Raw genomic sequence first — 72,089 nt, forward strand, 5'->3', positions numbered from 1 at the left:
CAGTCATCTCTAATAAATAACGTGTGAATATCAATAGGACAGTTCCAGAAACATGCCCTGCGTCCCATAGCATAAGCCCAAAGCTCTGCTATGTGGATATCACTTAAGTTTTTGAAAAAATATCTAGTTTTACCCCAGACACGAGTTTTTAGTTTCCTGAAGAACGAACCTTATTAATGTAAAGCATGTGCTAAGTAAACTGTAAAAGTCATGTAAGAAACTATAGTTCTAGAGCTGTTTCTGTTTGTTTTGGGCTGAAAAATGATATTGCTGTATGTGTATTTCCTTTAAGTTAAAAAAGGGGGAAATCCAACACTCAAAACCTCAAAGTTAACTATAGCTGTAGGGTCAATCAAATCATAGTAGAGTCATGTTCCTTTACCTCCCAGTGTCATACAGGATCAATGCCAAATGGAATAGGCAAGAAATGGGCAAAATGTTTCTTAAATCATTTTAGTTAACAGATTTAAATAAGATTTAGCTGTAGAGCAATGGGCAATTTTACTCAAACTGTTTAGTAAAAAAGATTAGCAACTAGGGTTTAAATGTTGAATAAAATTGTTTTATTATGAATTAAATTAATTTGAATTAATAAAAAACAAATAAGATAATAGGGGTTTAATTTTTAAATATACAGCTTTCGTGACAAAGTATTTGTTTAATATGAGTTTATTAAGTCCAGTGCCTTCCTTACCTCCTAAATATTATTTTACAACTCTGGTAATTCCTGAAAGATATACATGAAGTAAATATTTACATCCAAAAAAGTCATCCATATTTTGAACTAGCATCAAAAAGAAAATATCTGGTATAGTTTGATTTAGTGGTTTTATTGATAAATAAAATAAATATCAACAGCAGTCATAGTAATAATGGAAACTGCATACCCACCTTAGAGTTTTTCAAATGAGATGATAGTTTTCCTTCTATACAAATAGTTGAAAATGTACAGTGAATATGAACTTAATTGCTTTTTTGCTTTTTATATATTTCAATTAGTTAGCAAAGTGTCACAAAACTGCAGACACTGAATATGTTATTTCTTTCTAAAGTGGAGTTTTGAAAGAAATATTATTTGAGTTTGTGAAGCAGCCCTTCTTTTTTAGTGCTACCTTCTTTCCTTTGTATATTCTGAAATAGAAATTCATTTTAAAAATTCAGCAGAAGGAAGTGAAGAGGATAAAATCATGACATAATGCCTGTTAGAAATTAGTAATGTTCCTTATTAATAACAATATGATGACCTGCCATTCCATGAGCTCTTGAACCTATCATTGCTTGTTACACAGCTACATGGAAAGAGTGTATTTGGTCTTTGTCCTATGTCTATCTCAAAATAATGCCTATGGTTTTGCCAGAAAACCAGAAGAGAAACCTTCAGAATTTTTCCTGATTGTCAGTAAGCAGTTTCCATGCAAACTCCTCAGGGAAGAATTCAAACTGTAACAAACAAAGTCATGTCTTTGATTCATCATTCTAAAGTTGTTAACTATGTGAACTTCTTATAAACATTGGGCAAAGCCAGTGACAGGAATGTGTCAAAGTCTGAATGTGTGGCCAATCTAGCGGATGGTATGCATTTAGTAATCCAGCTCAAATATCTGTCATTTCCTTTGGTGGAGCCTTAAACAGGTCTTCTAAGTGGCTAATGCCCAACCCTAACCCTTCCAGAAGTGAGAAGAAAAATATTTTTTAATTGATGGTTATATTACTGTATTTAAATATCAAAGTTTTTAAAATTGAAAAATGAAATACCGATTTTATATTTCCCTTATTTTCTCATTTAATGGCCATCCCTGTTGTGAAAAGTGTTTAACAGACTAGATTTCTTTTGTTACTCTAATGTCCATTCTGTAAGACTTTGTGAAACAACGCGATGGTAGTATGTCTTTAAAATCTGATTTTAGAGGTGGATGTTACCTTCTCTGTACTTTTGCATATTATTTTATATACTGTGGAATGATAACTGACTTTACGATAAAACTTTTCAAGCTATCATTGTATTCCATCAGGTATTTCTTTTGGTGCATCAAAATGAAAATGCAGAAAAGCACTAAAATAAAGGGAAAGAGCACAATTAAGTGTAATTCATTTAAACATCAGCTTGCAAAGCACAAGGAACACCTTTGCAAGTTAAAATAGCTTTTCTCACAAATGTGACATTGTTTAAAACTGTTAAATTTTACACTCTTATGAACATGAATGAATATAGAATTTTCTGAGCTGAGTAAGAATGGTGTTTCTGGGGCAAGACTGCAGATTAACAAAATGAGGTGGGGAAAGATTGAGCTAAATTAGGATTAATTTAAACTATCCTAGAAGACAAAAATACAGAAGTCCTGAATTTACGATTAACCACTGCTGCTTTCCTTTTCTCTGCTAAACGTGGGATGTCAGATCTCTCTTTCTGCATTTGTCCTCACCCACTCTTAGACTCAACCAGTCGATGGCCCTGTCCTGTTTTCTATGGCAGTGATTTCACAATGAATTTAGTCCACCCTCCTAATACTTCAAAATCTTTTCAATGTTCTCTTTTAATTTCTCTCTGCCTTCAGTATCTTCCATTTCTAATCTGCTGTGCACACAGTTTATTTATCCTTCTTAAATAGTAAAGTAAATACTATTTACATACACCACTCTGTTGTCTACAGAATAAAACACAACCCTTTTAAACTTTGCCTCAACTAACTTGGAAAACTTATTTCCTATATTTGTTGTCTCATAGATGCTGGAATGTACTTATTTCTACTTACTTATTTTCCCCACACCAATTAGCCCACTTGCAATACTCTCCCAGTCTATTTAAGGTCAATTGACTACCATAATCTCTATTCTCAAGACCTTCTAAGCCTTTTAATATCTGGTAATCAATTCCCTGTTTGATATACCAATTATGGTTTTAGCTTTCCTAACTGCATCCTGATTGAGATGGTCATACAAAGGGATTAGAAATGGAGAACAAAAGCTGGAAAACTACAATGATTAATTCTCACAAACGCAAAAGTGATAGATAGGTGGTTTCATTGTCCCTGGGAGTACCTTCAAAGAGAGTGATGAGCATTTCTTTCAATTATATACACTTTTAAATAATTATTTTGAGATTTCATTGTCCAGCACCAAGTCGGATCTAGGTACTGCCTAGGTGATGCAGAAGAAGGGGTAAAAAAGCATGGGTTACAAGACCTTCTCCTCAAGGCTGGTATTGTTTATTTCTGAATGTTCTTACAGAGGACTCAGTTTTATTTTCATGGTGAGTTTTATATTACATGTCCAGGACAGAATGCAGCGACTAGGGAAGATCTGAGGTTTCTGGCAAGTCTGTTGAATAAATAATACTATTTTTTCAACTTCTGTACTTCTTTGATCTTGGGATCTACAGTACTCTGAAATACAAGTCAAACTTCAGAACACCTCCATACTATGCTTATGGGTGTTCTTTTTCTGAGATATACTAAGGGGCAAATTGATGGATCATAGGCTCCCTAGCAAGTTACCTGGAAAATGAAGATCAGACTAAGGGGCAGGCTTTTTGCCATATCATGTAGTCATGTTACAGCTTTAGGATTGCAGATTGGAATACGTGAAAGTGTGCTATCATGAGGGGAGCTTCAGAGTGTCACATAGCATTTGAAAAATGAGAGCTTATCCTTAGAAAAAAGAAAAAAGTTGAAGACTGGTAGAGAAAACAGATAGGACTGGATACTTGGAGGAGAAGGCTGATATTTTTTTGAATGCTGGGCAGTGTTCTTGTTTTTGTTTTTGTTTTTTAATTTCTGTGATCTGTTATTGCCAATTAGCCTCTATATAATCTTCTTAGTAATACACCCGTATGGGAATGACCATCTCTGTGTCATTAGTTTGACAGAAAGAATAAGAAATCCATCTAAGTTGAGTTGCAGAAAATATAGCAGGATGAAAAGAACTGAATAGCACTGAGATATGGGTCCTATATTGTTCTGGAATTATATATTCAAAATAGAAGCTGGGGAGACGTTTAGAGAAAACACTTTTGCATACACTTATCTCCAGTCCTTCTGCCAGGAAAGACCTATAGTCCATGAATAAAAACAATGTTTGGGGACAACCAATAATTCCTTGAAATTGGTCCCTGGGTTCCCGGAGGACCTCCCGAGTCTGGTTTCCTTGTGTTGACCACTGCTTTGTGACTCCATGTGTACCCAGCCTTGTCACCTTGGCATCCAGATGGATTCACTTTGCAGCTCCGAATTTAGCTCCATTTCCTTGCTTCTAGCAAATTTACTCTTTGGTATATTGCCATTTATATTCTACATGGCTCCTTACACATTAATTCATTTCTTCATAAAACCTAAATTCAGTGAGTGCCAAACATATGCCAAAAACTGTGCTGGGTGCTGGAAATCAGTGATCAGCCTCCAACACAGTCCTTGGCATATGGTTGGCACTCGCTGAATTTAGGTTTTATGAAGAAATGAATTAATGTGTAAGGAGAAACATACTGATTTCTGAAGTTTGTGTGTTAAAGGGAGAGAGACTAAAATAATAAAAATTAGTTAAGCAAAACTTAGTATAAATTCTATGTAGGAATAATAGGGTGTGTGATGGCAAAAGCAAAGTTCATCGTCTAGGCTTTTAGGAATACTATCCCAGAGGAAGTGACTTCTAGGCTATGAAGGGACATGGGGTGAGGTAGAGTAGAGAGGACTCCTGGATTGGCAAATTGTGTGAAATTCTGAGTAAGAAAGCAACTCTTCTCTCTGATGAACGAGTGCAGGCTGTCACTACAGCAGCTTAATCACAAGGCAGGAGGGTTTTGGTCTGTATTCCAAGAAGACAAAGGCTGGATGGCAAAAGAAAACATGAAGAAAAGTGGATGGATTCAACTGCTGTTCAGGACTTGGTTGACAACTAGGGCGTGGGAGTGAGGTATGTAGTGTGACTCCATGTTTCTAAAAAGGACCTTTCAGGCACCATCTCCCTGATGTGGTCCAAACCTGTGATATACAGCAAACAGTGCCCAGTGTTGTTGGCCAAGAGTAATAAAGATGTAGCAACAGAGTTTCCCTAGTCTGTGAAAGTGTGTGTGTGTGTAGTGTGTGTGTGAGTGTGTGTGTGTGCGCTCACGCATGTGTGTGAGGTATGGAAATCAAGGAAAGGTGACTGTGTTTGGGTAGTCGGAGTAAAGAGAGGAAAGAGGTCTCAGAAATGAAATGTGAATGAGATTCATAGTTTCAATGAACAACAACAACAAAAAAAATGGAGTGAGATGTGGCCATGAATTAGATCCTTGAGGTAGAGATGTTCCGGGAAAAGAACACAGGATAGGCAGCTTAGCTGAGCTCTTGGTTACACACAAAAGTGAAACCCTTGTATATATACAAACATATTAATATAAGAGGTCTTTACTGTAATTAAAGTCGGAATACTAATCTTACTAAGCATTATATGTGGAACCATTATCTGATATATATTTTGTATATTCAAATTATAGAGGTATTATTATTATGGGTGAAGTTTTACAAAAATAAAGATATTTTTGCATGGGTATACTGTCTGGAAAGAAAAATCAAATATGCTATAAATGTACAACTTAACAAATGGTTTTCTTTACAGTATAAGCAGTTATTGATTTGTAATTATTAATCTTTTCATTTGTTTTCCAATCTTATAAACTCTTCAAGTAATGTTTATTAAAAATATTTTAATTGATTCAAAATTAATTTTATAACTATAGTGCATTTTGGATAATGTTTATGTAATTATTTTTATAAGAAGTTATTTTTTAATTCTAATCCATAAGGTTAAACTGTTTTTGCAGACCACAAACTTATTCAAGCATATTGCTGCTTTGTCAAAAAATAGATTTTTCCCTTAATGTCAAATAAAACATTATAAAGCTAAATATTGATTTTGCATGAAAACAGAATCAAAAGTCAAAATCAGGAATTGTGAGCCAAGAAAGAATCAAAAACCTTAAGGAATATGATAATCAGAGGCAATTTTAGAGTTAACTACACAATCTTTTTCTTAAAGTTATACATAGCCATGAAACATTGAAACATTATCTTGCTGAATGTGATATTCCAAGGAAATAGTGAAAAGGTCTGGCTTCTGAATAGCTTAAAGTTATACTGGAAATGCAGATTGTTGGTATTTTCTCTGCCTTCCAAAATTTTGATACTTTACTCTTTTGGTCTTTCCATTTTTGTAACACATAATTATCACAAAACAGGAACAAGAAAATATGTTTTCATTGCCTTAGTATGATGTATTTCAACTCAAAGTGCTCATAATTTTCATAATATGAGAATTTCTACAATGACAACAGCCAATACAGAGAGAGAAATTTTGAAATTTTCCCATAGTGAAATGTTTTATTAGCAAAAATTCATTTAAAATTTTCTGAGTATTTCTTTTTTTTATTGGTTATGAATATTCATGAGATACAAAATTGATTGTCACCCCTCGTGCCCATGATGCTGGGGCCAGATTCATACTGGCTGTATATCCCTTCCCACAAATTGCATTTGTACCCTGTGTCCCCCACCCAATTACCCCCAACCTCCCTCCATCTCCCCCCTTCCCCCTGACTCCACTTTGTAGCCCAAGGTATGTTCGCTCCTCTGCAAGTCCAATGCACCGCTGTTGTCTTTCCTTCCTTCTTTTTCTCTTAGTTCCCACTTATGAGTGAGCACATGTGGTACTTATCCCTCCATGCGTTGCTTATTTCACTCAATATAAGTTTCTCCAGGCTCATAGTTTGAAAATCCACATACAATCACACATATGAGGGTACTTCAAAAAATTCATGGAAAAATAGAATTGAGAGATTCGATCTTTCAATAAACTTTTTGAAATATCCTTGTATGTACATTTGAACAAATGCCTAAAAAAAATGAGACCAGAATTTAAAGGAAACACATTTTTAAATTTTAAAGTAAAGATCATTTTTAGCTTTAACCAAATGTCAAATACTTCTTAAGTATTAGTAGGATTCATAGGTAAAACGGAAATTATTCCTGATTGATTTTATTTCTTGATCCTTTTTGCTCATCTGAAATTCCCAAAAGAATACATTCAACAGGTTAACAAAACTTTTAGTGTACTTATAAATTAGTCTACTTTTAGATAAAGTTTCCGAATAATTAGTCATTGTTGGGCGATATCCTAATCCCCACACAAATCATGGTACAGAATGATTAGAGTTAAATATGTATTCTTTTTCACATGTAATCAAGTGTCAAATGTGCCCCCAAACATAGTAAATACCTGTTAACCTCACCCACGTGGCTGAATGAAGGAGTTTTAGAGCATCTACCCCAAGAAATCAATTTCAGCCATGCCCTCTAATCTCCCCTAGGCTTCTTGCAGCTGCCTAGTAGACAAAAGAATGTTCTTTACTATGAGCTGTCCTCTCTTAATTATAAGGAAATTCTCAATTTCACAACCTTCATAACCTATAAAAAGAAAAGGGGGAAAGCTCTCATTCTTTTATTCTTTGTTGTGCCAGCTTTACTGTTTGGTTTTGCTTTTTCTGTCTCTCTAACTCTGTTTTTCTGTGTCTGTTTCTTGTCTCTTCTTTCTGATTTTCAGTGATCAGGTAAATGTTCCTGGTCCCAGCTGTGGCCTCTTTTCCACAGTTTTATTTTCCAAGAGCTTTCTGCATTATCAGCCCTCCAGCTCATCTTCTCCTCTATATTACATCTATTCCCTCTTTTTTAATAGCTTCATTTGAAAATATTAACTGTGGCATTTTTATGAACACATTATATTTCTCTACACACGCACACACACACACACACACACACACACACACACACACACACACACACACACACACATGCACACATGCATTTGCATGTCTGTTTAAGATCCTGAATTCCAGAAAGCTCTGAATAAGTAGATCAGAAGTACACTTCTTTTCCACAAGTCTAAGACAAAATTTGGACCAAAAAATATATCTTTATTACTTTTATTAACCCTCATCTATTGAAAATTAAGCATAGTTCCTCCACTGATGTTGAAATGCCTGCAGTACTGGGAGGCACTTTTTTTTTTTTTTCCTATGAAAGAACTAAATAGAACACAATGCTGAAAAGTGACAAATAAGATCCCTTCCTGAAGCAAAGAGGAGGGGAATACAAGCTCCTCTGCCAAATATGTGTGATTAACCATTGAATTACACTGCTCTCCTTGTAAAACCCTGCAGTATGGTAGCATATATGGTATTGGAAATTTAAGGAATATATGTAATTCTTCTATATACAAGGGTACTTCAAAAAGTTCATGAAAAGATAAGTATTATCTTTCAATTCTGTTTTTTCACGAACTTGGAAGTACCCTCATGCTCAGAGATTTTAGTTCAAACACCAAATCATAAATTATAAATGCTGAGCACTAATATCTACTCTTCAAATTGCATTAAAAGTGCTCTGCAGCATAGGAAATAGAAATTTTAATTCACTCGTCTACTTGCAACATCAAGTTAATCTTATAAAATCATCTTTCTTACAAATTATATTTACACATCAACTTACTAAACTTGAACTAGAACATCTATGAGAATTGATATATGTACAAAGTATTGATTGTGTATAATATAGCATTTTTATTATTCGAATCATTTTTTAATTAGAAAAAAATTATGGTTTATTATACTATGAAAAGCAAAGAAATCATGTACAAATTGCCTGATTTTAACCTTAACTATTAACTGATGTCCTGTTTTCATTTTATTTCTTCCAGTTTATTAACTTAATAATCTTGAATTCATCAAAAATTTACATAAAGTTGCTATCATCAATTTCAATACATAATAAAAGTCATTGACAATTCATATGAAGCATTGGAGGATGTATCTTGAACACAACACTACGAAAAAATCCACTGTTAATACATTGAAAATTTAAAAAATCTCATCCTTGTTATCCTAAAATAATAAAATATGCTATTTGTAATTTCCTAGAAGTACATAAAGTAATAAAAGGTTTTTCTAGTAAGTCATGTAATTTATTTTTTCAATATTAAGCAATTCTAACATACAGCAAACAGAAGCACATAATAATCTTTTCATTCATGTTCTAGTGATACCTTCTCCTTTTCAGTAGAGTAATACTTGAAATTTTATATGATTGGGCATTTGCATTTTACAGCAATAAACTAATCAGTTGGTGCTAATGCTTCACTTATGTGCTAATGCTTCACTTATACTGTGCTTAGGAGAAAAATTATTGGAGACATGTCAACTTATAAGTGAAATACGTTGAGTCAGTATACAAAAAATCACAGGTACGAGAGAGACATTTGATATGTGCTTCCTTATCAAGCTTTACCATGTTACTATACAGTTTATTTACCTCCAATTTGAACTTCAGGGACATAAACTGAGCCATATTTCTCCATGCTTTAGAAAGCATCCTTTTAGAGCAGAGGTATTTAATTGAGATATTCCGGATTAAAATACATTAAATTTGTGTCTTATGGACACCCCTCCAACATTTCATATTTATTTATGAACTCAAAATCTATCCCATTTATTCGGAGAAGGCAGAAATAATGGCTGAGAACTATTCCATCTCAGTTGACTTGATTTTCTGGTCATAGATACATTATTGCTTAAGATCATAGAGAAAGTACTAGGCCAAAAGTCAGGAGATCTGAATTCTAATCCTCAGATTGATATTTACAGGGTATATAATTAGCTTCTATTTTCCAATCTATAAATATCTCTCCTTTATTAAAGTGTTGCTACAAGGATTTTATTTTTATTTAATTTCAACAGAATTATATAGTTTTCATCTCCCATTCCTCCCTCCACACTTATATAAATACGAAACTCTTTTTCTGTATTATCCTGTTAACAATCTTTTCTTTTCATCAATTTTATGCTCAAATTACTGTTCCCCCTGATCCAAAGCCTAGAATCTTCTGTCTCTATCCCCAGACCTAATCAATTACCAATCACTGCCAGTTCTTCTCATATCTCTCACTGTCTCCCTTCTCGGTCTTTTCAACCTGCCATGATATTCAATTTCTGATGATTCTTTTTCTGAATTAGCCCTACACGCAACTTTCAAATCTTGCCTTTTGTATTCCTCCATAATGCTTCCAGAGCAAAAGTCACAACTCTACTGATGGCATCACTCTCCTGGGTCCTTCATCTTGCCTGTCATCTTTGACAGATGGCATAGATGGGCCCCTTTTATGACATTCAATGAATGTTTTGAATTCAGATTTCTGCCATCTTATTCAGCTTCCAGAACCAATTCCCTGCCTCTTCCCTGTATCAAATGTTGTCTTTGATAATAATTACTTGTTATTTGTAGTTCCTAAAAAATTTCATGTCCCCATACCATTGCATTTTTGCTCATAATGTTCCCTATGAGTAATTTTTCTTTGATTTTTGCCTGAAAAAATTTTTACTTCTTTGAATTTCAGATTCAGACATTATCTTCAGGATGAAGACATCCTAGTCTGAGTATTCTCACCTGTGGTAGGTATTGTCTCTCTTCCCATCTCACCACTATTATGGCAGATACCACATCAAAAGTGAAATTGCTGCCTTGCATGCCTATTTTTCTACATGGTATGAATTTATTTGCAGTAGTGATCATGTCTTTGGTTATTAATGAAAGTGTCTTCCTTTGGATCTTTCAGAAGCAGAATCTAAGAGGAAAATTCATGTGCAAGTAATTTCTTAAGGAAAAGCTCCCAGGGTTGATGGATAAGACAATGGATGAAGGACAAGGAAGGAGAGGAAGCCAGGCAAGGGTGTAATCTCAGTATAAAAGCCCACAGAGAGTAGGCTTCAGCCTGATAGCACAGAAAAACCTTTGAAGGGTAAAGCCTCAGAGCAGTTATAATCCAGGCAATGAATCTGAAGCTTTCTTATGTATGTGTCAGTCACTGGCTTGTAGAAGCCTCAAGTGGATGTAAACTCAGGCACTTCCAGCCCTCTTCAAGCAAGGACCAAGTAACTCCAGCAGCTGAATGGCAGTGTTCCAAAGAAAAACCTTATTTAGGCACTCAATAAATTTTGAATGGCTGTCTGGCTGGATAGATAAATGACAAATTACAGAACTCAGGGTTGCTAAAAGACAACAGGGAGACATTGAAGACTTTTGATGAAGAGAGTGAACCCCTGAAAGTGATAAATTAAGTAGGTTCATTTAGAATCATTTTGCAGAATAGATTAATGAAAGTCTAAAAGCGGTAGCATAATAGGAGAAAATTGCCATGATGATAAAGGCCTGTTCTAGCATGGAGGCAGCAGTAATGGAAGGTAAGACCTGCCTTGGATTCATGTTGCAAAAGAAGATTCGATCATTCTTGATGACTGGCTGCACATGTGAGACACAGGAAAATAGACAAAGAGTGAAGTTTTTAAGCTCAAGTGACAATGGGATTATTTAGAGAAAGGGAAGATCAGAACACATTGGGAGTCGAGTTAGGTGGACTGGGGTCAGGGATAGTGTTAAAAATTCAGCTCTAGGCATAAGGGGGATCAGCAGGGACAAGCAGACAACAATTCAGCAGGCATTTTAAAAAACTGGGATTTGATCTTGAAAGACATGACAAGTTAGAAATATGCGTGTGAGATTTACAATTGAAGATGGCAGAGCTGAGTTTGGAATAGGTGGGGGACGTTTAAGACAGAGGTTATGAAGCAAAGATATTAAGGTAGAAAAGAACTATAATGAATGCCACATGTACAAACAGGATTTAAAAAAAAAAGTAGATAGGAGGAGGTAGAGAAGAAATAAGAGATGGAACAATTTTAGTGCAGTTTCAAGGAGGCAAACACAAGAGAGAAGTTCAAAATAGACAGAGGATCATACCCCTTAAATCCCCAGAGAGTTTAAAAACAAATAGATTTGAGAAAAATATTGGGTATCAAGTAGAGAATATACTTCACATCCTTAGACAGACAGTTTCTGTTTGGTGGTAAAAATTCAAGTCAAATTACAAAGCATATACCATTAAGAAGAGCAGGCATTCCTTGTTCCTCTGGAAAATACTTTGATAATATTTGATAAACATGCTATAATGTTTGGATATTTTATGCCAGCAATTTTATTTTATTTATTATTATTTATTATTACCATATTCATTATTACAAATCTTGCTTCTTTATGCCCTTTACCCGAACTATCACTCCCCAGCACCCCTCCGCCCCTTCCCCCCACACCTGGTATCCTTAGGTTTGTCCTCTCCTTCTGAAAGTTCAAGGTATTATTATGGTCAGTCTTTCTCTCTTTCTTCTTCTTTTCCTTCTTTTCTTCTTTCTTAGCACCCACTTATGAGTGAGGAAATGTGGTATTTATCTTTCTGTGTCTGGCTTATTTCACTTAACATAATTTTCTCTAGGCTCATCCATGTTGCTGCAAATGGCAGAGATTTGTTCTTTTTCACGGCCGAGTAGTATTCTATTGTGTATATACCACATTTTCGCTACCCAGTCATCTGCTGATGTACATTTAGGTTGGTTCCAGATCTTGGCTACTGTAAATAATGCTGCAGTGAACATGGGAGTGCAGGTATCCCTTTGACATGATGATTTCTACTCCTTTGGGTACATACCCAGTAGAGGGATGCTGTATCATATGGTAGCTCTATCTGCAGTTGTTCCAGAAAACTCCATATTGTTTACCATAATGGCTGTGCTAATTTACAGTCCCCCCAACGATGTAGAATAGTTCCCCTCTCCCCACATCCTCACCAGCATTTGTTATTCTTGATCTTTTTAATAATGTCCAGTCTAACTGGGGTGAGATGATATTTCAGTGTGGTTTTGATCTGCATTTTCCTGATGATCACTGATGCTGAACATTTTTTCTTGTACCTTTTGGCCATTTGTATGTCTTCCTTTGAAAAATGTCTATTCACCTCCTTTGCCCATTTTTAAATTGGATTATTTGTTTTCTTACTGTATAGTTGTTTGAGTTCCTTATATGTTCTGGAAATAAATACCTTGTCAGGTGTATAGCTTGAAAACATTTTCTCCCATTCTGTAGGTTGCCTTTCTATTCTGTTGATTGTTTTCTTTGCTGTGCAGCTGTGCAGAAGCTTATTAGTCTGATATAATCCCATTTTTGTTTCTCTTGTTGCTTGTGCTTTTGGGGAATAGACTGCCTCTTCAGTAAATGGTGCTGGGAAAACTGGACATCCGTATGCAGATGAATGAAATTGGACCTGTACCTCTCACCATGTACCAAAATCAACTTATAATGGTTTAAAGACTTAAATATAAAACCTGAAACCAGAAAACTACTAACAGAAAACATAGGAGAAGCAATCTTACTTTAATATCAATAATTCTAAGAAATCAGCTAGAGATAAAGCCCATAATTTAGGCCCACAGACTATTCATAATTATGTTAACAACAGTAGAAAAATTGTTCAGTCTAAATGTTCAGCAATAGGAGAATATTTAAATTATTAAAGGTGTTCAATAGCACTATCAGGGAAATATAAATCAAAATTACAATGAGATATCTCTTCAACCTGTTAGGATGGCTATTATAAAAAAAGATTAAAGATAACAAGTGCTGGTGAGGGCGTGGAGAAAAGGGAACTCTTGTATGCAGTTGGAGGAAATTTAATTTGGTATAGCCATTGTAAAAACATTGTATGGAAGTTCCCTGAAAGAACGAAAGAAAAAGAAAGAAAGAAAAACAAAGTACCCATATGCTCCAGCAATCTCACTTCTGGGTATACATCCAAAGTAAATAAAATCAATATCTTGAAGAGGTATCTGCACTCGCATGGTTATTCCAATGCTATTCTTAATAGCCAAGATATGGAATCAACCCAAGTGTCCACTGACAGATGAGTGGACTAAGAAAATGTGGTGTATGAGTATATACCATGGAATATTAGCTATGAAAAAGAAAACCCTGCCATTTGTGACAATATGGATGAACTTGGATGATATTATGCTAACTGAAGTAAGCTAGACACAAAAAGACACATACTGCATGATCTCACTTATACGTGGAATCTAAAGAAGTCAAATTATAGAAGCAGAGAGTGGAATGGTAATTGCCAGGAGCTGGAGGATGGAGGAAATGGAGAGATATTGGTCAAAGGATACACATTTTAAGTTCTAATATTAATAAGTTCTGATGATCTAATATACAGCATGGTGACTATCATTAATAATACTGTATCAGGTACTTGTAATTTGCTAAGAGTAGATATTAAGTGTTCCCGCTACACACCCCAAAAAGGTAACTACGTGAGGTTGTAGGTGTGTTAATTAGCTTGATATGGTAATCACTTCACAATGTGTACACATATCATATCATCGTGTAGCACACTTTAAGTATGTACAATTATATTTGTCAATTATATCTCAATAAAACTGGGAAAAAAAATAGGAACAACACATTTGTCACTATAATTCAACTTGACCCCCTTCCCAAGATCTACACTCCTAGCTCTCTGGGTCACATGCCCTTTCGGAGTATTTCTTTTATTTTTCCACTTTCCTATTTCTTTATGCTTTATGTTCTTCTTGAAATGCCTACCCATTCCCTCTCTTCATCGCTGACTGAAGCTCATCCCTGCCTTTCATAGCAGGTATTGATTCTATTTTCTCCTCCCCTTGCTTAACTTGTGTCCCTATTCAGCAGTAATCATCTCCTACCTCTTGTTCAAGACTTGTTTTATTTCCCATACATATACTATTTCTCATACAATAATTTCTTTTTTAAAAAGTCCTATATATATATCCTTGTTTGCCTCACAATATGCTCTATAGTCTATAATTCTGAAAAATAGAAAAAACAAAAACAAAAAAAATAAAAAAATAAAAACCCCAAACCCAAACCAAACCCAAACAAAACCTCAAACCAAACCAAACCAAAGCAAAACAAAATAGCCCAAACACCAGCTCTTAAAACCAGATGATTTTAAAATATTTTATTAGGCACCAAAACTTTACCTGACCTCAGCTCATTTGGTGGCAAAACCTAATATGGAATGATGTGAGCGCAAACAAGGTACTGTTCAGTGCTGGAATAAGGAGTGACTTTAAAGCAGCAAATGTATCACATTATCATTCTAAAATCCTCCCCCCCAAATTAAAAGTCAAATTTCTGCATCACTTACGTCACCCGGTGCCTTGTATAAGATTATAGATACGTACTCTGCATTATGTCTTGCACTTAATAATGTTTGATAAGTATTAAATATTGCCTAACAGAATGTCAAATTAATGAATGATTGTATGGCTTTATGAGGCCCTGTCAATTTCAAACCAAAGATAAAACACCTAACTGACATAACTATGAATAATATTAGGATTGATTTTGCCCCAAGAAGGTTCCAGTCTCGTGACTAATGCCTACACAGTCATCAAGAAAGGGACAATTTGATGAAGAATGTATGTAGGATAAAATGTCAGAAGGTGTAAATGCTGCAATAAGTATAAAAGCAAAGTTCTGTGATATTATAAGTTAGAAGAGGTAGTTTTACAGTTTATAAAGTAAGAAAAATAATCCATTATGGAGCATGTTTGCTCACAGAAGTATGATTCATACCAGTGTGCAAAAAGTAGGAAGATAGGAAAACAATTCAGATGATTCCAACTCTTATTATCTTCCAGTAAACACTCAGGATGTGCACAGATATTCTAGTAACAGTCTGAAGAGCTAAAAGAAGGCAACATTAGAAATTAAAAAAAAAAAAAAATGAAGAGGGATGCATCCATCTCCTACTTTCCACAGATTTATCTTAGAAAATTTGAAGATTTCATAGAGCAGAATGTGTGGTTAAATTGAGGTTACTAATGCTGATACTATTGGAAAGGATGGCCTCTGAAATTTTGTTCCTCTAATAGCAAATTTTCTGGTAATTTGATAATATACGACAAATATGTATTAATATTTAGATATTTTATTCCAACAATCCTACTTTAGTCTCTGGATACCCTAAAAGTGGAAATCATCTCTTCATTTCCAGAATTAATATTCCAAAAACGATGGCCTGTGGATGAAAACTGATTTTATTTATTTATTTATTTAGTATTGAAACATAATTGATTTTACATATTTGTCGGGTACAGTTGACTATCTATGCTTGCGTACAATATGTTTATAATCAAATCAGGATAATTAGTATACACATCATTACAAAATATAATCTTTCTTTGTGTCCATTAACCAATTTCTCACTAACTCCAGCTCCCTCCCTCTTTCCCCCCTCTGGTAACCACAGATCTGGAGAATTGATTTAGTACAATGTTTTATTCTGTGCTTGTTTTCCTTAGGCTGCTAGGACAAATGACCACAAACTGGATGACTTAATAACCACAGATATTTATTCTCTCATGGTTTTGGAGGCTGAAAATCTGAAATGAAGGATGGATTTCTTCTGGGGGCTCTAAGGGAAAATCTGATTCATTTCTCTTCCCTAGTTTCTGGTGGTTGCCAGCAATCTTTGGCAATCCTTGGCTGTGGCAGCCAAACTCCAATCTTTGTCTCCATCTGTACGTGGCATTCTCTTCTGTGTGTGTGTATGTCTCTAAATTTTTCTCTTTTTATAAGGATGTAAGTTGTATTGGATTTAGGATCCACCCTAATCCAGAATGAACTAATCTTAACTTCATTACATTTGAAGATATCCTGTTTTCAAATAAGATCACAATCACAGGTTCCAGGTGTATAATCATTTGGAGAAACACATGCACTTCTATACATTTTTTGGTGAATAGAAAGTAAAGTAATAAAAAAAAATGAAGTTATGAATTCAAAGTTATTTTTAACCTGGCATGAGAATATTGTTTTCAATGAATCCTCTTTGTCAAAATATTTAAATGAAATAGTGACATAATCCAAAATTCTCATAAATTTTTATTAGCTATTTAATGATAGGATTTTGAATCACTAATTAACAGGAATATTCTCTCAAGTTGGTAATGTAAAAATGACCAAGCATAATTTAATATTTTTTTCTTCTAGTATATGGTCATCCTATATCAGCAATAGGCAGTTTCTCACATATGCTTTCCTTTGCAGTAATGGTAAACACTAATAAAATATTCCTTACCAAATTGAAATATGTTATTTTATGTTCATGGAAATCAAGCAATTTATGAATAAGTACTTTATCTGGCAACTCAATCACACCATTTTTATTGCTTTATCTAGAACAGGAAATGGAAGTACTGAGTTAGAAAAGAAGATGACAATAATTTTTTTAACAGACATTATGTTTACATCATAGTTATTGAGAGCTATGAAACTTTCCTATGATGAAGCACTTAAAAAATTTAAGGGCATTCAATCACAATCTTGAGGTACTTATTTGCATTTTTTGGAAGGCAAGAATTAAACAAAGCCCAATCCTGGGATAGTTCACAATGAACAGAAAAAGTATTGTGAATGGACTGAAACAATCACCAAATATTTATTTATTGCTGACTAGATGCTAGGCATTATTCTATGTGCAATGAACAGAACTCACTAAAGTCACGTGTTCATGGAGCTTACAGTGCACTGGGGCCTGCTGGATATTCTCCACTTGCTCCTCTGGATCCACTTTGCACTGTCACACTGTGCTTTGAGCTTTGGCCGCTGTCTTTACTTTCGTTTCTTGTTGTTTTGACCAATAAAAAGCAAAGGGCAGGAGATCAGAGGTCAAAAGAGAGAGCAATCTGGGTGTTAATTCTTAGAATTCTTTCCTGCTAGGGCATAGCTTGGCAGTGGCTGATTTCCTCTACTTAATGCCACAGGAGTTATAGATATGATAGGTCCAAATGTCTGTCCCCTACCCTTGTTCCTTCAGGCAATGGAAATAGCTTTAGTCCATCTAGCTTTCTCATAACTTGCTCACATATTTTTAAATAGTCATTTGTTAAACTCTTCAATTGTCCCCTTTGAATGTGTCATCTCTTTCTTGAAGGACCCCAAATTATTCATGGAATTCAAAAGGAAATACAAATACGTAAGGTATTTGGGAAGACATTTTAGCAGATGCTGTCAGTGATCCATCCATATCTCCTTGGCTTTCACCATTCCTGGGAATGCTTCCTATGTACAACTCTTCAACTGAGTGCTCTCTTTGGCTGCTAAAGTTGGCTAGGCTCAAGGATGGAATAGACCGGACACACTGGGAATTAATGCATTCCTTCCACACCCTTTCCGAACACAATCCTCTACCAATGACTAACAGGATAGCATTGACCAAATTCCCAGCTTCCTGGAACATTGGTTGGAAATACTTTTTTATTTTATTTTACTAAGAGTATTCATGAAATACAAAGCTAATTGTAACCCCTTGTGCCCATGATGTGAGGGCCAGGATTCACACTGGGGGCATACCCATTACCAGAGTCATAATTCACAACATCTTTCAGAGTCCCTAGTGGATTTGGACCCCAGTTGACCACAGTGTTGAAGTGCTTGATAACCCACCCTTTCTTTTCCTCACATACTTTTTCCACCGCAGTGCTGATGATTCCTGGAATTACCTCAGCAAATGCACACACACACTAACACTACATTAACTCACATCTTTGTGCAATGGTAGGCTCTGGAAGGTTCTGAGGGAAGGAGAGATGTGCTTTGACTTAGGCTTTTATGAAGCCAGGATGGATTTTGTGTTGAGAGAGATTTGAAGGCTTGTGAGGGCAGAAACAGTGAGACCCATCAGGGAAGCTAGTTAGTCTGCAATAGTAGACCGCACTAATCCAGGAGAAAGATAAAGAGGGCTTGAATCTTTGCAGTGATGAGATTGTTTTTAAATTTCATGATAAATATTAGTTAAAATATGTATCAATTTCTGTGCTAACAGATACTAAGACAGGTATTGTTCTAATCGTCATTTTAAAGGTTAGGAAATGGAGGTTAGGAAAGTAAAGTATAATATGCAAATTCTCAGATGTGAAGCCCAAGTCTGTCCAGAGCTCTTAACCCCTCCTCTCCTGCCCCCACCCCATGACTTCCGTGATGGAGGTTACTGCAACAGTAGATTGAATACAGAGGTAAAGGCAGAAGACAACTAAGGCTGGCCAGTCAGCTCAGTTGGTAAGAGCACAGCCTTATAACACCAAGGTCAAGGGTTTCGATCCCCATACCAGCCAGCTGCCAAAACATAAAATAAAATAAAGACAGAAGACAGCCTGAAACAAACTGACAGTGAGAAAAATACAGAAAGAAATAGAAATAAGGGTACACAACTCTTTCAGGAAATTTGGCAACAAGAAAAAGAGAGAGAGAGAGAGAGAGAGAGAGAGAGAGATGAAGTAACTAATAGGCATAAGGTAGACTTTTTGTTTTCTTTTGTTTTCTCATTTTCCTCCTTAGCCTGGGAGAAAGTTATTCTTGTTTACATGCTTAGCGAGGAGAAGCATTGGAGAAAACACCTGATGTTATGTGAATGAAAGGGGAATAGTTGATCAAGGAAGGCTGGGTAGCAAAAAGAAGTTAAAATGTACATAAGATATTTATTGTAAATCACAGATAACTTAAAATATCTACAAATACATGCCCATTATAAAATGAACAGAAATATATAGAAGGAAAACTCTATGCCAACATTCACCCCATTTGCTACAGCCTTACAAGTCATTGCTATCTTTAATATAACTGCTCTTTAGCATCTAGCCCTTTAAATAGTTGAGTATATATATATATATATGTGCGTGTTTACATTTTTGCATAAGAGTCACAACAATGCATTTTTTTGTGATTTACTTTTTTCACATAGTGTACCATTGACATTCTTCCGTATCCAGTATATATGAATTTATTTGTATTCTTCCTCATAATTTGATTATAACATCAGCTGCACAATGATACCACCTCAATTATCTATCACATTTTTATTTATTTTTAATAATATTTTCATTTTAGAATCCTGATACACTTATCAAAAAAATTGTGAAGGTAGTACAGAGACTTCCATACTCCCCAAACCAAATTTCGACTATTATTAACACCTTTCATTAGCATGGTACATTTGTCACAGTTAATGCATCAGTATTGATATACTATTATCAATACTTTATTCCTTGCCCATACTTTATTCAGATTTCCTTAGTTTTTCCTTAATTTTCTCTTTTCATTCCAGTATCTCATCAAGGGTAATATATTACATTTATTTGTCATGTCTCCTTAGGCTCCTTGTGGCTGTGACAGTTTTGGAGATCTTTATGTTTTTGATTACCTTGATAGTTCTCAGGGGCACTTTTTAGGTATTTTGTAGATTTCCACTCAACTGGGATTTGCCTAATGTTTCTCTCATGTTTAGACTGGGGTTGTGTGTTTGGGAGAAGAAAACCACAGAGGAAAAGTGCCGTTTTGATCACATTATGTCAAGGTCATGCTGTCAACAAGGCTTTTCACTGTTGATGTTTGTCAAGCTTCCCCGCTGTGAAGTTTCTGTTCATTTTTTCACTTTTCATACTGTAATCTTTGGAAAGAGGTTGCTATGCATAGAAAAGGGAGTTATGCTACATCTCGTTGAGAGCAGAGTATCTATATCTACATATATCTATTTGCTGTAGATCAAGTTGACATCTTAACAGCATTGAGTCTTTCAATCCATGAACGTGAGCTATTTCTCCATTTGCATACATCTCCTTTGAGTTCTCTCATCAGTGTTTTACAGTTTTCCAAGTACAACTCCAGTATATATTTTGTTATTTTTGTAACTAAGTATTTATTTATTTTGCTGCTAATGTAAATGATTTTCATACTATTGTATTATTATTTTTAAATTTTGAATTCATAATGCTTATTTGTAGTACATAAGCAAGCAGTTGATTTTATATATTAACCTTGTATCCTGTTAACTTTGTTATACTTGCTTATTTGCTCCAGATTTTTCTTTTCCGTTTCCATTTCTTTCAAATTTTCTCCATAGCCAACCATGTTATCTACAACTAACGATATTTTAATTATTTCCTTTCAAACCTATAAACATTTTCCTTCTTTTTCTTATTACACTAGCTATTTCTTCCAGTAAAATGTTGAATAGGAGTTGTAAAAGAGGGCACCCTTATCTTGTCCCTAATTTTAGCAAAAATTGTCCGGTTTCTCACCATTAGATATAATACTGACTGTTTTAGTCCGTTTTGTGTTGCTATAACAGAAATACCTGAAACAGGGTAATTTATAAAGGAAAGAGGTTTATTTGGCTCATGATTCTGGGACGGCTGCATCTGGCACGGGCCTCAGGCTGCTTCTACTCATGGCAGAAAGTGGCAGGCAGCTGGCGGGTACAAGCAGATCACATGGCGATAGGAAGCAAGAAAGAGGAAGCAAGAGAGACAGAGAAGGTGCCAGGGTCTTTTTAAGCAATGAGCTCTCACGGGAACTGGTAGAGCGAGAACTCACTCATTAATCCCCCCTCCCCCAGGGAGAACATTAATCCATTCATGAGGGATCTGCCCTCATGACTCAATCAATTTCCAACACTGCCACATTGGGGATCAAATTTCCACATGAGTTTTGGAGGGGACAACACATCCAAACTCCATCACCGATGTTTTGTAGGTGTTCTTTATCAAACCACTGACTTTTTAAAGTGACATAAGCCCTAAATGGCTATAGATTCAGATAATAAATATCATTTATAGATATTAATTCCAGATACTTGAAATTATCCCTATAGGCCTTTATTTCAATCTAGATATTGTGTTTTAGTAAATACATATATTGATTTACTTATAAATGGAGATAACAAAAACAAACAAAACAACCAAGGAACTGTAGATTAAAAAAAAAGAAATAAAACTGGCAACAAGGTAATAGTATCAACTTTGTAAATGAAATATTGGGAAAAGTGAAGCAAGTTAAGATAAAATAATCTCCAGATAATTAACATAAATTGATGGGAAGAAACTGGAATTACTCTAATTTGCTATAACCATCTGAAGCTAGGGGAATCAATAACAGTAAATCATGAAATTACAAATGCTTTGAATATTTAAAGGAGTACTGCACATATACGGAAGTAACTCTTAATATGTATATTGCCCTCAGTAAAGCAAACATAATACCAACATTCTTTCAGAGATAACTTTGAAAATTTTTGGAAATTAAAGGAAGGTAAATAAAAATTCATTGTACACTACTCATTACTTCTCATTGAAGAGGTATGTTGTCTTTCTCTCAGCCATAAAAAAGAATGAAATTCTATCATTCGGAACAACATGGATGAGCCAGGAAAAAAATTATCCTAAGTGAAACAACTCAGGTACAAAAAGAGAAATATCATATGTTCTCACTCATAACTGAGAGCTGTATCCATAAATAACCAAATGAACAATAAAGAGAGATGAAAGAAAGAAAGAAAAAGAAAGAAAGAAAGAAAGAAAGAAAGAAAGAAAGAAAGAAAGAAAGAAAGAAAGAAAGAAAGAGAAAGAAAGAAAGAAAGAAAGAAAGAAAGAAAGAAAGAAAGAAAGAAAGAAAGAAAGAAAGAAAGAAAGAAAGAAAGAAAGAAAGAAAGAAAGAAAAGGAAATAACAATCACAGTAATACATTGAACTTTTAGAAAACTAGAGGTGAAAAAAGGGAGGGGAGAGGGAGAGAGTGGGGGCAAATGAGGAATTTGTCAATGGACACAAAGACTGATTGCATATTGTAATAATGAATAAGCTAACTGTACTGATCTAAACACCACACATTCTACACAGTTACTGAAAATCAACTTTGTACCCCACATATATGTATAATAAAAAAGTCTCTTATATGCAAAACCTTTAGAAAGACTTTTATAAATTTATGCAAGTTTTAGTCCCTCAGGTTTCTTATTCCCAGAAGGTCCTAAACTCTTCAAGCATGAATTACACTATTATGTGGGTTTTCAGGAATATCTGGCCAGTTTCTACGTCCTGAGTTTCTATCTTAGAGCCAAATACTAATTCAGAATTGATGTATTGGCATCAGATATTTATAACACAATTGTTAAAATATTAAATTTGGACTAAAATTGGCACCCTGTCTAATATGTTTGGAAGCATCATTTTATTAAATGACATTTCCATTTTCTGGGCATATACTCCAGAAATCACTTGGAATGGAGACATTTCTTCAAGCAGAATCCTATGGTGGGTGAACGGAATTTCTTAATAAAATTATAGATGTCAAATGGAAAATTAATTCCTTTGCTGTTTTGTTTGTTATCCTGAAAGCCAGAAGCATTCACTTCAAAATGGAAAATTGCAAAATCCTGAATGATCAGCATGCCTACATAACATTAAACACTGTGACCACTGAAGATTTAGAGACATTCTACTTAGTAAAGAATGAAATGACCAAATATAAATGAAATCATAGATAACAAACTATACTGAAAATAAAATCTTACAGGTGGACTTATGAGGAACAGCAACAAACGAATTTCAGGTCAACATTGAGTTCCCACACAGTTCCCACACTTATAGTTCTATACATTTTTCCAAATAATAAGATTCACCCATTGATTTTAAACATTTTGAGGCATAAAATTAGTAAATGGGACACACCTATTATTTTTTCAATTATTCAAAGTACTGTCATAGATTAAAGACGATAATCATAAACCAAAGTCATAGTGTTTCAGAGTTCAAAGAAAGGTTTTAAGAAAAATAAATTCAATTACTTACTGTTTTTATTTTACTGATTAGGAGGCAGACATGAGTGAAGCTAAGTGAATTTTACTAATTTGCAATGAGGTAGTGGCTTGGCCTGGAGGATAACCTGAATTTCTTGATTTATATCGAGGTTTGTTTAATTTTTTTTTCCCTACTACAGAGTTTATTTCAAGGACATTTGTTTAATCCCCTGTAATTCTACTTGGAACTGAGTTTATTTAGCAGAAAAGTAAATTATACTGATCATGGCTTTAAAATAAAATATGATTGTCATATCATTGCCAGTTTATTCAGCATGATTTGAAATTCTATGCCAATTTTGAAACACAACTTAAGAGACAATTGAAAATTACCAAGGACTTTAGTGGGGATATACAAATACGGTTTTGTGTTGAATAAATGCCAGTCAATATGAATAATAAAAGCACCACTTACTATGATGGATACAGTCATTATTGGTAAGGATTAAATTATTATTCCTCTTGTAGGGAAAGCCTATAAAAACTGAAATTTTCTATAAAAGTCTACAGCAACCAAAGCAAAACTGATGGAAAAATTTTAGTTGGGTTAAATGCTTACATGTATCTTAATGTCAGCAACAAGATTATGGAAATGCGGTTCTCAGTTTTCTTATTAATTTAGGAACATGCTGTGGTTTGCTTTGGATTCAAGAAGAAATAAGTGCATTCTCTGGATATTATTGTAATATATCAACTGTATTCACCAAAAGCTCCAGCTGCAAAGACCACTGTAGCACTCGAAGGCATCAGGAAATCCATTGCATATTGAAAGTTCTAGCTGATGATTATACACAATTTACTCCTTTTGACTGACTAGTAACCACCCTCCTTGAGAAGGTTATCCTTCTGGAAGCTTACATGTTAAGGTATCAGAGAAAAGCTACATCCAACAAGAAATTCAGAGCCACTCAGTTAACTGAGTTATGAAAAAAGTAACACATGTCCCAGTTTGATCATTCCTTCATCCAACAACACTTAGTACCAAATATCATGATTTTAATTGGGATAAATATTTAAATCTCTATAAAATACTTATTAAAACCGCAACTGAGTTTTGTTCTAATAGATATATAAAGGGACCAGGTGTAACTTTCTTAATGTCTGTAGCAAATCTATAAGTAAAAACAACAAAGTATCTAGACACTGACTTGGTTTTTAACTCAAGTAAAATGCATTTTATTAGGCATTGAAGAGTTGAAGAAATCAAAACAGGGAAAAATATTAAAATAACTGTAATTGTTTAACTTAGCAAAATTTACTTGAATTGGTGAATGGTGGCTACTCAAATAATGATATCTGCACTGGGAGGAGGCTTTACTTTGGTTATAACATAGAAACCTATAACATGCTTAGTATTGTATGTCAGCAATTATATTTCACATATTTTTGTAAATGGATTAGTTTATTGCTGTAAATATAAACCGAAGAATGTATCTTAAAGTAACTTCAAAAGAATAGATGCATTAAAAAGATTGAACATAGCTCTATTTAACAAAACAAACACAGTAATGTATAGAAACTAGCTTATTTTGCTTGCAGAAACTTTGCGTAATCATATCCAATAAGAGGTGTGTAGTTCTGAGAAAAAAAAATATGAAAACATCACAAAGTAACTTCTTAGAACAAAGATAGTTTCATATGTGCTCACTGAAAATTAAACTGAGGATACATGTATATATATTCTTATACTTGTATATATTTTAGAAAATTATTGATTATTAAGAAAAGGCCTCACAACTATTTGCCAAATAAAAGTTCCTTATATCCTAAGAGAGACTGTCATGTTATATTCAATCAATATGTACCCTAATAAGGTTGTAACATTTGATTGCAATAAAATATATATAATAATAATAATCCCCCTTTGAAACAAGACCTGATTTTTCATTTTTTCTTTTCATTGTATCAGAGCCTGAAAAAAAACCTGGTCCCTTACAGACATATTCAATAGATATTTGTTGAATGAATAAAAAATATACTTTATCATCTTTTCTAATTAAATTTCAAGGCAGTTCAAAGAGCTTAGAAGAGCTAGCTTTCACTATTCTCAATTAAAGCTACCATGTAGTCTGGGTGGTGGAAATGTCTTTTCCAAATGTTTAGCTTTTGCTTCTATAATGAACTCAAAAGCAATTTTTAAGATAACTTCTAAACTTGGAAATTCTATTATTATATTTCAAATTAGTCTCCAACCTGCTTAAGGAAGGCTTGAGGCTTGGCTATCAATCAGATTATTTTGGTACCCAGAGCACAGAGAAGAATCAAGATTCCTTGTCATACCCCTGTCTGGTGAAGAGGAATTTTCTAGTCCCTCTCAACTGATGGTGTGGCATTTATTCCCAGGTCTATTAAGGAAGTTTAGACTCCTCTCTCTGTTTCCAACATATACAAATTCTCATCACTTAGCCATGTGAAAGAGACCATTAAAATCCAAGCATCTTGATTATCTCAATAGATGCAGAAATGCACTTGACAAAATTGAACATCATTTGTTATAATAATTTCAACAATTTAGAAAAACAAAGAACTTCCTCAACTTGACAGAATCTACAGAAAATAAACTAAATTGTGAAAGACTGATGAATACATTTTCCATAAGATGGAGAACAAGGCAAGGATGTAGGTTCTCACCATTCCTAGTCAACATTATACTGAGGTCTTAGTGAAAACAATAAGAAAAGAAACATAAGTTAATGGCATGCAGATTAGAAAAAACAAAACTGTCTCTATTCACAGATGTTATGATTATCTGTTTAGAAAATCCAAAAAATCTCAGAAAAAAAGCTAAAACACAGAACAGTGTCTGAACATCGATCCACACGTATATAGTCAACTAATATTTTACAATGATTGATTTTCAATGGTGAAAGAGGGGCTTTTCCACTAATGATGCTGGAATAATTGGACATTCTTATGCAAAAAAAAACAAAAAATGATCTTTGATCCTTACCTTTCTTCTTAAACAAATACTAAAGAGAGCTCACAGGCCTAAATGTAGCATGTAAAACTCTAGAACTTCTAGAAGAAAATTCCCTAGAAAATCTAACACAGTTAACATGGTTAGCAAAAGATTTCTTCGATATGGCAAAGAAAATAAAAAGAAAACAGATAATAAAGAGAAATAGCAGAAAAATTCGAGTTTATAAAAATTAAGAACTTTTGCTCCTCAAAATCACTAGTAAGAAAATTAAAAGATAACCCAGAGAATGGGAGAAAATATTTGCAAATCCTATGTCTGAAAAGGGACTTTTACCCAGAATATATAAAGAATTCAAACAATTCAACATTAAGAAACCGAACAACTTAGTGTAAAAAAAAAAAAAGTAAAATATTTGAACAGGCACTTTACCAAAATGCAATGATAAAGTGGCAAATGAAAAGATGATCAATATCATTAATCACTAGAAAAATGTAAATTAAAACCACAATGAGCTACCACTACTTATCTAAAATTAAATATAAGTAACAAAACCATGTTCTGACAAAGATGAACAACCAAACTCTTATACATTTCTGATAGGAATGTAAATCACTGTGGCCGTCTTGGAAAACAGCTTTGCAGTTCATCTCATAAGTTCACACATGCACTTGCTGTGTGACCGAGTAATTCTATTCCTTGACATTCACTGAGGAAAATGAAAATATGTCTACACAAAATCTTTACATAAATGTGTATTGCAGATTTATGTGGAACCGCCTTACATTGAGAACAGCTATAATGTCTATTAACTGGTGAATAAACACATTCATACAATGAAATGCTGCTTAACCAAGAGAAAAATAAAGAACTATTGATACATGTTAAGACAGAATGATTTTAAAAAGCATTATGCTAAATGAAAGAAGTCAGATTCAAAAACCTACTTGATATATGATTTCATTTCTAGAAAATTCTGGAAAACACAAAACTATAATGACAAAAATCCAATTAGGGATTCCCAGGAGCTAAGCATGGTGGAAGGGGATTGGCCACAAAGAGGTACTGGCGGTGTTTCTGGAATGCTGGAATTACTTGGAATTTTGATTGTGATGGTGGCTGTGTAATTATGCATTTAACAAAACTTGTGAATGGTATAAGTAAAATTGGTTCATGTCACCTTATGAAATCACACTGCAATAAAGTGAATAATAAGAGAATCTCACGCATACACTTTTGAGGGCCTATTCCTGAGTCTAATAACCACATTTATACCCAAGAAAGTTCCCTTTATATGTTCCTACTTGCCATGTACCTTAACCTCTCTCCATTTGTTGGGAGTATCTATGGGTTTCCATTTCCACTTCTTTTTGGTGGACTCAGCACAATACACAATATTTATACTTATCCAACATTTTAATTGTAGCAGAATGTATTGTGTATTATTAGCTCATTAACCATGTTCCAAAAGCAGATGTTCTGTTTTATAGTTTGTAAGTATTTTAATTTTATGAAAATATTTAATGCATATATACATATATATAAATTCTCATGACAAAATGTCAAATAATATAGAAGAATAGTAAGTGGAAAGTAAAGATCTACTCTCTTTGGCTCCAATCAAATCTTTTAACTGAGGGAAATTGCTGTTAAATTATTGCGTACGTACATTTCCAGATCTTTTTCCTAAATAAGACAATCGTATATGTATTGTTAAATAGTGTATGTTTTTACGTTAAATTATGTCTTGGAGAAATTTACATGTAGATGATATGGTTAGATTTCAATCTTTGTAACTGTGACATGTACAAAATAGAGCAAATGTACTATCCAGCTTTGTCTCTATTGTTGAACACTTAGGGGTTTCCCATTTTGATAGTTTCCATGCAATGCTAAAATGGATTCTGCTAGATATTTACTTCTAGAACTAGCAGAGGGTGTACAAGTATAACATCTTGAGCTCACCTCTTATTCAAATGTATAGCCTAATGTGTGCTAGGTGCTGAGCCTATGTAGAAATAAAAAATAAATCCTAGAAATCAGCAAGGGCATCCTCTTCTTAAACACTAGATAAGATTGCCTTAAGCCTTCTCTTCACATTTGCAAATAATTCTCCTCAGGATTTAAAAATATTATTTGTAGACTTATAATTTTGTGGTCATCCTCCTTCTGCCCCCACCCCCAAGTTTCTGCCCTCCATCCTGAGTTTCTTCTGATTTAGTTTAGCTTTAAAATTGTGCGATTGTTTCTTGTGTAGGGTTCTTATTCTAATTGTTTTCACCCAGTGTTTTTGTTAATGTTCATAAAAATAAAAGTCTTACAGATGCTATACCTATTTTAACAGACATTATTCAAGTTCTGGAAAGCCAGAAAGATTTACATGACTGTCCATTGTAGCAATGCAAACACCTAAAGTTGTGAGTAAGTCATCCTTAAAATTATAAAGTTGTCTGACCCAGTCTGGATTCTAGTTTCAGTTTGTGTCCTGTGGTGCAGGCTACATCTCTACTACTTCTTTCTCTTATTTATTCTTCACATTTTTTCTCTCTTCTCTGCCCTTTTCCTTTCAGGAACAACAACAACAGATTTCTCACATTGCTCTGCACAGAAAATTTAAGTTTTCCTCAACAAAATGGGCCAACCACACATTCAACTCTCTAGGCACTTTGCAGACTCAAGGACTGGGCTAAGATTGAAATGTGATCCATTTGTAATGGCTGCACCCAATTGTGTAGTAGACAGAGATGGTGTCCTCTTTAATATCTATCCATTTGAGGGAGCAAGGAAGACTCTTGCCTTCAAGGAGCTCACATCTAATAATGTACAGACCTGTTGAGCCATCAGTGGGCCACCAAATAATGGAAGAAGAATTGTGGGAGCCCTGAGCAGGCCAGGATTAATTCTGCATCAAAGCATTATGAAAGGCGGCCAAGAAGAGGTTACAATTGAGGTTGAGTCACAGGTGAGGATGGCTTTCTATGAAAAGGTAGAAGTCTTTGAATTTGGGGGGGAAAAAAAAAACAAAAAACAAAGCAAACCCTGGGAGACACATACTATACTGCTGATCAAGAGTCCACTCAGAGAAACTTCACCAGTTTTATTGCCTTCAACAATAAATCATCAGCGTAATGCAGGTGGGCTCCACCATTCCCAGCAAGTGCACATTACTGTTCGGGCAGACTAAAAACACAAGAAAAGCAAAAACAATAAAATTGTGACTATCTACAAGGGATCTTCAAAAAGTTCATGGAAAGATTGATATTATATTCCCTTTCAATTCCATTTTTCCATGAACTTTTCAAAGTACCCTCATGCTTACATTATACAACTCATAACATCCATTTTTGAAGTATTACATTTTCTATCATCAGTAACAGTCAAAGTAAGACCATGTACATAGTTCAAGCATGTTTTCAAGGGTTAAGAGTTTGGACCCTTTGAAGAATATAGCAACAGAAATATAGACGAAATTCTGGTTCTGAAAGTGATGTCAGTTGCCTATATGAATCATGGCAGTGAAAGGAAAAAAAAAGGAAGATGGTAAAATTAAGGGATATGCAGAGATGAAAGAGAGGTAACACATGCCAACCACTTCTTTCTTGGCCAAACTGTCATCTTCTATGACAGAAACTGCATTCTATATCACTATGTTGATAGAAAAGGTGCTCTTGAACTGGGAACCCCTCCACAGGTACATGGGAATAGGAAAAAAATAAAATAAAAACTATAAAAAATGACAACAAAACAAATACAGCTTGATATCACTCATATGTGGAATCTAGAACAAACAAATGAAAAAACAATGAAACAATAAAAAGTGGTTTTCACAGAAGTAGAGAGCAGAATAATTGTTACTAGATGCTGGGAAGGGGTGGGGCAGGGAGGAGGAGAAGTGGTGGACTAATGGGTACAAAACTATGCTTTCTACCCTATGTGAATCAAATATATATACATGTGCATATATATGTATGTATATATATATATATATGTATGTATGTGTGTATATATATATACATGCATAGTCTGTGTGTGTGTTTGTGTGTGTGTGTGTATGTGTGTGTAAAATTTTGGTGGCTGGCTAAGGTGGGGAACCAAACCCTTGACAGCATATGCGTGTATTGAAACAACACACAGAGGCCGTTCTCCCAAAGTCATTCTACGAGGCCAGCATCACCCTGATACCCAAACCAGATAAAGACACAATAAGAAATGAAAACCACAGGCCAATATCCTCGATAAACATAGACACAAAAATCCTCAACAAAAAATTAGTAATCAGAATTCAGTAAAACATCAAAAACATTATACACTATGATCAAGTGGGATTCATCTCAAGTATGCAAGGGTGGCTCAACATATGCAAATCAAAAAATGTGATACACCACATCAATGAAATCAAGGTCAAAAAACCATATGATTATCTCAACAGATGCAGAAAGAGCATTTGACAAAATTCAACATCAATTCCTGATAATGGCCCTCAGTAAATTAGGTATAGAAGGGAAGTATCTCAACACAAGAAAAGTCATATACAATAAATTCACTGCCAATATCATACTAAACAGGGAAAAGCTTTCATCTTTTATTGTGAAAGAATGGGAATAAGACAAGGATTCCCACTCTCATCACTCCTATTTAACATGGTACTGGAAGTACTACCCAGAGCAATCAGGTAAGACAAAGAAATTATGGGCATCCAGATTGGAAAGGATTAAGTCAAACTGTCCCTGGGTACATGATCCTACATATAGAAAATCCTAAAGACTTTACCAATAAACTCTAAAAGCTGATAAATGATTTCAGTAATGTTGCAAGATGTAAAATGAATGCCCCCAAATCAGTAGCATTTTTATACCCCAATAATGATCTAGCAGAAAAAGGAAAAAAGAAAGCAAGCTCATTTACAATAGTCATCAAAAAAATAAAATACCTAGGAATCAATTTAACCAAAGGGGTGAAATATCTCCACAATGAGAACTACAAAGCACTACTGAAAGAAATTAAAGAGGACATAAAAAGGTGGGAAAACATTCCATGCTCTTAGATTGGGAAAATTAACATTGTAAAAAATGTCTATACTACCCAAAGTGATCCACAGATTCAATGCAATCTCCATCCAAATACCAATGGCATTCTTCACAGAAATAGAAAAAAACAATCCTAACATTCATATGGAATAACAAAAGACCCCAATAGTCAAAGCAATCCTGAGCAAATAAATGAATAAATAAATAATAAAGCCAGAGGCATAACATTACTTGACTTGAAATTATACTGAAAAGCTATAGTAACCAAAACAGTTAGGTACTGACATAAAAACAGACACTCAGTCCAATGGAACAGAACAGAAAACCCAGAAATCAACCCATATACTTACAACAAACTGATATTTGACAAAGAAAACAAGAAAATACATTGCAGAAAAGACTGACTCTTCAATAAACCGTGTTGGGAAAATTGGACATCTATATGCAGAAGAATGAACTAGACCTGTATCTCTCACTATATACCAAAATCAACTCAAAATAGATTAAAGACTTTAGTATAAGAACTGAAACCATAAAGTTACCAAAAGAAAACATAAGGGAAACACTTCAAAAAGTAGGACTGGGCAAAGACTTAATGAATAAGATCCCAAAAGCAAAAGCAACAAAAGAAATAATAAACAAATGGGATTATATCAAACTAAAAAGCTTCTGCACAGTAAAGGAAACAATCCAACAGAGTGGAAAGACAACCTAAGGAATGGGAGAAAATATTCACAAACTACACATCTGATGAGGGATTAATATCCAGAATATACAAGGAACTCAAACAACTTCATAGTAAATAAACAAATAATCCAATTAAAAAATGGTCAAAGGATCTGAATAGACATTTTTTCAAAGAAAGACATACAAATGGCCAACAGGTACATGAAAAAATGCTCAACATCACTAATCATCAGGAAAACGCAAAACAAAACCACATTGATATATCATCTCACACCTGTTAGACTGGCCAATGTTAAAAAGACTGAGAATAACAAATGCTGCTGAGGATGTGGAGAAAAAGGAACCCTCCTACACTGTTGATGGCACTGTAAATTAGCACAGCCATTATGGAAAACAGTATGGAGGTTTCTCAGACAACTACAGATAGAACTACCATATGATTTAGCAATCCCACTTCTGGGTATATACCCAAAGGAATACATATCATCATGTTGAATGGACACCTGCTGTCCCATGTTCATCGCAGCTCTGTTTATATTAGCCAAGATATGGAACCAACCTAAATGTCCATCGACGGATGACAGGATAAAGATATTGCAGTATTTATACACAATGGAATACTACTCAGCCATTAGAAAGAATGAAATTCTGCCATTTGTATGGATGAACTTGAAGAAAATTGTGTTAAGTGAAATAAGCCAAACATAGAAAGAGAGATATCACATGCCCTCACACATAACTGGGTGCGAAGGAAGAAGGAAAGAAAGAAAGAAGAGATTACAATAATACATTGATCTTTCAGAAGGGGAGAACAAATCTATGGTTACTAGAGGTGGGAGGTGGAAGTGAGGGGAGGTGGGGAGAGACTGGATAAAGGGCATAAAATAATTATGATTTTTAATAGTGAGCATGCTAATAATATTGATTTGATCAAAAATATAATAAAATTAAAACAGAAAATATGAATCAAAACATTTTGGTTAAAATTCTTCCCCCAATACTAACCAAAAAGTAGAAGAAACTGTAATACAACTCTTAAAAATTAATTAAATATCCTTAAATAAGTATCTGAAGATGATAAAATTCAAGGAATTTAACTCTGAGATAACATTTTCATCTGATCTATAGTCCATATTCTAAATCTGGGATCACATACGACATTTAGTTTTCAAATCTCTTTCACCTCCTTTAATCGACAGTGGGTTCTCAACCTTTCTTTGTCATGACATTGGCAGTTGTGAAAAATTCAGGCTAGGAATTTTACAGAATATTTCTTAATTTGAGGTTGACTGATACGTTCTCATGATTAGACTAAGGTCATGTAGCTCCAACTGGAATACTGCAGGAGTGATATGGTGTTCTGCTCAGTGTATCACATCCCAAAATACATGACATCTACGTGCCTCTTGATGAGGTTAATTAGTATCATCAGGTTAAGGTATTCTTTGCTTTCTCCAACATTTGGTTGATATTTTTCTCCTTGTAACTGCTAAGCAGTCTGTGGGGAGACCCTCTGAGAACGTGCAAACGACCTGCTCCTCAACCAGCTTTTCCTGTACATACGGTATCTTCTGATGTTTCTCACCTGAATCAAGCTCTGCTATGATGATTGACAATAGTGATGATTTTTACCCCACCACCAGTCCTTTCACGTTTATCAGCTGGCACACTAATTTAAGGAAATGTTCTTGTTTGTCCTCCATTTATTTATGTGTTTATTTATGAGTATATCTATTTGTTTATTTGCTTATTGTATACAAATAATTTCCTACTTTTTTCAATAGGTTATAATCCATTACAGTCCTCATTCATTCTGATGCTCAAATTATCTCCAGATTTGGCCAATGGGAACCCCTTTGAGCCATCTCCTATGTCCTTTTGACATGTTCCCATTATTTTCTTGAGAACTTCCTTTACTTCTGGCACAAGATGTTCCAGTCTCATCTTTTGTGTTCTTTGCTCCAGGCCTGGAACCAGAAATTTCTCCAAGAGGCTCTTGTTTCTTTTATTAGGGACAGGTATTAAAAACCACTGGGGCACAAAGTTTGCTTATGGTTATGAGGATATTAGTGCTTCTTTCGGTGGGTAGACTTAGGGAATATATAAAAGAGTACTTCAAAAAGTTTGTGGATAAATATAATTAAAAGATAATATGAATCTTTCCATAAACTTTTCAAAGGCCCCTCATGTTTGATCTCAGGTCCCTATTTCAGCCAGGGAGAGAGAGAGAGAGAAGGAAGGGAGGGGAGGGCAGAGGGGAGGACAGGAGAGGAGGAGAGGAGATCCCATCAGGATTGCTTATAAAGTAATTTCTGGAAGGAGTGAGTGGGAGAAGGAAGACTTAGCTGCATTTTACTTCTGGACCCTGAACTTAAACTTTGCCCATTCGTGTCTATGAGGGCGTTTTCTGTTCAGGTGCTTATCTTGAACTGGGCTTTGATGTGCTGAGAGAACACTTTTCAGTTCTTTTGCACCCCTCTGCTTTTCAACGTCTCCTGCAATTTACTGGATCCTAGAGGATCTCTACCCAGGTACAAAGTCTGGTTTGTACTCATAAGCTTTGTACTCAGTTGGGCATACAGATTATAAAGGAGGATTGAAGGGATAATGTTTGAGTAACTGGTTTAAAAATGCCCAGACTACCCCAGAGAAAAATGAACACTATATACAGATTATGTTATTATGCCCTCACATCACTGTGATTAATGAGAATCTGTGGACAAAGCTTGAATAGTGCACTCTTCTGTGAGCAATACATTTGCCATTTCAAGAAATCTAGGTACTCACATGACTTGCATTGAGAAGGAATTCATAGGCTGTATGATACAGTCCTTCTTTTTTGACTTTTTCATTTTATTTTTAGCAAGCACAGAACAGGTGGGAAACACAGCTTAGTTGGAATAGAACAAAGGAAGATTTGATACACTTTTATGCTCTTTCCAAAAGAGTATAGTCTTTAATCAATAGCATTTTGAGAGAAAATAAGGTTATAATAGAATATAAAGTGATCTAATGTTCATTGCCAAATTTAGTGGATGATAAGTTATGATAAGATGATTTCTAATATCTTCTGGAGATAATGCTAGATACATTTTTTGATTCTGTGGCTCATATTACGTATCATGATCTCTGAGCCCTTTCCTAAAAATGTTTTACTGAACATATTAAAGCATATTAAAAGATGGTGAACTGTAGTGTAAGACGCTATGCAACATGTATCCCAATATAAGGACCCCTTCTCCATCTATTTATACATAGAGTTTATGTGGTATAAACAGGTTGACAAATTCTATAATTACTATGAAATGATTTTATAAAATCCTTATTTACATCTTATAAAAGACTAACAAAGAACTATGTGAAAAGAGAATATTAGAATTTCACAAGCCTTTTGTGTCTAGAAATTGCTCAGATATAAACTTTTTTCCATGAATGCTTTCCCTATTGACTCCTCTTCCACCATGGTTGACATGTAGTTAGCTCCATGTTCTTTGCTCTAGACACAGACTGTAATGGGTGGTGGCCCCTAAGAAATAAATAGCTTACAGGTATCGTTGGCTTCTCTTCTATAAAAGCTTTAATCGTTAAGGGGCAGTAATTCAAAAGTAGATACAAAGCATGTGAGGAAACAACAAAGAAGAAGCTTTCATAGAGATTAGAGAGGGACTAAGGAGATCTGGGAGAAGAGGAGTATAAGAGAAAGATGGAAGCTGACTCATTGGTCAGCGAAGAGTTCTAGGAGGTGGGCAGGAATCCCTAGAACTGCTGTCAGGTGGGTCAGCAAGCCTGTGATAGAACCATCTTGAGGCTCACAGTTCTCTCACTCTGGAACCAGGTGATCATTCACCCCATCGCTTGTAGTGAAGATCTGGAAATCTTTTCAGCTTTCTCATGCTGACTGACACAGAAGGTTTCCTATGCTATGCTTTCACCTCCTCTACAACATGCGTACTTGCCTCCCAGCAATGTTCAGTTCAGTAGCATGTCCAAAAAAGAAAGAGATTTTGAACTCTCACTAGGCTGAAGCGAGCTCCATTTACCAAATGTAATAATTTTTTCAGTGATTATCACTTCATCTACCATTTTCTGAAACTTTTTCTCTCTTTTCTCCTCTGGGAAATTCAATTACTCATATCTTTGGGAGCTTGAAGTTGGCCCCCTAATACTCTGTTCTTTTTTGTTTTGTTTTGTCTTTTATTTTTTTTATTTCAGATAGTTTCTATTGTTATGCAATTAAATTCATTGTGTGTGTGTGTGCGTGTGCGTGTGTGTGTGTGTGTGTGTGTGTGTGTGTGTGTGTGCGCACTTAGTCTCCAGAAGTAAATTTGGGACTTTGCAATATCGTCCATGTCTCTCCTTTCATGCTTTCCTCTACCTTCTCAAACATAGATTTCTAACTGTTTTAATATCTTTGTCTACTAACTCTATCAACTGTGTCATTCTGGGTCTGTTTCTATAGATTGATTTTTCTCTTCATCGTCAATCATATTTTCCCGCTTCTTTGCATGCCTGATATATTTTTATCAGATGCTAGACATAGCGAGTTTTACTTTATTTTGTGCTGAATATTTTTGTACACTTCTAAATATTCTTAAGCTTTATTCTGGGACACATTTAATCTACTTAGGAATAATTTGCTCCTTTTGAAGCATACTTTCAATGTTTGTTTGGTGGGACAAGAGCACCTTTTAGTTTAGGTAGAATTTTCCATACCAGTGAGACGTACTCTGATTCAAGGTTTCTCTAGTCTGGCTAGTTGGAACACAAACTCTTCTTGGCCCTATGTGAATACTGGGATTTTTCTGCCTTCTCCTTTCCGGTGATTTTTTTCCCTGGCTTTGGATAGTTTCCTTACATAATGTGTTGATCAGTATTAAGTGAAAGGCTCAAGGGAAATCCTCTGCAAATGTCTGAAGCCCCCCTTTACTGTGTATGGTTTCTCTTTGTTAGTCTGCCATGTGAATTCTTGCTGCCTTGACCTTTCTGAATTTCATCTCTGTCATGGAGAACTAAATTTAACAGTCAGCTAAATCAGATTTCTCTTTTAGAGAAATCATTCTTGGAATCTGGAAAGTGAAATGGAAGGAATAGGAATATTAAGAGATGTTAAATTCCATATTAAGAATTGTGAAGGTCTTAACCAGGGTGGTGCAGTGAGGGTAGAGAGGAGGTCATGGATTTAAGAGCTATTTGGAGAGAAAATAAACAAGACTTAGTCATCAATTAGTCATGGGTAGGGTAGTGAGAAGAGAAACTCATGTTGGCTACTTGGCTCCTGGTCTGGGTACTGGATTAGGGTTTGGTCTGTTCGTCAAAATAGGAAACACAGGAGGGGAAAGGCAAAGTTGAGCAGGAAACAAAGAGATGAGTTCAGTTTTCCACATACTGTGTTTCACATGCATGTGAAATATCCAAAGGAGAATATGTAAACAGTATTTTGGTTCAATCATTTTAACATTCACTGAATATCTGCCATATGTCAGGCACTTTGCTAAGAACTGGGAAGAGAAGGGTAAGATGCAGTAGGTTCCATTGGTGTGGAATGAGAGATCTAGGCACAAATAGCTGTTCGGTCTATGGTAATGTCTTAATTATCTGACTACCAAACCTGAGAATTCTGGACAGCAGTCATAAGTGTAAAAGTTAGGAAGAGATCAATAAAATAAGGGTTTATACCCTTTCCCCTTTAAATAAAATCCCCAGTCCATTTTCAAAGACTTTTGACCCCCACTCAATACAACTATCAGGCAAGCTCTGACTCTCAGCCAAACTAATTTTCTGCTTCTACTTCAAAGTAGAAGGTTAGAAGCAGGGAGGGAACTGCTAAAGGCAGTGATATATTCAGTAATGTGAAGGGATCACTGACAACTTGACAAGAAGGTCAGGAAAACAAATACAGAAAGCATAGCTAAGCCCAGCGATCTAGGTTCTACATGTATCAAAAGCTGACAGCACTGCACCCCAAGACAATAATAATTGTTTATAGTGATGTCTCTGCATCATCAGGAAGAATGTTCATTATGCCAATATATTTTATGCAATAGCTGTCTGATGCAAAATAAACATTTAATAGATTTGTATAACATGATTTCTTTCAAATGCTTAGTGGACTTATTAAAACACACAAATATATTTCTACCATAGTACAAAGTAGGAATACTGATTTGTGATTTTCCAGACTCAAGTAGGAAGATTAATTAATAAAAAGGCACATGACATGCCCAAATAGAACAGTGAAGGCTTTTGGAGAAGGAAGAGTAGATGACATTTTAATTAATTCACCTTATTTTACAACCCATCTCCAGTTCTCTTGGCCATCATTGACTATGACAAATGGACAAGACCTGACTTAAAAAGTTGTCATGATCACTGTGTTTCTTCAAATTTACCATTATCTCTTTTTGGGGGGTATATATTCTGGGCCTAAAATTCCAAGAAGTTTAATACAGGTGGAAAATGCAAGTAAATGAAGAGGTACTTTATGTTTAAGAATGTGAACTTGGCAAAAGGAAAGAGCTAAGCCTGGCACAGGCATACATCATTTCTAAATATTTAGAATTGATTAAGGGCTAAGATCTATCAAAGAGTCCTCAGCCCAAGATCTGTTAAGAATTCTGCTAATTGTCAGATGGACAGAGAGGGAACCAAGAGAAATTTACATACACTTTACCGGAAATCAAGAGAAGGTGATGATCTCGCCATATTTAAAGATAAATCTATATAAATATACAAATAATAGCATGGAATTTCAGAAATATAACAGGAAAACAGAAATGTATCAGATAAAGGGCTCATTTGTGAATAAAGTAATTATGAGGGATGTACATGGACATTTTAGAAAAAATATTTTATCATACTAAACTATTTAAAAATGAAAACGAACACTATAATATGAAAGTTAAAGTGTAAATTATCAAAAATATTTTTTTCTGCCTATTTACTGAATAAAAAAGAGAGTTGAGGGCCGACCCCGTGGCGCACTAGGGAGAGTGCCGCGCTGGGAGCGCAGCAGCGCTCCCACCGCAAGTTCGGATCCTATATAGGGATGGCCAGTGTGCTCACTGGCTGAGCGCGATGTGGCTCATCACCAAAAAAAAAAAAAAAAAAAAAAAAAAGAGAGAGAGAGTTGAGTTAAGAGAACATTGTAGGGGACTTAAAATATGGAAGCAGCGTCAAATGCTTCATTAGAAGCAATAAAGAAAAGAATTGAAACAGTGGAATACTCAGTAATGTCAAATGCAAATGTAGGAATCTTACTTGGATTCCAAAGGAAAGGGTTGAGAGACTAAGGGAGATGAGAAAGAAAATGACACATATGGAGGAATGAAAATGTACATCCCAGTGTGCATAAAATCAGTGATTCTAGTGAAAGAAATAGATAAGAATAAGGAGATAAGAATAAATGGGAAGATGTTGGACAAAGGGTACAAACTTACAGTTAGGCATAATGACTAAGTTCTGGAGATCCAGTGTACAGCATGGTGACTATAGTTAATAAAATGATATATGAAATGAAAAGCACCTAATATTCAATATAAGGAAAGTCTCTTGACCTAATGAAATACATAGGCTATATATGATCGGGGATCACTGAACACATAAAAAAATAAATAAAAAGAGAACAATATCTAGACTTCAAAGCCTTCTCCTTCTCATTCTCAACACTTCCCCTACTCCAGAAAAATTCACCAGGGTTCATTATTGTCTTGGGTGAAATCTATCCAAACTTTGAAGAACAGACAATTCCCTTGATAGTTAAAATGTTTCATAACATATGCAGAAAAAGGCAACCTTGAAATTCTATTTATGAAGTCAGCATAACATTGCTATTAAAATCAGATAAACATGAAAAATGATGCAAAATACATTCAAAATATTAAAAAATTGAATTGCCCATTCTATTAAAAACAGTACACCATGACCAAGTGAAATTTATAGCAACAATGTGAAGGTAACTTGATATTAGGAGAACTGTTAGTGCATTTCATCATATTAATAAGGAAAAGAAGAAAATCCTAGGATCACCTCTAAAGATATCAGAATGCATTTAGAATTATTAACATTTATTTCTAAATTAAATAAGTTTAATAATGTGGGAATACTGATATTTCTTAGCATGATAACTGCATGCACATTTATACACAATGTCCACAAAAAAGCAAACACACACATACATAAAACATGTATATTTATGATATATGATGACAGATGAAGATTGCCCTTAAGAGTGAGAAACCTGATATATTCCTGTTAACAAGGGAACAAATCGTGGGTTTCTACTCTCATAGTCATCAGCAATCTTTAGAAGTACCAGTTAATAAAACAGAAAACTTAATAAGCAAAATCTTTGGAAAGAAGAAAGCAGAATGATCACTAATTGACAAATTTGGATTGAATGAATTGAAAACTTGTCCAATTCGATTAAAAACTTACAATAAAAATTTTTAGTAATGTGTTAGGACACAAAAATAATATTCAAAAATATATAAGTATAAAGATATACTAATTAGAAAATGTTTCTACTAAACAATTAGAAAATGTAACATTTATAAGTAACACTTTTTACACCCAAGTAAGCAGAACTAACAAACTTTCATGCATAGAAAGACTAAATATTATAAAAATTCATTTTTTTCTAAATCAGGGAATAAAAATGCAGGGATGGGATATATCTGAATTATAAAACTGACAGATTTTGTTTAACTGTTTTACCTTATACTAAAACAGTTTATAATATCCTAGTGATCAAAATGTTTTATTAATATATGTGTATATGTACGATTGGCCCTGCATATCCATGGGTTCTGCATTCACATTTCAACCAACTACATGAATAAAAAATATTTGGAAAAAAACCCCAAAACAACAACAACAAAATAACAATACAACAATTAAAAATAGTACAAATAAAAAAATACAGTATAACCATTTATATAGCATTTATACTGTATTAGGTATTTGATAAGGATTTAATTGTGCCCCCTAAGTTTTATGTAGAAGCTTAGTCTCCACTGTGACTGTTGGGACAGTGGGAAATCCTATTATGGTAATCAAAAGGTGGGGCTTTGAAGAGGTAATTGGAATCTGAGGGCTATGCCTAGTAATGGACTGATCCATTCATTGAGTAATAAGTTGATATATTAATGGTGGTCATGGGCATGGTTCTGATGGCTTTAAAAGGAGCCAACTGAGAAGGCTAGCTCTCTCTCTGCTTCTGCCATCTTGCAATGTGATACCCTGTGTTTCTGAAGCCACCACCACAGAAGACCCTCACCAGAGGTACTCCCTAGACTTTGGGCTTCCCAGCCTCCATAACTGTAAGCAATAATTTGTGTTTTCTTACAAATCATCCAGTTCCAGATTATTTTGTTATAAGCAATATAAATGGACTAATACAGTATTATAATTAATTTGGAGATGAGAATGTGGGTAGGTTATATGCATATACATTAAGCAATGTTATATCAGCAACTTGAGCATCAGCAGATTTTGGTATCCACAGAGGTCCTGGAACACATACCTGGCATATTCTGAGGGACAACTTGATATATGGTATATACATACATGCCTATCTGTCTCTATAGATACAGGGTTGTGTATATATATAAAATCCAATAAGTATATATAAAGAATAGAAAAATTGCTGGTAATGTCACAGATAATTTGCATTTTGGGATCACATGCAAGATTTACCTGAAAAAGGCCTAGAAGATATATAAAAAATGAAAATATTTTTAAGATGCTTCTGTTACCAAAAAATTAAATGCCAAAATGCTCCTTCTGCAATTTACCTCTTCAAGTTTATCTGAGCTTAATGATCAAATACATAATTAGAATTCAGCCATTAGTTCTTTGTACTCATCCTATAAATTGCCCAAAGGGCTACATAGGTAAAAAGAAGGGCATGATTCTATTTCATTTCAATGAAAATGTTTTTGTAATCTTCTTTTGACCTCATTTTTACGTGTAAATATTTGCTCTTTCTCAAGCTCCACAACAGATATTACTTTTCCTCTCTGTTATGCCAGCTTAGTCTATCTATAGGGAACACATCTTTTAAACAAGTACCAGAATTCTAAGGAAACCAAACCATACTTCTACTTAGGAAAGTTTTTGTTTTTCCCCCTCCTTTGACATTCAAAAGTGTCAATCAACAACTTCATATGTTATTGTAGATAATGTTATTGTCAAGATAAACAGAGAAGGATGGAAAGTATTTATAATGTCATCTTCCACGTGTTCAAAATATTTAGGAATCTTACAAAATCCTTTTTCTCAAAGAAAATGTATGTGTGACCAAATTTTACAGTTATTACATACCTAGCATGTTATCATTGATATTATGTCGTCTTTTTTTTTTTTTTTTTTTTTTTGTCTTTTTTGTGACCGGTAAGGGGATCGCAACCCTTGGCTTGGTGTCTCCTGCACCGTGCTCAGCCAGTGAGCACACTGGCCATTCCTATACAGGATCCAAACTGCGGCCGGAGCGCCGCTGCGCTCCCAAGTGCTGCACTCTCCCGAGTGCACCACGGGACCGGCCCTATTATGTCATCTTTTAAATTTTGTTCCATCTCATTTTAGACTGAGTTGCAAAAGAAAAATAAATCTTGACTAGGGTCTAGAAATGCAAAGAGTATATGTGATATTGCATTAGTTATGGAAACAGTTAGAATGTTTAATTTTAAAATTAGGCTTTTACTATGATTTTTTAGAATAACAGAGAAAGCAAAAATGAAATTTTCTTCCTTTGGGTAAATAATGCACCTTTATATTTTAATAACAGTTGACAAGTATTTTCCTATTTCATTCTCTCAACAATCTTTTAATGTAAAGTATTATTTAATTTTATATATAAAGTGAAAAAAATAAAAAGATCAAGTGAGTTCATAAAAACCTCACAGACAGTGTATGATATCTTTTATGTTTATGTTTTGTAGTTCAAACCCAGTTATTTTCATATTCAAAAATGATGCTGGATCAGCAATGAGGAATGATAACTTTAAATAGCACATTTCAGATGAATGAAGGAGAATCAGCCGCATCTTTATTACTGCAGACTGAATTTTTGCCACAACGAGAGAAATTAGGAGACTAAAAAGGAAATATATAAACGCCGTATGTCCATATCGGAAGGTAGATACACTGAGTGGTATGATCTTGCTTTACAACAGTTTGGCCAGAACAAATTGAGACACTAGAATTCAGCCTATAGGTTGCAAGTGAACTATTCAAATTGTTCCTAGTAAAAGAGTCAGATTTCTGTCATCTTCTAATGTCTCTGCTTTGATTACAAGAAATTTGCTTATCTTTTATATTTTCATTTAGAATAATCAGAAAGTATTTCCTTCATTTTAAAATAGTATTAATAAATTTGACTAACGAAAAAAAAAGTTTTACCCAGCAATCTATTTCAATTAAGCTGAAAAGTAAAATATGATAATGTACTTTATAAGAATAGCTACGTAAGCATTTTTCTTTTCTTTTCTTTTAGGTTATCTTTTTAAAGAAAGTAAGAAAAATACTTACAATTATATGTTCTTTTCCTATTTTATGATATTGCAAACTCTTTCTGTTCAATTTTCTGCCTCGATATTATTATCTCATTTGTTATTTCAATGTGCTTTCGGGTTAAATAAGTTCATATATTCGAGATAATATAGAACAGTGCATTGCATATAATAATTGCTTATTAAATGTTAGCTGAAGCAGTAATACTTGTTAGCATTTTATTTTCAGATCGATCTTTTGCATTCTCTAGTAGTCATATACCATCTGTTTTCTGCTTTAAGTACATAAATTCCTGCCTTTTGGTCTTCCTTTCTGTCAAGTAAATGTCAAATAAACATTGAATATCTCCTGGAATTACTGTACTAGAACACATCTATTGCTCCTACTGCCTGTAAACTGTACCCTTTTATTGTTTCTCTTCAAGGCTTCCTCTAGGACCCACTATCAAGTATTTGAAGATAATCATAATCAATTGAATTACAGAAAAATCACTAACTCCTGCATTATATTGTCAACATTTGTTAAGAATGCCTTCCTACTGATTTTTTTTTTTAAGCTTGAGACTTGTATATTTTCTGCTTCTATATTTCTCCAAACATCAGTCACAGGTGGCCTTTATCTAAGGGCTCAGAAACAGCTTGAAGTTGGGAAAGAAGAATAGAGTCATTACTGACTCTTCTTCCGGTGACCCACACTTTATTATTTGTTATTTACATTATCTTTGTGATTCTCATGATGTGTGTTCGAAAATGTTTCTATGTGCTCTTTATCTGCTCTCTTGAGACTTTGCTTTTCCAGAATTGTTTGTCACATTATAAGTTAAATAATCATTTTTTATAATGTACCACATAGATGTTATGTATGCAAATTAAGGACAAGGCCGAGAGCTAAGAAAAAATGAAATAGGTCTCCCAACACTGTAAATGAAGGTGACGAGTCACTGGCAATGAGACCTGATACCTCCCTGCTATGTCTTGCTGAAAGGAAGTCAAACTGTGATGGTTCTTCAACTACCCCTCCTGCCTTCCTCCTCCTCCAGTCAAGTTAAGAAGAAGACTAGGCTAGCTTGATGGGGATGCACATCTGTTTCTTCTATAGATTCCCTCTGTTTAACAGGAAAGGATGTGAATTATCATTTCTAAAACCAAGTGAGAGGAGCTCTGAGAGAATCCTTGCAAAAATTCGGGTTGCCCACAGAAGACAATCCTGCCCTCTCACTCCCCGACCACTTCATTGTCCTGATGTACCAATTGTCCTATTCTGGGGCCATCTTTGAAGCAGAAGTTGTTCCCAAAGGTTACTGAAATTAGAGGGGGGGGGGCGTGTGTACAAGGGGACAGCTGCTTCTGCTTAATGAAAAGAGGTGGTTCACAGGAATAGTGGGCAACAGCAGGTTTTAAGGGAACTCGGTGTAGTGGGACTGAAAGGGAGATGGGAAACAACCCCCACCACTTCCTCACTCTTTGAAGTTCTTTGAAGATGTGGAGACATCTCCAGAAGTTCTCCTAGTTCTATGGGAAGAGTAAGGAAGTTAGAAAAATGACAAAAGCTGTGGGAATAACCCAGCGTCTACTAGGTCAATGAGATTCTCACCTTGGAGAAGGAGCTGGAGGTATGACTACTTGGGGAAGAAGATGGGAGGTCCAGATTCTCTTCTACGGTATCTTCAGTTTTTTCAGGAACAAAACTCAGGCCTGGCATGTCAGGTAGATCCAGTTGGAATCACAAATTGATGCTGGAGGCACATTGCCACCAAAGGAGGCAGCTGAGCACAGTGAGAGTCTGCTTTCTCCCCTGGCCCTGCTCCCTGTCCTGACATCTGAGAGCTAGGGCTACCCTGGAAGTTGAGACTGTCTCAGAGCCAAAGTAAAAAATAATGATAAAGAAAAACAAATAAAAATACCTGAAAATTAGTTTCCTTCTAACATTTAGGAGCCAAAGGAAATTTGGCTGTGGGCCTTGCATGCTATGCACTCTTGATCTCTGTCTCGTGTCTCTTTCTTCGATAATCTCTGTTGTTGGATCTCCTTTGCTTAGAAGTTACTTTTAGTGTTGGATGGGTGGGAGGGATGTCAGGCTGAAGACAGGAGTATACTGCTTAAGGCTTACAATAGACTCAAATGAAAAAGGTTTTCAACATCTCCAGTCAAGGTACTTTAGTCTACCACACCAATGTCATACTACAGAACATCAAAGAAAACACACTTCCCAGGAAGAAAATATATACTATTGACTGGAATTAATTTGTGGTGTCTATTTCAGGGAGCCTAAACATTTTCAACAGGCTGCAGAAGGGGAAATACATACTGACAGAAAAGTAGAGACAGAATGATAGAACACATATATTTTTATGTTCATTTCAGTATAAAATGTATTTTAAAGCCATATTTTTAGTACATGATTCTTAATTACTACTTTGCAACTGTTCCTTGAATCAAGTGCTATTTGTTGAGTCTAAAAACACGAAGGGAACCTATTGTATCATTCAAAACCAGTAAATGTGTGTTGTCACAGACTGCCCATGAAGGTTTTATTGCTAATGCACGTGAGAATACCATATTGTATTTTGTGAGTTACAGTAAATATGTTGTAGCATAGCAACAACATATATTAGTGCATATTTTAGAAGTACTGATGCCCTTTAATATATGATAAGAAAGAAGTTCTTTGCATGTATGTGATTTTGCCTGACCACTGGTTACCGCAAGAGCACAGTGGCTAAGGCATGAAACTTGATGATAGAAAGCTGTGGAAAGTGCAACCAATAAACAAATCCAAGCTGCAGCATGCTTCTATAAACTATAGCAGCCATGCTGAGTGAGTAATTATGCTATTGCAGAAATGATAAATAATGCCAAGCTATCTGCACCAGAAAAATGAAGTATTTCTTGCCCCTCAAATTGCTAAAGGTGAAACCTGCTTTCTGGGATGAATCTGTTAGAAGGCAAATAATCTGACAAGATAGTTTTTAAAGGCTACATGTTCGGTGCTGTGGCATGAAAATATTTAGCTTATAAATTTTACCTGCACTCCTTGTGATTTAGTGAGGAGGAAAATTAGGGCCTAATTGAGATTCAAAGGAAAATGTTTTAAAACATTGAAATTTTTGAATAATATTGAATATGAATGGGATTCTTAGCTTGATACATACTATTTTAAAATTTTCAACAACAGGGAAGCAAGTAATAGATTATTATTTGATCATATTGTGGAAGGCAAAATATAAAATAGCTTTTACAAAGGCAGTTGTAAATTGCGTATGTGTATGTATTTAATTGTATACTAAAGAGTCTTCAAAGCTACTAAGTCTAACCTTTCAACAAACTTTCAATGTTATATTTGTTGGAATAATTGTCACATATTAAAGGATAATTTTACTACTACCTTCTTTCCATTTGTGATAAGTAAAATTATAAGTAATTCATCTAAGCTGAGCCATCTCTAGTCCAGCCCAGCATTAGTTCATTTCTATTGCTTACAACAAAATACCTGGAACTGGGTGATTTGTAAGAAAACAAAAATTATTGCTTACCGTTTCAGAGGTTGGGAAGTCTGAAGTCCAGGGAACATATCCGGTGAAGACCTTGTTAGTGGTGACAGTGACCCAGAGGTCTCACATGGCAAAATGGCAGAGCAAAGACAGAACTCCTCATGCATTCTCCTTTTAGAGTCCTCAGAACCATGCCCACAACCACCACTAAACCATCAAATGGATTAATCCGTTTACTATGGATTAATTGCTAACAATCCCAACAATCCTAACATTCTTAACAAGCTAATCACTTCTTCGAGTCCCCACCTTTCAATTACCATAATAGTATTTCCTACCCTAAACAGTTACAGTGGGGATTAAGCTCCAATGAGTTTGGGGGGCATTCAATCTACAGCACCTTCCAAAAACATCAGATTCTAAAAAGAGACTCAAAATGAATATAGGCCTTTGCTAAAGATCTCTTGATGAAATAACAATGAGGCAACACGTAACACAGCACATGGTGCAAATACTTAAATCCTCTTCCCATTGTTCACCCCACAGAACCATCACTCATATTTTTCTTTCTTTCATTTAAATCATCCTCACATCACCTGGATCTCCTCCTGCCTTCTCATCCCTGGGCTTTGCCTAGTAGTCTTCATATTTTTAAAATTCCATACTACCATCTCAAGAACCTCCCTACAGCTTTTGAAAAGAGTTTCTTGAAAAGTGAGATCCACACCCCTCTTCTACTGCTCTGCTGGAATCCTGAGGAATGAGATTCCCCCTTCAATCCAAAAGTTTTCAATGAAATTTATGACTTATTTTCACATGAAATTATAGCTCTGCAGTTGTGCTCTTTAACTTTTTAACTTTGTTAGAATTATTATTATACTATGAGCAAGTGTTACGATTATAGAAATGAACTAATACTATCATAAAATTGTAAAATGTACTTTGAGGTAAGTGATTTACTTCAACTGACTGAGTTTGCATTGTGATGATTAAAGCAGGATGCATTTTCATTACAACGAAGTAAAAACATCATCAGCAGGGACCTGGAACTTGAGTATCCTTGATCTGATTCCTATGGCTGACACAGGCTCCTGAAAGAGTTACGTAGTGGGAACACTAGACAAAAGGATTATGCTCTTTATTATTAAGGCTTTGGCCTATATGGCCACCTAAATTGAACTTCCTTAGTGACATCACCTGTGAGTTTCAAGGACTCCAAAGGATTAGATACTGTGTCTTATGCCTACAACTAATCGTGACTTTTGGGTCTTAACCACTCCAAGGATGAGAAAAGGCAAGTAACAATAACTTCAAGGAAAAGACTGTTAAGGAAAGTAGTTTTTCTTTTAAAGCTGAGAACACCTAAATTATGTCCACTAAGAGAATCCTCCCAAGTCCCACAAGGTCTTGGTTAGTGGAGTTGGGGAAAGTTGGCAGCAGGCCCAGCACTAAATTTCACCAGGACAAATGTACTTATTCTTGTGTGAACTCCATATTGATAGCCCAAATTTTTTGTCTTTGACCTGTACTATTTTTCTTCTCCTGGTGAAGTTTGGGATACTGAGTTCACACTAAACATTAACATGTGTGACTTTTAATTATAGCTATTTCCTAAAAGTACTTTATCATTAATCAGTTTTCAACTCATAAGTTATGTAGTCAGGAACAATTTCCCAGCGGTACTCTGCAACATTTTTTTTTTTTTTTTTGGTGGCTGGCCAGCATGGAGACCCGAACCTGTGACCCTGGTGTTACAAGGCTGCACTCTAACCAACTGAGCTGCACTCTAACCAACTGAGCTAACCAGCCAGGCCCTGCAACATTTTTTAAGTGACCAAGAACAATGTATCCCGACTGATATAAATTTTACAGCATTACGCTTTCTTCACCTGGAAATGAAAAAGAAAATATATTATCTGAATTAATGAAAGTTAAAGCAACTAATTTAATATGGGAATTCTTATCATCAAACATTTTTAATGCCCTGTATTAGTAAGCTCGTATTCAAGATAACACTCTAGATTATATGCCCAAATTAATCTAAATTCTCAGTGGGCAACATTATATTGTTAAAATCACACTGACACAGGGTCTCGTCAAGAGAGGCTTGATAGCAGAAGATTAATAATTTCTGGGCATACGTTGCAGTAATAAAAAGCAAACTCTGGATTAGCTATGAATACAGGAATTTGAATGCTGGGGATTGTAAATCTAAATTTATGTTAAATATAAGTACACCTGCTGGAAGATGGTTCTTCATATGTTCCTTGCATTTCTGCATGTATTCCAAGCAGGGGTACCAACTGCCCTTTGTTCAGACTATTTCACTGAAGAAGATTGAGGATGACTGCGTAATGAACAACCTTGTAAAATGGGGTGTATTTCTCCAGAGCAAAGGCCAACTTGGCTTGGAACCTCAAACATCATGATAGTGTCTCCCTGCAGAGCAAAAGCATGTGAACTTACTTTCTGTTATAAAAGATGTACATTCCCTAAATTCAGGGTTTCTTCCCTACATTTTAACTCCCCATGTGGGCATGTGTCATCTGACTCTCTTCACATTGACTTGCATGAATTGGGGCTTGGAGAACCAAAGCAAAAAGTGCCAATATTCTGGCTAATGTTGTTTGTATGAGAGACCTGTCTCATCTTCTGCCATTGTTCATGAAGTTGTGGTCAAATAACTTGCAAGAAGGGTAGTAATCTCAGAACCTGCACAATTCTAGACATGGGTCATGCTGAAAATTGTGTGAATGGACCTGGCAGAAGAATAAGTTTGAAAACATTTTGACTACAGGGCTTTCCTAGACCTGAGAACCTTTCCATTGTATATAAATTTGAATATTAACAATAAATCTTCTAAGGGAAATGACTAGAAATAATTGCATTCCTGAAAAGTTTGCAATGCCCAGAAATGACTAATACATTGCTTCTTTTTCATTATGTAGTGTTTCATTATGTAGTGTTTCTAGCTGTACAAAATTTGTAAAGTGTCCTTTTTAGCAACAGTTTTATTTCACATTTGAATACTTAGCCTGACACTTACTATAGAAAAGAAACTTCAAGATTTGCCATAACAATCCACTAAAGTAACTTGCAGATAAAGGAAGCTTCAATTCAAGAATTGTTAAGAAATAAACTAGGTTTCCTTTGTTTAAAATATAAAAAAGGAATGTAATGTCACCTAAAAGTCACTTTTGATTTTATAACCCACTATGTGCGAGAAGATTGTGGTGTGCGTGCAGGTGTTTGGCAGTGGCCGTTCTGTAGGATGAGGGACTTGTCCAGCCCTCACAGCTGCTTGGCAATTCCTTCACTCACCTCTACTTGACTTCCTGTGTAGTTCTGTGCAGCGTATATTCCAAATACTTTCAGCACTCCAAGTCTTCATTAGGCTTCCTTCTTGCTCTGAGCAGGTGAGTCCCCCAACCGCATCACTCTTACTGACAACATGAGTCTTTCTGCAGTTTTGCTTTTCACCTGAACATTTTTTCTGTGCTCCTTCATATAACACCTTTGCTTTCCTTTTATCTCAGAGAAAAAAAGTTCCTCCTAACTTCCATGCCTTTCATTTCTTCCTGCCTCTCCCCAGACCTCAATCCATAATTAGCTCCACAGGACATTGAAAAATCACTCATCTTCTCTCTTTTGCCACATTTTCAGTGAGGTACTCAATCACTTCTGCCAAGTACTTTACAAATGGTGAAATGATTCCTCTAGCATTAGGTCATCACCTACTTCCAGGTTAGATTAGAGTGTAATTTATTATCAAGTTTGTGAGACTGTAATGAAGATTTCTTTACAGAGAGTAGTTGACACTAACATGGAATAGTACAGAATGCTATAGAGTAATACGAAGGGAGTAGGGTACTTCTCCTCACTTTAATCCAACTGTAACATTCCAAGCTGCAGTAGGGAGCAGATAACATTCCCAGGGTGTTAATTCAATACATTTTAATAGAGCAACACTTTATGGAATTATGGAGAAGTTTGATGAATTCAAAAATGGAACATGAAGCATCTTGAGCGAGCAACAGGGGAACTACAACCATCACTAGGCCCAGAGAGGGAAACAGAAATAGTGGTTTGCAGAACCCATAAGAACTGTGGCTGTAGGAGAAGCCTCCAGGAGAAATCATGCCTTTGACAGGAACAGTGACACTGCTAACCTGCAGCCTGGCAGGGACGGGGTCAGCAGAATAAATACCACAGCTCCTATTTTTCCCACCTTTCTTCTTTTCATGGTGCTAAATCTAAGCAGAAGCCAGAAGACTGGAGGCCAGGGCAAACCATCCCGGGAACAAACAGAGCAGGCTGGAACTGGGTAGAGAATGGACACGGAGGGACAAAGGGAAAGTTCAGGAAGCAACAGCTGAGGGGAGCTTTCAGAAGAATACGTGGAGAGCTGGATCTATGTTCTAACATCATCATCATCATCCGTGTTATTATTACTATTAGTGGGTGATAGGGAGGGCCTTGGATTTGACTTATGCTTTAAATGTGGCTTGAGCTGGAGAGCAAAGAAGTATTTCCTTAGGAGTGAGATGCTTCAATAACACCAAAAGTCTGGGTGAAAATGTGGTCATATTTTCTGTGTGCTAGATGTGGACCTCACAAAAGAAACCTAATTGAATTTATGTTTACTAAAAAGGATTTTACCAGATCATTGGAGATGACTGTAACAGAGAGGTGGACCTCTGGCAGCTAAGGCTTGAGGCAAAAGTAAGAAGCATCCTGCTGGATTTGGGGCTGAGGATAGGAGTGGATGGAGGCTGAGGCTGGGGTACAATTGGAAACCAGTTTCCATAGAACCCAAGTGCCCATGGTAGAGTCAGCATTGGACATTTGCCTCAGCTAGAGGCAAATGTCCAAAATTACGACTCTTGGATTATGTATGTAAAACAATGTTTTCTCATTCTCCAACTTTACTCCCTGGGTCCAATAGTAGTGGTATGTAAGAAAAGGTAAGAAAAGAGAAGTTGACCCCTCCCCAGTTTCCCACTAAAGTTGCCCAGCCCCAGGTAGGAATGAAATGGTGTATCAAAATTTTACGTTAGCTGACTTTGAATTTACAAGCCTGGATTGGATCATCTAATCCTTCGAAATGAGAGTGAACTCATAAATCAGTGCCTGAGCATGACAAGGAGAGCTATGCTGTTTACCTTAGATTTCATCTAGGGTTGCACAGACTAAATAAAACAAAAGCTGTTTTAACCATAGTGGTATGGAAAGAGAAAGCTATTTTGTAATTTCTTCCACCACAAGTCCAATTCCTTCAATAAAACATAACATTTACAACAATGTGTTATAAATTTGCATTCTTCCTTCCCTGACTTCCCACATTCTGCCTACAAATATGCTTACGTCTTCCACATTCTACGAATCTTCCCAACCATTGACACTGATAATGACTTCACCAAGCTATCTATTTCACCTCTTTCTTTTCTTTGTCAAGTACTTGAAATAGTAGCTTTTGGTAGTATTCCTGACTTTATCTTTATCTTTTAAAGTTATTGACTTAATTCTTTTAACATTTTATTTTATTTTATTTTATTAATTAATTAATTAATTAATTTTTTAAAAGATGACCGGTAAGGGGATCTTAACCCTTGGCTTGGTGTTGTCAGCACCGCGCTCAGCCAGTGAGCTAACCGGCCATCCCTATATAGGATCTGAAACCGCGGCCTTGGTGTTATCAGCACCGCACTCTCCCGAGTGAGCCACGGAGCCGGCCCTCTTTTAACATTTTAATCTCAATAACTTTTGGAATTACTTCCATATGAACACCGCCAGTGATCTTATACGACCTCCCCGCCTCCACCCCCACCCCCCAAATCCGGTGGATCTCCTTAAGATCTCCTTTCTGGAGATCCCTGAGCTCCTTGGTTAGTCTAAGATGAAGATGGTTGTTCCTTGGCCTTCTGTATTACTATTCGATAATTGTTGGAATTCTCTTAATCAAATGAGGGACCTCCTGGATTGATCGACTCTCTAAAAGTATTTTTTCCCCCCTTTAATTTTTTTATTCTTATCTTTGTGTTAGATATTTTTCTGAGATTCTGACATTTTTTTTTTCTTAACTTTCTGGTTCTCTGATCCTTTTCTTTCTTCTCCTTGTCTCTTCAATTATTTTCTTTGTTTTATGGAATTTTAACAAAATTATTCATGCACTTTAAAAAAATCAAGTGATATGAAAGATTAATAATAAAAAGTATTCATTCTCTACTCCAGTTATTCTCCCAAGGGTAGGAATACTAACTTTCATAGCTATTTTTCCACTCACTATTACCATCTTTCTAAAGAAAATTGATTGTTGTGATATTCTGACTTATTTATTTTAGCATTATATTCTGTCTTTCTCTGATTGTAATTAATAATATGGTTTAAAAATACTCAAGTAAATCAATAAATTGGTGTTAACATAATTTAGGCCAGCAAATATTATTTAATTAAGAGTCAATTAGTATATTATTTTATTTTAACTTTGGTCCAACTTCTACTTTTTCTAGGAACAGAGATTTCCTAATTTGTTTTTCCTCTTTGTAAATCATACTTTTCTAATTACCAATCAACACTTGCCATACTTCAAACGATTGATCAATCAGCCATTCATCTATGATCTCTCTTACATTTGCTGTCCCACAATTGTTTTTATATTTAATAACAATTATTTTATCTTTGGTTTTAGAATCATATATATATAGGATTTACCTACACTATTAAATTGAAATTATTTGGGAAGAATCTTATCATCATCTTTGTACTCTTCACAGTGTTTAACAAATGCATGTTATTTGAATTTAAATGAATTTAATCAAATTACTTGATTTTAAATAAGTACATTCTATCTTTGCAAAGAAAGTGTTAACCTAAAAATAATTGGCATAGAGTTGCCTATATGACCAATTTTTATGTTTTAAAATCTGCTGTTCTATTTCAAATAACAGATGCATTTAGGCATATACAAATATGAGGCCATTCATAATAAAATGCAGTTATCAGGGCTATGAAGAAATTCAATATGACTTAAAAATGAAATATGCCACTTTAAAAATAAATAAAACAACCACTAGTAGTGATTATTAATTTGTTAGAAGTAATCTTGAAACCCAATTCTCAGCAAATTATCTCCACACATAAATGATAATATGTTTATTGATGTAGTAGAGGATTATTCACAGTTGCTTGACAAGAAGCCCCTTAAGTCTTTTCTTTTTTAAAAAAATACAAAGGGAGTGATTCAGTTTTGAGAAAATTAATAGTCATTATTCTGCAATTACTTTTGCATCTCCTATTATAAGGGAGAGTTGTGATTGAACAAAATGTGACTGATGTGACTGAATTTATTTTTGGTTACTGAATATGTAAGCAAATATAGACAGATAATTAAATTTAATAAATTCGTAATTTGTTTTACTTCAAATCTTAATATCATTGACAGATAGTGTGAACCATGTCACTGAATTAAAAAACTAGTTAGTGTTTTTATAGCGACACACTCGCCACCTGATATCATTCATCTTTAGTTCACATGGTTCTCTCTAGTTATGATATGTAGTCAATGTAACCGTTGAAGGCATGCATATTAAACTTCATTTAGTCACAGTACTTGGTTTTTATATATTTTTAAACATTTTCTGACCACATAGTTTGGAGTTATTAGGTTTGTCAGGGGCATCACTACTAATACATAAGGTGAAACCAGCAAAAACGTCTCTCGAAAATCTTTAGGGAAAATAAAAAAAGAAAAAAATATATGAGGAAAGGAGAATTAAAATGATCTGTTTTTACTGGTGTATATAATTACTGATATTATCCTTGTTCCCTGTCATTAGTATTAGGAAGAGTGAGCTATTTACTTTTTAATCTCCTATGGTTCCTCAGATCATAGTGACTGAAGTTAAGCATTTGGGGGTGGGGGTAAAATTAACCTAAATATTTACCATCTTCTTCCTTTCAATAATCTATCTTTAGTTTGTCTGTGATCAGATTATCCATAACAATCACTTTATTTTGGCTTGAAGGGAGCATGTTAAAAACTTAGAGAAATTCACTTGTGCAAAAAAAACCCGTGTGATTAAGATATCCAAGGAAAGTTGCCTTAATTTTTAGAGGCTACTTAGTAAGAATCAGTAGAGGACAAAAAGAAGAAAAAAAAAGCAGGGCGGGGGCAGTGACTCCAGCTATTGTTCATAGTTTCACTGGTGCACCGTTTTCATTAATTTCACAATGGCAGTCACCATGGGAAGTGCACTGAAGAGCTGCATGTAACTGAGGCATTAGATTTTATTTGCTTTTAAGTTATTGCCAAAAAAGGACGTGGTGCAAGTATGTAACTCCTATAGTTTGAGTGTAAATTTGTAAATCCTAGAAAAGCGTAGTAATTGTAATCATTGTTACATTGCTATGAGCCATTGCAGTTTATAAAATTTCCCTGAAAGTCTATATACAGCGTAAAATTTTTAGATTATCATTAATATTAGTGTAATAATGAAGACCATATGTCTAATGCCTAGAAAGAGAGAAAAAAATCAGAAACATATATCAAATGGATCTTTTGTGAGAATCTCACATGGTGGGAAATAAGGAGTGGTAGGTAAGAGACCTGAGTAGGATATTTAATTACAAATAGAACATGGAGCTTCTCAATGAAGAGAAAGAAAGAAAAAGAAAGAAGGAAGGAAGGAAGGAAGGAAGGAAGGAAGGAAGGAAGGAAGGAAGGAAGGAAGGAAGGAAGGAAGGAAGGAAGGAAGGAAGGAAGGAAGGAAGGAAGGAAGGAAGGAAGAGAAATAAAAACCCTGGAAAATAACAAATAACAGGTGGGAAAAGGATTGAACCATAGCCAGGGGGATCAGAAATCTATGGTAAGACTTGAATGTTGTGATGAATAACATGAGGTTTAGAATAGGAAGAAGAGCTTAAAGGAACTGAAAGCTGGACTGTCAAATTGCTGTTTAAAATTATGCCATTGGCTTCTATGTGGAGAATGAATTCCAGGCAGCATGCTTGATGTGGGAGGATAAGGCGGAAAAAATGACAGCAGACCAGCTGTGAGAGAGTCTTTGAGGAGGGAGGTAAGAGGAGCGAAGGGAGGAGTAGACGGGTTTGTGATAAGCATTGGAGGAATGCCAATTTAATTCATTGTACTGAAGGGTGGCATGGGGGTTGGCGAGAGTTGAATCAGTGGTTTCTGTTGTTACTGAGCTGAGCAACAGGATGAGTAATGGTGCTGGAATCGACTATCATGGGTGGAGAAGCCTGAGGATCAAACAGATTTTGGTGGAAGTGGAATCAAGAGTTAAGGTATTATGGGCTTACTTACATACTAATAATATTGACTTAATCATCACATACTGTACACAAATACTGATAATCAACTCTGTACCCCTATGTATAAATAAAATAATAATAATAATAATAATAATAATAATAATAATTAATAATAATAAAAGAGATAAGGGATGACTATCTTAAACTGGATAAGGGGAGAGGTTTTGATTTATATTCTAATATTTTACTATTTTCTTCTTGGGATACTTATGTACCTTGTTTCTTCCCTGCTCCCTATCCTCAATCCCTTCCTGACAATTAAAGTACCCTGTAGCTCCACTATTGTAAACCTGTTGTTGATTTTAAATATCAACTCCTGCATTTATTTATTGGCACTTTTTCAGTTTTATCATTTATTAATCTGTATTTCTTCTATCCTTACGTTGATTTTTGCCTTCTTAAGAATCCTTAAATTAAATGCTTAATTCATTTTGCGTAGTACTTTCCTTTGTAAGCAAGGTGAACATTTAAAGCTATTTTGAATTTGTTTTCAGAACACAGATTTTTGTAATCTATAAATCTTGATATGAAACATTTTTACTAGTATAATTTTAAGATATGTTTTTTTTTACATGGCTCAGAGATGTTTAATAAAGGATTTTTTAAATTTTTTATTTTATTTTATCAATATACAGTGTAGTTGATTTTCATGTCCCTTTACCAGTTCCTCTTCCCCCCTTCCCTCTCCCTGCCCCCACCCATCAACATCATATCTGTTCACTTGTCTTAACAAGTTCAAGGAATTGTGATTGTTTAGTCTTCTTCCTTGCCCTACCCCATTTGTTTGTATATTTATTTATTTATTTTTAGCTCCCACAAATAAGTGAGAACATGTGGCATTTCTCTTTCTGTGCCTGACTTATTTCACTTCGTATAATTTTTTCTAAGTCCATCCATGCTGCTACAAATGGCAGTATTTCATTCTTTTTTATAACAGTAGTATTCCATTGTGTAGATATACCACATTTTCTGCATCTGCTCATCTGATGATGGACATTTGGGCTGGTTCCAACTCTCAGCTGTTGTAAATAGTGCTGCAGTAAACATGGGGTACCGGTATTCTTCAACATGATGATTTCCATTCCTCTGGGAATATTCCCAGCAGTAGAATAGCTTGGTCATATAGTAGATCTATCTGTAATTGTTTGAGGAACATCCAAACCACAATAGAGGATTTTTAAGTTAACCAATTATAAGAGTTTTATGACTACTTTCTAATTTCATTTTTAAGTTTTATTGTATCATGTGTTTTTTTTCCTTTTTCAATTTATTGTCTGACTTATTTAAATATTTGATAACACTTGAAATAAGCGTTTTTTTAGTTTTTAAAATTATTTAATATAAGTATATATTCATGTGTACATATTGTACTCATTATTTTATTTACATTTTTCTTATCCTTACTAATATTTTGCCTACTTGATCTTTCATGGCTGTAGAGGGGGAAATTAGTCTTTTAGCATTATTTTGTGTCTATGTTTTTCTCTTTGTAATTTTTACAGTTAATGCAGTTATTGCTTTATGCATTTTAAAGCTATGCTATTTCATATATAAAGTCTCCTGAAAATCCTACATTATGGCATTTTCCTTTTATATCATGTTTCTCATAAAATGACCATTTTTAAAGTTGAACATTTGAGTAATAAAATATTATAGTCCTTTGCATAAAAATATCCAAATATTATCAACAATTTGATGGATCTAGATTGTGTTAGTTCAAAAATGCACTTTGTAAAATACATTATAGTGAAACAGGGTCCACAATGTTATGTAATATTTTTCTTGCTAATTTTGCTCAATTAATTTTTACCAAAAGTATTTTATAGTTCGTAGGTCACTGCACAGTTTGTTTTACATTTATCAGTTATACCCACATAATTTTTCTACACTTCATTATATACCTCCAAAAACATACCTCCAAAATATGCTAGTCTTATTTAAATAAGCATATTTGATTTCAAGATGTCACTTCTAATTGCTATACATTGGCAAGAGACTAAAATATTGAAAAAACACTTTCTCTGTGTTTTCATACTGGAAGTTTACTAAGGAATATACGAAGGAATAAGTTTTTATATTAAAATACCCTGGAGGTATCAACATATTTTTCTTTAGACAATCTAATTTTCTCTCATCACCCCTAGAGATTCCTTTATTTTATTGGAGGAAAAAAGTAAATCCTTACTTATACCAGCTATTTCATTTGCTTTCTTGCTTTTGGGTGTATATGGTGTTGGAAGGGGAAGTTTTATTGGTCAAAGAATTTTGGGAAATGTTTCATTCCTCAGAGCCTTTATACCCCTTCTGGAGACTTATAGTAAACATAAACATATTTAAGAATATAACAAGACTATTTTGCTGTTTTTTGCAACATTTAGCAGGAATCATTTTTTTCAATAATATTTTTTAGCATCCAAGAGCACTTTGGTGATGCTGCTCCAGGTACATCTATTATAAAAGCAGCTTCGGGAAGGGCATATAGCTTCTCAAAGCCGAGAAAAGATCAATCTTGATTATAAACTCAAATAAATAGGAATATCCCAAGGGCAAGTCCCTTCTGTGGTCACTGTTGTGTGTTCTCCCACAGTGCTCCTGTTAAACCACATGTTTGATCAAAATGTAAACACACTGACAGTTTCACATATTTCACTTTATATTTCACGCACTGCTGGAAATGCAAGCTTCTCTTTTTGTGGTTCAAGTGGTCAATACATTTGATTTTATGCCTATTATCGTTCTAGCATCACTTGAGATAGAATATCTCTATCATTTATGAAATTGTCTATACCACTAAGCCTTAATTGTCAACATAAAAACAACTGTTGTGGTGAAGTAAGCAGTGGGCTTAGAATCGGAAAACAGAGGTTTAACCTCTGGCTCCACCATCATTAAAATATGTGATGTTTGGAAAGTCATTTCAATTACCTGACTCTGCTTCCTTAAATGTTAACTGGATGTAATCATATGCATAAGACTGTTTTTGCAGATTTAATTGCATGACCCTTTTGAAGAGGAAGCATCACTGTTATGTCATTTTGCTTTCCCTATTTAATTAAATATCTTCTGTTAAATGTGTGGAGGCAATAAAAAGTTTCAGTTGGCACATCAACATTTTGCTCTTCTGTAGAGTTAAATCTATTTTGCAAAAGAGAATTCTAAAGAAATTTAGCTGTGTAATCAGAACTTGCTTTGTGTGTAGGATAAGGTTAGTATCACAGAATGAAGATGTAAGAACTTGAAAGGGCCTTTGAAATAACATTGCTTCCCAGGGTTCCTCCTCTGCCCCTTTTATTGCCAAGGAAATGGAAGGCTAGAGAAACTAAATGAGTTGTAACAAATGAGTGACAGTCCTTGACGTTGAAGTGGTCCCTAACTTGTCATTCTACCACATTTTCATGTAACCAACTATCTTAATTATTCACAGGAGTGGGAAGATGGGTTCTCTTCCCCAAAGCATCTCACCATTCTGCCAAGTGGCCTGAAATTCCAGGATTAGTAAACTTGAAGCCTTCATAGTCTTTAAATATTTCTTAATTAAAATTCAGATGCCTTTGGAGTAAATTTTCATTTATATCAGATTGTTTTCTATTGGTGTTAGTCAGCCAAGGAGAGAAAGATAGCAAGAAAATGGGATGACAATACATTATATTAGGTGAGTGAGAGTTGGTAGGTTGAGATTCATTCCTTTGCTGAAAATCTTGAAAATGCCTGGAAAAAATCAAACTCTTTAACAGGGCACACAGAACCCTTCTTAAGTTGGTCATTCTCTGGTCTCATTCTTTTCATGTTCCCATCCACTCTTAAATTCTAGGCATACTGAATACGCACTTGGTGCTTCTCAAACGTGGTACGTCTTCTCACATCTGTGTGACTTTTTCATGTACTGTGAACACAGTTCTTGTCTGATCACTTTTCCTTATCATGCCAATCCCTAATCACTTTGGAAGTCTAATTCAGGTTTATTGTCTCTGTAAAACTTTTTTAAATCAATATCTGAACCCTTTAGATAAGGTTAGATGTACTCTTCCTTGGCAATAACCTCTTTGCTCTTAACTGCTTTGCATCTCAGTGTCCTCACTGTAAAATGGGGAAACTGATCTCACCTGCTAGGAGCTTTACAGGGATGAATACATGTTAAATGTTTAGAAGAGTTCCTGGCAAGTAAATGTTATTTGTTAGTATGATTTTTTATTATAGCACACATTAATTATATGCGTATCTTTCTCATTAGACTGTTAACTGTGAAGAAACGTTAGAAACACTGTATCCCAGTAATTTATTTTATTTTTTATTTTTTAGTATACGCTCCGTGTCTGGCACAGAGCAGGCAATAATAATGTTCTTTCACTGATTATAAGGGTGAAATCTGGGCTGGCCCCCCGTGGCTTACTTGCGAGAGTGCGGTGCTGATAGTGCCGAGGCCACGGGTTTGGATCCTATATGGGGATGGTGGGTGCACTCACTGGCTGAGCGTGGTGCAGACCACACCATGCTGAGGGTTGCGATCCCCTTACCAGTCAAAAAAAAAAAAAAAAAAAGAAGGATGAATTCTATTGAGAGAATGAACGCACTTTTTGTCTACAAGTTTTTCTATAGTGCAATCTTATCATTATAATACCAACATGAGAATCCTAAAACTCCATAAGAGGTTGTATATGTTTGCTTTGGATACAAGAGTTGCTGTGAAATAACACTAAACAGAGAAATGTGATGGTATTAGATACAAGTTTCACAACTTTATAAGTTTTCTCAGAAACAGCCCTCTCTGTGAAATATGTTTTCCTGGCCTCATTGAGTAACTTGTTCTCTTATTTGTATCAAACTTATAAAGACTATAAGAGGTAGAAAAAGCTTATGGTGTAAGATTTGAATCATTTTCATATGTATTCAAGTCTCCAAAAAGTTAATAATACATTATACTAATGATAATGACTGAAACTCAGTATTTATGGAAAATCTACACAATTATAGATAATAACACAATTCTTCATGTGTTTTGATTGCTCTGAAATGGCAGTTTTCAATAAATATTAAAATTAGGTGATAATCTCTAGCATTATGTATTATTTATCAGCATTCAAATTGACATGAATAGGGATGCCCTTTTACACATTAACCTCCCTTCAAAGAGCTTAGAGAAAAGACCTAATTCCAAATGCAGTATTATTCTTCACACCTTTTTTATTCTTCATTATTTATTGTAGAAATGTATGCATACTCTTGGGGTAGCAAGGGAGTTCATTTTTATCCAGTCATGTCTAAAATAGCTCTGAGCTAAAAATATTCTCCTAGGTGTCCAATGCAAATAAGTCTACCATGCAATTTTCATGGCCGATTCTTTGAAACTTTTGTGAAACTTAAGCTCTAAAATATTTGGCATCTCATAGTAGTAAAAATAGTAGGAACATTCTTTTTTATATACCGGCATAAAATATTCACCAAAAAACATGACTTCTCTGCCTTAACTTGCTTACTTTTATTGCCTGAGAGAAAGATAAATGTTTTTAAGAGAGGACAGAGAATGTCTTCAGTATTTTAATAATAATGAGAATTTTCACTTTAAATTTTATTAAAGAAGAGTTTGGAATAAATTCTATAACTAGAACATAGACCTGGGTATTGAAAAGTCATTTGCAAAGGGAAAGCAGATTGGGCTGATAGATATGACAATAAGAATCCTGGGGGCTACTGACAGATTCTATTTTATAGATATTTGAAAAAAAGAACTATAGATTTTTTTAAATGATTATACATATTAATGGGGTGCAAAGCTGACCATCACCACCTGTACCCAAGATGTGATGGTCAGATCAATACTGTCAGCATGCCCATCACCACAAATGGCAATTATTCTCCATGTCCCCCACCCAATTAATCCCCAACTTCCCTCCCCCATTCCTTCACACCCCAGGTACGCTTTTTCCCTCTACAAATCCAATGCACCCCTATGGTCTCTCTTTCCCTCATTCTTTCTCTCTTAGCTCCCACTTATGAGTGAGGAATGTGATATTTTTCCCATTGTGCCTGGCTTATTTCACTTAACATAATTTTCTCCATGCTCATCCATGTTGCTGCGAATGGCAGAATTACACTTCAGGAACTAGGACTGGGCAAAGACTTTATAAATAAGGCCCTAAAAGTACAGCAACTGAAGAAAAATAAATAAATGTGATTATATCAAACTAAAATGCTTCTGCACGCAAAGGAGACAATCAACAGAGTGAAAAGACAACCTACAAAATGGAAGAAAATATTTGCAAACTGTACATCTGACAAGGGATTAATATCCAGAATATACAAGGAACTCAAGCAACTACACAGTGAAAAAACAAATAGCCCAATTAAAAAATGGGCAAAGGAGCTGAATAGACATTTTTCAAAGGAAGATGTACAAATGGCCAACAGGCAATTTAAAAAATGTCCAATATCATTAATCATCAGGGAAATGCAAATTAAAACTACATTGAGATATCACATCACCCCAGTTAGACTGGCTATTACCAAAAAGATGGAGAATAAAAATGCTGGTGAGGATGTGGAGAGAAGGCAACCCTCCTGCACTGTTGGTCAGACTGTAAATTGGTACAACCACCATGGAAAACAGTATGGAGGTTTCTCAAACAACTACAGATAGATCTACCATACAATCCAGCAATTCCACTTCTGGGCATATAGACAGAGGAATGGAAATCATCATGTTGAAGGGATACCTGCACTCCCATGCTCATCACAGCTCTGTTTACAATAGCAAAGATATGGAACCAACCTAAATGTCCATCATACACCACGGAATACTACTCTGCCATAAAAAAAGAATGAAACTATAGATTTTTGTTCGTGGATTACTGTCAAAGAAAATATTTTGAATAAATTACTGGAAATTAAATGTAGATTATCTTCTTGTCTTGGGCATTTATTTCCTGAGCTGTTGGTGGGAAAGATGGTTGTAAGCCCCAATCTCAGCAGTCATTTCCAGACAAAGTAAAGGAGAACAAGGATAAAAGACATCTGACTCTCAATGACTGATCCTGTCATGGGATGATATCCTATGTCCGTGGGATACAGGAAGAGAAAGTTCTCTCTTCCCTGGTACCACTTACCAAAATAAGTCCACTGTATTAGATTCCACTAGTTACTTGGTATTCATTGGTCATAACTATATTTTAAATATACCTGGTTTATAAGAATTTAGACCTATGTGCCACTTACCGTAGTTCTTTTTCAGAAGCACAGCATGATTTTATGTCCATAAACTTATTTGAGATTTCTAGATAGCTCTCAGATGTCTGGATCACCCAGGAACTTCTGTGAATGCAATGTATTTCAGAGAACCTGTTACGGATGATCTCTCAGAGAAGAGAAAGCTACTTTGATTAAGCAAATATGTACAGATGTTAGTCTTATTCTTTCCCTTCAGGAATTTTAAATGCTGTTTGTAGATTTGTAAAAGTGAAATGTATATAAGCTGCCCCAGTGTGACACTTTTCTTTAGTGAGTCAAATAATTGAAGCACTTATATACTACTTGAGAATTGTCATCAAGACAATTTTAAAGCTAGGTGAGGTGCATTTTTTTGATGATCCTCTTAGCTGAAATTGGAAAACATTTGTAGATTATTATGAAGTTTCAATGGGGAAATTTTGAATTACAGGATAAACTGAGTGATACTACCTTGTGAAATTGCTCAGAAGAAATGAATGAACTCTCTGGATTAACTGTACTAGGGTGAAATAAAATGTTATTTATTTTCTTTCACAAAATCGTTGCTCCATAAGTGATCAAATATCCATAATAATGATGTGCCCAGAGAGTGTTTATTTTACCTAGCATTGATACTAGTTTAGTTCAAAGTTGAATAAACACTTCTTTTTTTTTTTTTTCTTTCTGAACTCAGAAGTCAACTTTACCCAAGCAAATATTAAGGCTGTTTTTATGGTGAACTTCAATTTTAATACCACTCAGGTCTTGATATATTTTAACTAGTGTGCATCTTATGTTTTTCTTACTTAAAGGCATCAATAAAATGCATTTTAAGATTAGATGCTTGTGCCTCATAAGGTTTTCATGCATGAAAGCTGGTCAACACAGCAGGAGCATAAACCTCATTATTGGCACCAGTTCAGGGCCATTACATTAACTGGCCTCATCACAAAGCACTCTATTTTTTGCTTACACACTGAATAGTAAATGGAAGTTAGATAAAGTTTTATCTAGTGAAGCAAAAGATCTGGCCATTTTCAGTGTTTTTCTTTTACCTTTCTTTTGAATCTTAGGACAGACTTGCCAGATAGGTATTTTCTCCTTCAGAAAACTGAAAAGAAAGGAGGTTATAAGCTGCATAACCTATAAGAACCAGACTTATGTCCTGTCCAGCTACCCTTCTTGCTTGCCCTCTCTTCTTTCCCTCCTTTCTTCCCTCTTCATGATACATTTATTAAATATCTAGTATTTGTGAAGCATTTTTTTCCAGGTTTTTGAAGATTTGGTACTGTCATTTGCATCCACGTTGCTCAAAGAAACCAATATTCAATTACAAACAATAAACTAGAATATAGTATGCTACTCAGCATAGAATTATGCACAAAATCACATGCAAAGAGGAATAAATGGTTAACACTTTGAGGGTTGGTGTGGAAGAGTTGGGGAAAACTTCATACAGGAGACTGTTTGCCACTTAAAATAATAGTAGTTTTCAAAGCAGGAAAAAAGAGGGGGAAGGACATTCATGATAAAGTAATTTCAGAAGAACAGTCATAGAAGAATCACTAAGCTTACATACTTAGAACAGCACTATGGGTGCCTACGCAGTATGGTTGGAGCAAAGGAAAGAAAGGAAGTAAATAGGCTGGGCAGTGTGGACATAGCTAAGTCATGAAGATCACGACAGTCATGTATAAAAAAGAAATGAGTTTTTGAATTATAGCTACATAACATCTTCACAGATGAGGTCACAGGATGGAACTCTGGGCTCAGATTCAGCACACACATACACATGCATATGGGGGTGAGAGACTTTCTACTTTAAGTTCAATTTTAATATTATTAATTGGAGCATCTGTTCTTGGACAGTTCTCACTCCCTATTAATATATCCCAATACCATATTCATATCACAAGTTTTCCCCTTGTAGGCATTTAAGTTCAAAAACCCTGTGTAGACAGAGAGGAACCATTTAAGATTTTAAACTAACATGACCAGAATTGTGTCTTAAAATTGCCTTCCATTATAGGATATTGTCTTTTTAGAAAATAAAGTACTTCTAGGCAAGAGCAATGGGTGAGAAACAAGCAGCAGATTCCAAGCTCAGGTGGGCAAATACATGCCTAAGTGCTCATAGGTAAGCAAACTAATCTGTATGGGTTCCAAATTTCTAATCTCTAAAATGAGGAAGTAAGGTTAGATGATCTAAGTTTCTTTAAAATTCTAAAATGCAGGAGAAACTCTAATAATTCAAATATATAAAATAAAACTGATACAAAGCATGCTTACGGTGTTTAAGTATCTATTTAGATTTACCTCTGTGCAACAGTGGTGTAGCCTATATTTTCCTGTTATGTAAGATAACATCAAAAACCTTATTTTATTAAAAAAAATACTTTCAGAAATAGAACATTAACATCTACAGATAATGTAGTGAAAAAGGTTTAGAGAACTATTTCAAGTACTTTTCAACCAAATACAGATAAGATTTGGTTACATTCTAGAGTGATGCTTATAATGACTCCTAATCATGATATATTGTAATTGTTGCATTTATTAATACCTGTCTATCCATGTATTGATTTTCAGAATACTTTGTTCTATGGCCATAGCTTCAGCCATAACTATTATTAAGTAGCAAGAAAAAAAATTCAACAGTGATAACTAATAAAAGTCTTCACTTACTACTTTCTTGCTGATGTACAGTATACGAATCTCACTGGCACCCTTTGTCCAAGTGCCTCCCCTAACCCGTAGTGGATGGCAATGTAGTAGCAATATGTGCAGCTAAAATGGGGGAGCTACCACTGTGATGAGCTCCTTTTTAAAAATAATAATGATGACTATTGACAAAACTATCCAAAAGTGAAAATAACACCAAAGAGAGGACAGCACATCTTTTTAACATCACACTGGGAACTTCCTAAAAAGCCCACTCAAAGATTATTTAATTTTCTAAGATAATATACTTGCACTTGACTTTGATATTTACTCTTTGGTTACATACTAGAAATTGTAAAATTAAATGTTAACCTGTAGATTTCTGTCTAGTAGGAAAGATAACTCTGTAAGATATAAAGCAGCTATATATCAATATTTTTAATAGTCTTTATTTTTAAAATGTTAATAAATACCCAGGTCTTCCATTGCACTTGAAACCAGTTTTGGTATCATATGGTTTCCCTCACTAATGAGGTAAATCTTGGACATGTATTTATTTTATATTTGTATAAGTCACATTTTTAACTGTTAACATTGATAATAATATTTATTGGACACTTATTATGGGTGCTATTCTAAAAATTTTTTTTTTTTTATTCTTCAAATAGAGTCTTTTTATTTTTTATTTTTTATTTTTTTTTTAAATTTTATTTTGTCGATATACATTGTAGCTGATTATTGCTCCCCATCACCAAAACCTCCCTCCCTTCTCCCTCCCCCCTCCCCCCCAACAATGTCCTTTCTGTTTGCTTGTTTTATCAACTTCAAATAATTGTGGTTGTTATATCTTCTTCCCCCCCCCCCCCGGTTTGTGTGTGTGTGTGTGTATGTGTGTGTGTGAATTTATATATTAATTTTTAGCTCCCTCCAATAAGTGAGAACAAGTGGTATTTCTCTTTCTGTGCCTGACTTGTTTCACTTAATATAATTCTCTCAAGGTCCATCCATGATGCTGCAAATGGCAGTATTTCATTCGTTTTTATAGCTGAGTAGTATTCCATTGTGTAGATGTACCACATTTTCCGTATCCACTCATCTGATGATGGACATTTGGGCTGGTTCCAACTCTTGGCTATTGTAAAGAGTGCTGCGATGAACATTGGGGAACAGGTATACCTTCGACTTGATGATTTCCATTCCTCTGGGTATATTCCCAGCAGTGGGATGGCTGGGTCGTATGGTAGATCTATTTGCAATTGTTTAAGGAAACTCCATACCATTTTCCATAGAGGCTGCACCATTTTGCAGTCCCACCAACAATGTATGAGAGTTCCTTTTTCTCCGCAACCTCGCCAGCATTTATCGTTCATAGTCTTTTGGATTTTAGCCATCCTAACTGGGGTTAGATGGTATCTCAATGTGGTTTTGATTTGCATTTCCCGGATGCTGAGTGATGTTGAGCATTTTTTCATATGTCTGTTGGCCATTTGTATATCTTCCTTAGAGAAATGCCTACTTAGCTCTTTTGCCCATTTTTTAATTGGGTTGCTTGTTTTCTTCTTGTAAAGTTGTTTGAGTTCCTTATATATTCTGGATATTAATCCTTTGTCAGATGTATATTTTGCAAATATTTTCTCCCACTCTGTTGGTTGTCTTTTAACTCTTTTAATTGTTTCTTTTGCTGTGCAGAAGCTTTTTAGTTTGATATAATCCCATTTGTTTATTTTTCCTTTGGTTGCCCGTGCTTTTGGGGTCGTATTCATGAAGTCTGTGCCCAGTCCTATTTCCTGAAGTGTTTCTCCTATGTTTTCTTTAAGAAGTTTTATTGTCTCAGGGTGTATATTTAAATCCTTAATCCATTTTGAGTTGATTTTAGTATACGGTGAGAGCTATGGATCTAGTTTCATTCTCCTGCATATCGATATCCAGTTATCCCAGCACCACTTGCTGAAGAGGCAGTCCCTTCCCCAGTGAATAGGCTTGGTGCCTTTGTCAAAGATCAGATGGCAGTAAGTGTGTGGGTTGATTTCTGGATTCTCTATTCTATTCCATTGGTCAGTGTGTCTGTTTTTATGTCAGTACCATACTGTTTTGGTTATTATAGCTTTGTAGTATAGCTTAAAGTCAGGTAGTGTTATGCCTCCAGCTTTATTTTTTTTGCTCAGCATTGCTTTGGCTATTCGTGGTCTTTTATTGTTCCATATAAATGTCTGAATAGTTTTTTCCATTTCTGAGAAAAATGTCTTTGGAATTTTGATGGGGATTGCATTGAATTTGTATATCACTTTGGGTAGTATGGACATTTTCACTATGTTGATTCTTCCAATCCAAGAGCATGGAATATCTTTCCATCTTCTTGTATCCTCTCTAATTTCTCTCAGCAGTGGTTTGTAGTTCTCATTATAGAGATTTTTCACCTCCTTAGTTAACTCAATTCCTAAGTATTTTATTTTTTTGGTGGCTATTGTAAATGGGCAGGCTTTCTTGATTTCTCCTTCTGCATGTTCACTATTGGAGAAAAGAAATGCTACTGATTTTTGTGTGTTGATTTTGTATCCTGCTACTGTGCTGAAATCATTTATCAATACCAACAGTTTTTTTGTAGAGGTTTTAGGCTGTTCGATATATAGGATCATGTCATCTGCAAACAGGGACAGTTTGACTTCATCTTTTCCAATCTGGATGCCCTTTATTTCCTTCTCTTCTCTGATTGCTCTGGCTAGTACTTCCAACACTATGTTGAATAGGAGTGGTGAGAGTGGGCATCCTTGTCTAGTTCCTGTTCTTAAAAGAAAAGCTTTCAGCTTTTCCCCATTCAGGATGATATTGGCAGTGGGTTTGGCATATATGGCTTTAATTATGTTGAGATACTTTCCCTCTATACCTAACTTATAGAGGGTCTTTGTCATGAATGAGTGCTGAACTTTATCAAATGCTTTTTCAGCATCTATAGAGATGATCATATGGTCCTTGCGTTTGAGTTTATTAATATGGTGTATCACATGTATTGATTTGCGTATGTTGAACCAACCTTGTATCCCTGGGATGAATCCCACTTGATCGTGATGAATAATTTTTTGTATGTGTTGCTGTATTCTGTTTGCTAGTATTTTAGTGAGGATTTTTGCATCTATATTCATCAAGGATATCGGCCTGTAGTTTTCTTTTTTGGTAATATCTTTACTTGGTTTTGGTATCAGGATGATGTTTGCTTCATAGAATGAGTTTGGGAGATTTGCGTCCGTTTCAATCTTTTGGAATAGTTTGTAAAGAATCAGTGTCAATTCCTCTTTGAATGTTTGGTAAAATTCTGCTGTGAATCCATCTGGTCCTCGGCTTTTCTTTGTTGGGAGCCTTCTGATAACAGCTTCAATCACCTTTATTGTTATTGGTCTGTTCAAATTTTCTACGTCTTCACGGTTCAGTTTTGGGAGCTTGTGTGTGTCCAGAAATTTATCCATTTCCTCCAGATTTTCAAATTTGTTGGCGTATAGTTGTTTATAGTAGTCTCGAATGATTCCTTGTATTTCAGATGAATCAGTTGTAATATCGCCTTTTTCATTTCGAATTTTGGTTATTTGAGTCTTCTCTCTTCTTTTTTTTGTTAGCCATGCTAATGGTTTGTCAATTTTATTTATCTTTTCAAAAAACCAACTTTTTGATTCGTTGATCTTTTGAATTGTTTTTTGGTTTTCAATTTCATTCAGTTCTGCTCTGATCTTAATGATTTCTTTCCGTCTGCTAACTTTAGGATTGGATTGTTCTTGTTTTTCTAGTTCTTTAAGGTGAAGTGTTAGGTTGTTCACTTGCCATCTTTCCATTCTTCTGAAGTGAGCATTTAATGCAATAAATTTTCCCCTCAATACTGCTTTTGCAGTATCCCACAGGTTTTGGTATGATGTATCATTGTTTTCATTAGTTTCAATAAACTTTTTGATTTCCTGCTTGATTTCTTCTTGGACCCATATGTCATTAAGTAGAATGCTGTTTAATTTCCATGTGTTTGTATAGTTTCCAGAGTTTTGTTTGTTATTAATTTCTAGTTTTAATCCATTGTGGTCTGAGATGGGATAATTCCAATTTTTTGAATTTATTGAGACTTGATTTGTGACCTAATATGTGATCTATCCTGGAGAATGATCCATGTGCTGATGAGAAGAATGAATATTCTGAGGTTCTTGGGTGGAATGTTCTGTAGATATCTGCCAATTCCAATTGGTCTAGAGTCTTGTTTAGATCTTGTGTTTCTCTACTGATTCTTTGCCTAGATGATCTGTCTAATAATGACAGTGGAGTGTTCAGGTCCCCTGCTATTATGGTATTAGTGTCTATTTCCTTCTTTAGGTCTAATAGAGTTTGTTTTATAAATCTGGCTGCTCCAACATTGGGTGCGTACATATTTATGATTGTTATGTCTTCTTGATGGATCAGTCCTTTTATCATTAAGTAGTGTCCCTCATTGTCTCTTTTTATGGTTTTTAGTTTAAAGTCTATTTTGTCAGATATAAGAATAGCCACTCCAGCTCGTTTTTCTTTTCTGTTTGCATGGTAAATCTTTTTCCATCCTTTCACTCTTAGTCTGTGTGAATCTTTATGGATGAGGTGGGTCTCTTGTAGGCAGCATATAGTTGGGTCCTCCTTTTTGATCCAGTCAGCCAGTCTGTGTCTTTTAATTGGGGAATTTAAGCCTTTAACATTAAGAGTTGTTATTGAAAGGTGTTGATTTATTCCTAGCATTTTATTGGTTGTTTGGTTGTCTTAGGTGTCTTTTGTTCCTTGCTTTCTGATTTACTGTTTGGTTTCTTTATTTGTTGGTTCCTTAGGTTGTAGATAGTGTTTTTGTTAGCTTGTTTTCTCTTCATGAATGCCATTTTTATTGTACTAGCGGGTTTAGATTTTTCTTAGGTTTTTATGGCAGTGGTAGTTATTTTTCAGGAACCAAACCCAGTACTCCCTTGAGGATTTCTTGTAAGGGTGGTCTTGTGGTAGTGAACTCCCGCAGTTTTTGTTTGTCTGAGAAATATACTATTTGCCCCTCATTTCGGAAGGATAGCCTTGCAGGGAAGAGTATTCTTGGCTGGCAATCTTTGTCTTTTAGTATTTTGAAAATATCATCCCATTCCTTTCTAGCTTTTAGGGTTTGTGATGAAAAGTCTGATGTTAACCTGATTGGGGCTCCCTTATAGGTGATTTGATGCTTCTCTCTTGCAGCTTTTAAGATTCTCTCTTTGTCTCTGAGTTTTGCCAATTTGACTATGACATGTCTTGGAGAAGGCCTTTTTGGGTTGAATACGTTTGGAGATCGTTGAGCTTCCTGGATCTGAAGATCTGTGATTTTTCCTATACCTGGGAAGTTTTCTGCCACTATTTTGTTGAATATGTTTTCAATGGATTCTCCATTTTCCTCCCCTTCTGGAATACCCATGACTCGGATATTTGAGCGCTTGAGGTTGTCTGATATCTCTCTCAGATTTTCTTCCATGTCCTTGATTCTTTTTTCTTTCTTTTTGTCTGCTTGTGTTATTTCAAACAGCCCATCTTCAAGTTCAGAGTTTCTCTCTTCAACTTCGACAAGCCTGCTGGTTAAACTCTCCGTTGTGTTTTTTATTTCGCTGAATAACTTCTTCAGTTCAGCAAGTTCTGCTACATTTTTTTTCAGGACATTGATTTCCTTGTATATTTCCTCTTTC

The sequence above is a fragment of the Cynocephalus volans genome, chromosome 7 (genome assembly GCF_027409185.1).
Source record: "Cynocephalus volans isolate mCynVol1 chromosome 7, mCynVol1.pri, whole genome shotgun sequence".
Lineage (NCBI taxonomy): Eukaryota > Metazoa > Chordata > Mammalia > Dermoptera > Cynocephalidae > Cynocephalus > Cynocephalus volans.